The sequence below is a fragment of the Leptinotarsa decemlineata genome, unplaced genomic scaffold (genome assembly GCF_025532065.1).
Source record: "Leptinotarsa decemlineata unplaced genomic scaffold, Ldec_3_MD MMD2_tig00000882_RagTag_RagTag, whole genome shotgun sequence".
Lineage (NCBI taxonomy): Eukaryota > Metazoa > Arthropoda > Insecta > Coleoptera > Chrysomelidae > Leptinotarsa > Leptinotarsa decemlineata.
Window position 1 is genome coordinate 20,632,915 of NW_027412556.1, and position 72,089 is coordinate 20,705,003.

At 34.9% G+C, this 72,089-nt stretch overlaps 1 protein-coding gene and 3 long non-coding RNA genes across 5 annotated transcripts in view; 3 read left to right on the top strand and 1 right to left on the bottom strand.

The window, feature by feature from the left end:
- NPFR (Neuropeptide F receptor) overlaps nt 1–3,704 on the top strand; it is a 543,873-nt gene extending 540,169 nt beyond the window's left edge. For both annotated transcript variants that reach the window (XM_074175202.1, XM_074175203.1), the window contains exon 7: nt 2,529–3,704. In XM_074175202.1, the coding sequence (XP_074031303.1) occupies nt 2,529–2,798 (270 nt within the window). In that variant the 3' untranslated portion in view covers nt 2,799–3,704. The remainder of the gene's footprint in view (nt 1–2,528) is intronic.
- A 14,265-nt stretch (nt 3,705–17,969) lies between these two features.
- LOC141482216 (uncharacterized) lies at nt 17,970–22,734 on the bottom strand. The gene is made up of 3 exons (XR_012465412.1): nt 22,599–22,734; nt 21,276–21,480; nt 17,970–19,911 (listed from the first exon to the last, which is right to left on the bottom strand). It is a non-coding gene; the product is annotated as an uncharacterized lncRNA (long non-coding RNA).
- On the top strand, nt 22,571–38,618 carry LOC111514597 (uncharacterized). The gene is made up of 3 exons (XR_012465411.1): nt 22,571–22,710; nt 38,058–38,215; nt 38,331–38,618. It is a non-coding gene; the product is annotated as an uncharacterized lncRNA (long non-coding RNA).
- A 4,952-nt stretch (nt 38,619–43,570) lies between these two features.
- Nucleotides 43,571–45,356, top strand: LOC141482217 (uncharacterized). Its single transcript, XR_012465413.1, has 2 exons — nt 43,571–43,878; nt 44,234–45,356. It is a non-coding gene; the product is annotated as an uncharacterized lncRNA (long non-coding RNA).
- The last annotated feature ends 26,733 nt before the right edge of the window (nt 45,357–72,089 follow it).

Here is a 72,089-nt window from a genome sequence, read left to right on the forward strand (position 1 = left end):
AGACGCGAATTTTTTTGAAGAGCTGTGAGAAATAAAAAGGGAAAAGAAAGAGAAAAGGCCGTTTTGCATGTTCTTATCAATATAAATCCATCAATAGGAGCCAGAGTATAAATAATAATAACGAGAAAGGATACTTACTGGAGATTTTAGAGTGTCTGGAAGAATTCAAAATTCCAATCAAGGGAAAACCAATCCAGGGAAGCTGTACCAGTTTTGAGGTATTACAATATCATTTATAATTCCCAATCCATAAGAAGAATACATTTTTTAAAAATCTTGAACAATTTATAACCTCCAAATCGAATCAAAAGTTTTCCAGTCACAAGGAACTTCCAGTGTGAAAATCACAACTTCTGAACTTTTATTTATCAACGAACTTCATCATTTTATTTACAAGAACTATTATTGGATTTAATATTAGGAAAATTTGAAAAATTCACTGACATTTAGCACAGATAATTTTAGAATCGTTTCCCACGCACGAATCACAGACATCTTAAGTTTCCAAGTAACTAATTTGCCGTTACACGTAAATTTAACTGTACGGAACACAATTCTAAGAATATTTTTGTTTCAAATTTAACATTTACTGGAACATTTCTTAGCATAAGGTATTTTGGCGCAGTTTTAGGGTAATTTAAGTTTGGTTTGACAAAACATTTACAAAAATTTGACATTCATTATATTTTTTTTTAACTGAGACAAAGTTTTATTTTCAAAAACACAGACTTACAAAATTTTATTCATAACACCTTTCCAAGAACTCTACTCTGAGAAAGAGAGCTGCATGAGCTTCGATTGAGCTGAGCAACCTTGAAGAATAGAGGTAAGATTTAGAGGTAAGGACAGGTATCTGCCGGAGCACTAAGAATTTTGATATCACAGAAAATTTTCAAATTATTTGAACTATCAGAATAACAATCAAGAATCAAATTAATTAAATTATAAATACTCTTCTAATTTTATATATATATATATATATATATATATATATATATATATATATATATTAGTAAGTAGTATTCAGAAATATTTTCAATTATCACCCTGTTATGAGAATTCCTACTTTCTTATATAATCAGAAATTATTATGAAATAACGAAAGTAGTAGCTCCCTAAATATATTATTGAAAGGAAGCTGTTGGAAAGTAGGTTGCACTATATCGTTCACTTGAAATATACCTTCAAGTTATGCGCCACTTTCGAGAAGCAACACGAAGAAAATGTAACGATAATGCTTCTGCTCACTTGTCATTGCATGTTCGTAATTTTTTGGACAACAACAATAGCGCAATCATACCGTATTCACCAGATATGGCCCCTGTGACTTTTTTCTGTTCCCAAGATTGAAGGAACCCATGAAAGGACGGCTTTTTCCGACGATTGGGTGATAAAAACTGAATCGCTGAGAGAGCTCACGGATATACTAAACAGTGCATAACAGAACTGCTTCGAGGATTGGTTAACGCTGGCACAAATGTATTTTAATTAAGAGGACTACTTTGGAGGAACCAGGTAGAAAGAATTGAATAAACAAACCTTGTATAAGTACATTGCATTATTTCATGCACATAAGGCGATATGGAAACATTTCAAGTTCAAGTTCCTTTTGGACCTATGGCCTTCCTACTAGCCAAGTAAAAATAGCAAATACCATATCGAATAAAATTCACAATATAATCATTAATTTTTATTGTTTTTATTTTTATTGTTGTTTTATAATTTCACAAATGAAATAGTATCCAGAATGAAAATGAAATTGTTTTTTGCGTGATGTGCTGTGATGTGAACTTTCACGATATTTATTTTCTCTTGACTTCTCTTGTCCTCTCTCGTCGAAAAAGAGTTTTTTTTTCTTGTCTTGTCTCGATCATGATGACCCAATCTCTTGTCTAGTTGAAAAAAAATTTGTCAAAAAAATTTCCTTTTGTCTCGTTCGAAACAAAACAAGACGGGACAATAGACGAGAATCTCTTGTCTTGGCGGCAACACTAAGAATGTGTTTGGATTGTTATTAATAAATTTTTTATACATGAAACGTTTTTGGACTTTGTATCAAAAAATAATCTCTCCTGAGAAGATACCCTTCTCAATTTAAACTTTTATATTCACGCAGCCAACTTTCATCCAGATATGCAAATTTCTCCGCAGTATGAAATCGTGAAAAAGTATTTTGAACAAAAAATATCCATTATTTTCGGTACAATCAGTAGAGCTTCGGACCTTGAAGCTATTTCAAATGAATTGCCAATTGCGAACTGCCAACATTTCACAATTTTGTTTGTCTACGTTTTGCAATACCTATCTATTCATGCAGTTCTCGAAGATCAACCACTCATTTGGCATTTCATATTTGGCAATACGTTACTAATAGAATTCACTTCTTCTTTGTAACCAGTGTTCAAATTTCTCCGTGAATTAAATAAAGTTTTCCTATCAGGTCCAGATATATTTTTCTGCTTTTATTCATTTCACATAATTTTGAAGTTGCTTTTACAAATAATTGAAATCGAAATAATTTTTTCTAGGTTTGTTATGCCATTTGTCATATGATGGGTATGTCATCAGCATGTTCCAACCCAATTCTTTACGGTTGTCTCAACGAAAATTTTTGGAAAGAGTTCAAGGATATCCTCTGCATAGAATCACATCTTGAAGGCACAGGAGAAGACAAAAAACTTTCATCGAGGAAGCAATCCCAGAAGACGCAGTTTCAAGGTAAACCAGATATGGTCACCGGTGAATATCAACCTTGTAACACAGTGAGCACTGACATGACAGTACTGACTAGATGCTAGCTAATAAGAAATTGTGCGGGTAGAAATGGTGGACAGAAAAAAGAACGATTTCAAAGTGATAAAGTGTGAAAAGAACTATCAAGTGTCCAAGTGAAGAATTTTTCATAGAGAAATTACAAAAAATAACAAATCACAGAGATCCTCAAGAAGATATAAATAATTTTTGTCCTCACCAATTCACCTGACAATCACACACATCTTTCTGGATCGGTTTATATTGACTCCTCGCCTCTTACAATAATTCAATACTGTTCGAAAAGGTCGAAAGATATTGATGCTTTTCTGAAACTCAAAAAATATACGTCAATGATCGGTGATTCCCGATAATTCTAAAGTGGAATAATCTCTCAGAAACAGTCTTCCAATTAGAGTTTGTTAATATCATCGCGCTCAGTTATAATTTTGTTTTATATCAGTTTCATCTCAACGTTATATTTAGTCGATCATTACACAACAACCTGATCCCAGTTTGCTTCTGTGCACTTTTTCTTTTCATCATTTTTTGTTAGATTTCATTTTAGAAAAGACAAGTGGCCGGCAAGTCAAGTGGTTGGCAAGTCAAGTGGTTGGCAAGTCAAGTGGTTGGCAAGTCAAGTAGCATTGAGAACTCTGAATCATACGCAGTATTAATCAATATTTCAACTTGCATTCGATCATTGGACTGAATGAGATGGTTAGTGAAATCACATTTCATATCATGATTGATGTTTTCATTACCGAAATGCTAACTTTTTATTTTTCTCTACAATTGTGATGCACGAATGTAAATATAACTGCCTTCTTGTTTTCTGAATGAAACGAGGTGTCAAGTTCGTACAAAATTCACGTGTGAGATCGAACGATCTACGAATGAGATCTGATTCAATTTCATAACGAATTTTTGGAGTAAAAACTGAATAGGAAAAATATTTTTGTATTATTTAAGAATTCCTTCTTTCGTGTATATAATATTTATATGGAAGTAGTTGTTTTGAAAAGGCTTTTTCTTTCAGTTTGTATCTAGAAGTTACCTCTTTGCATGATCTACACATCTTTGTGAAGAATTTATTATCAAATGAATTGCTTTCTTTCTTTGAAAAATTCCCACATTTTTTGAATGAAGATGAAGAAGAAGATTGCCAAAACCTCCTTCAATTAAAAAAAAAAGATAATAGTATTTTATGGTTGCAATACCATTATTATGTGACGATAGTGTTACAATAGTTCTACTCATATTTTTGTCAACAGAAAAGGGGGTTTTGTCATACCTCGTGCAGAACAACTCACACCAAAATATTTGACAACCAACTGTTCAACCAACTGATTTCAGATAATACAACCATAAAAAATAAAAATATAAAAATTGTAATTATTTCAAAACATGAGTACAAGAAATCATATTTTCATGAAAATTTGAAAATGTTTTTCAATTGGCTCTTTTTGAACCGAATAATTTTCATACTTCTTGAAAGTTTCATATTTTTCCTATAATTCTCGAAAACTACTTCAAAATTTCTAATAATTCAATTGAGATACTAATGTTGCTAGATATTATTACAGTTTATACACATGTCATATTTGAATATGGAATATTTATTTCAGAATTACTAAGATAAGAAAAGGTATCACAAGCCCAGCTCAGCTGGTTTCTCCTATCTGTAAAATTATGTTTATAATTTCATTATTCTATTCGAATGAATATTCTACTCTGAGTGACATATGTATCACAATTATCTATCTAACATTGTTTTGTTTTCGAAAATCAGATCAGCTATTTCTGAATATCTGTTTGAAAATCTGTTTTCTCCGTTAACCAGCTGTTGCATCCTTACGAATGACAACCCTTAGAAGTCTTAAGGATTAACGAGGAATTACCTTTTAACGTGTGATTTCTAACAAGGGTTGGACGATAGCAAGTGAAACTCGATCGTTCAGACTAGAGCTTGAATCACCGACCAACACGGCAATCAATTTGTGTGAGTGAACAAAGCACCCACGTCGAACCGCCTGGCTACCAACTGACCGTCGGTCGGTACAGTTGTTTCATATTTGTTTTGAGAATCTGCTGGTAACCATCATAATTTTCAAAAAATTGTATCCAAAACTCACTTCGTTTCACCTAAATAGATTTTGAAAATTTTCTTTATCTACTTTCTGACAATAATAAAGTTCTTTGAAAAATCATTTTCTCATATGAATTCTGAAATAGGCCATGGTTGTGTCTATAAATATAAGAGCATATCAGGTGATCAAACTGGCCATAGGTACCTCGTTTGTTTATCTACCGGTTGGGTCATCTAGCCACTTTCGAATCACCCTGTCGCAATGAGAAGAAATCACATTATGCTTTTCAAAAATTCAATTTTGTTGTTTAGTGAATCAAAATACCTATCAAATGAGATTTCACAAGACCGCTTTTACATTTGTAAAAAAGTTTGTTGCACTCCTTTGCCAACAATTGATGCAACACAACAAATAATGTCTTTTCACCTAAATTTTACCCGACTTCGGTATCTTGCGCCATTCAAGTCAGTAGTGGGGACTGTTCACTGTACATTAAGTAAGTGTTCATACTTAAAAACTGGCTGTAAATCAAATTATCTACAAGAACAATTCGTTCATGCCGGTCTCAAGTTACCTACATTGTACGTTAATGGACTGACACCTATCAGAAAACAACTACTTCACTGGCTAATACCACGAAGGACGTTGGATAATATCCGACAGGTTTCAGTGCACGATTCTTCACTGATGTTATTCCTGCATATTCTGTTGGCGATACAACTGCCGGAATCGATTTTCAATTATTGGAACACCCTTGCATTCTGGTTTAGGGCTGTTTGGCCACTCGTCAGTGCAAGGTAATGTCTATCATCAACATTTACAGTTTTAAATCCTTATACGAGGAATTTGGGCAAATTACCTCTTTCACAGGCAGATGGGGCGATGACAAACATGAAATTTCGAAACATTCATCTCTCCTAACTACTTACACGGTAGGTTCTGGTGAATGTCTGCCAAACAATTACTACTTCTCTGACTGATACCATGCTGAATGTTGAATTGAATCCAATAGACATTTATGCAAGATACCTGTTAGATGTGATTCTCGCATATGTTTCTCGTGCATTCAGCAGCAGGACCATTCTGAAATTATTCAAGTAGATCACCTGCAGAGGGCCGATATGTAGTTCCACTCGAAATACAGTATCTGATTATGATATATATCATAGATTTTTCAACTTGTTGTTTCACAAAAATGTCAATTACTCAAAACTTTAATGAGGTGACTCACACCACTTTTATTCTAGCCATTGACCTTAACGTAAATATATAATTGACATATTTTCATTTTCTCTGTAGATATTTTGTGGAGAATTTCTGAGCTTCCTTTCCTTCTGTTTCTATATGTTAACAACTACCAATTGGCCAACAGAGGAACTCAAAAAATCAAGATTCTAAATATTCCGCAATGAATATTTCATGAATGCAGTTCTGAAAATAACTGAAAAGTTACATATCGTGTTAACAGTTTTGCAGGTGTTGGAGTGTCATTTTTCAATGACTTATCAGTGGGTATCATTTACATGATGAGTTATCCGAACGAGTATTCCGTGATCTTCATTTGTCGGAGCCGTGTGTTATTACCTGTTGATGACGTGGAATACAAGGAAGTGGAATTAGTTTTGAAATCTTTTTTTTTGACAACCAGCTGTCGCCCGTCTACGAACGACAACCCTTGAAAGTCAAAACTTGTGCAAGCTGAGGATTAACTAAGTATCACCTTTCAACGTGCAATTCCTAGCACGGAAATGTACTTTCTAGCCAGCTATAGAGAGAAGTCTGAAAAAAATGCCATTTCAGGAAGCAAAGTGTACATGAGGCTCATTATTCTCGAACAAAATTCCAAGGAATTACACTGAAAGTGCTCAAAACGTTTCTTAGTTATATAATGCAATCAACAGTACCTGACTCAATTACTCTGATTTCATCTGAGTAAGTGAAAAACTTTTTCGACACGATGCAATGAGATAATCCACTGTTGTTTGATTTCACACCGCTTTAATATTTTGGTGACGAAAATATTTGGTTACATTATCTCAGTTCATCATTTCTTGAAGGAGAAACATTCGAAGTTGGATAAAAGATGATACAGTTCCACAAGGTACGGACAATAATAGAAACCCGGTTTCTTATGAACTACAAACACCACTAATTATGGTTATGAAAAGTTACTAGGACTGCGTGTGTAACCATTTTCGGAAGTCTGCCACCGTGGACAAATAAGAGTTTTAGTTATGAGGCTCACGAGATAGAGATACTGTGAGTGCAAGTTCTCGATTTCACACCATCCTCTAATCCAAAACACCAATCAAGTTGGCGACTTCAAGAGATGAAGTAGATACCTCATTTCCTGGAGACGTAAACTTGGTTGGTGAAACGTATGTTGGAAAGAGCGTAGCAGTTCTGATTTTTGGGAGTAGTGCTTGTATGGACTTCATTCTACACGAACGATTTCAGTTCCACTTTTCACCATCTTTGAAACTCTTCTGTCGAGTACTGTAATTCCAATTTTTACCTTTGACGTTTATTCAATATTCATAAAAAATTGACATCTGATTATTCTCATGTCGAGATATACAAACAAACTTCGAAAAAGTTTTGATATGTTCTAAAAGGAGTCATTGCCGAAAAAATGATAATGATGTCCTGTGATTGTCAAAATATCCGCTGTAGTTCTTGTAAATGTTTACATAGCATATTTTTTCACTGTAGAATTGGAGACTTTACCGTATTCCTTCCTTTAGAGCATCTCTTTTTAATGAAATGCCTTACATGGAAATGACTGTTCCACAACGCAATTTGATAAAAGATGTTGATAACGTTATTTTATTCAAATATGTAACTACTTTCTATTCGTATAATGGCATGAAAAGTTATTCGTTTAAGGAATTATTTATAAGAATAATATTTGCTGTTACTTGTATATATGTACAACATTTTTTCTATACATGTATTTGAACATATTTTCGGGAAACTTGTCTGATGACTGATTGCTGAAAAATCAGAATTCAATATTCAACTATAAAATAATTGCTATTTTGAATATTATATTCCATTCAGCTCATGTACTGTTAAAAAAAAAAAGATAAAGAAGTATCGTGAATGAAAGTTGCAGTCTGAAAAAAAAACATTACTACCAAGTAAGCGTATCCGCGGTTTTCCAGTTCAGAACTTTGTACAACGTCCATTGAATTTTATTTGTCTTTGTAAGTTGTTTGGATATGAAATATAGCCAATTTGTCATAGTTGTCGCTCACGCAAAAAATATCTCAAACCTGTCAATTCTGTTTTGAGAAGAAAATATTTTGAACATATTTTCACTTCCGTGTCTTCATCGAGAAGACATCCAATACTCAGTAAACTGCATGTTGAAATTTTGGTGGTCTTATGATACCTCTCAAGACCGTATGATTTTTATAGTTTTGATAGAAAATTTTCAAACCTCATGTCGTTAGTTGTGGGGGGTATAGGCGAAAATCTTGGAAAAGTGAAAACAATAACAATAATTTGCCAAAATTCTTTAACAGCTTCTATATATTCAGATACTTATCACGACTGAGATCTCTCCCAACCAACGCCTGTCCTGAGACAAGAAAATAGAAAAACTTTTCGATCTCAAAATGACTTCTGGATGCATCGGTTGTAAATTCCTATGATGGGGCTTGAGTGAAATTAGTTTTCTACATCAGAACGTGTCATTTATTCGGACAGGACTATAAAAATAATAGGTTGGAATTAAATTGAAAATAATGTATAGGAAATGCATTTCAATCAATTCATAGCACTCAAAATATAAGCTGCAACTTCCTCCAAATTCTCAATTTGAATTTTACTCTTTGAACATCATATATGCTTTCCTCCACATTATGAAAGGAACTCACAAAATACAAACCAATAACAAAGCGCCAAACAATGGGCCTCGAATTGAACCTTGCGCTACCCCAATGTCAACTGCATATTTTTTTTTCTAATCAATACGTCATCTAGTTTCACAAAGAATTGAATATTTGTTGATGGAAATAAAGTTCCGAGAGTCCCTTCATTTTAAACTCTTCAAATTGAATTTCTCAAGAATTGATAGTAATTTTGTGATTTTTAAAATGATTTTTCACCTCTTGAACTGAATTATTATTGGCATTGAATGTTGAAGGTATGGATGTCTCACTTTGAGAAGGTGGAAGTGATGAGATGGAAAATATACGACACGAATTCTTCCCCATAATAATATTTTTCCTGATGAAAGGATGTCTTTTTCTTCAAACGCCAATTATGAGAAACCGTTTTCTGTTTCATTGACTGAAAAATTTGAATAGTTATTGATTTTTCAAAAATATCAGTTTGCATCCTTCCTGGGAATACGGGATCAATTTATGAAATAAAATTTTTTGGAATGAAAAGAGTACAATTTCATGGTCAATAATGTTTCAACAAGTTAATTGATTTATATGCCAATATTTCTTCGTTATCTACTATAGACATAAATGATAAGTGGTCTGTCCAAAAAACTTCAGTTTCCCAATAATATGTAACCGTGAAAAAATCAGTTTTCAGGTTGATATAGAAAGCTCGAATGAAATGATATTCTGGAGTTTCATTTGTGTTTTCACAGGTCAAAACATCGGAGAGTCCACGATGTTTTGTGATCTATATTAGTTTAAGCTGATTTCTTCCAAAATTGAAAATATGTTGATCAATGTCAATTCAATAACTGTATACAATGAGGCACAAATAAAATGTATTTCTGTTCTTTGTCACTCCTATTCTAATAAGAGTATTGTGTTAAAAATATTACAATGTTCATATGAAAAAAAAAATAAGTAAAGTTTCAAGGTTGATACGAATTGTTTCATTATATACTCAGAAGCATCTCCCATTTCCTACCAATCATTTCCAATCCCATTCATACTAGAATTTCAACAAAATAACTGGAGAAAATACTGAACAAATCTCTGAGAAACTGTAGGAGATAATCTCGTGGACATGATGAATTTTTGTTTTCGGATGGAAATGCACAGCTGTGCAGCATTGACGATTTATGATGGATTTGTACCGCTATAAATCACTCATTGATCATTTATTGCGAAAAATCATCTGAAGAAAGGTACTGCAAAGAATCAGAATTTGAGATTTAATAATAATAATATTTCATTCATTTCACTTGTTAAAAAGTACTTAACAGTGGATAATTCTATCAGTATAATAACAAGGAAAACGTCATAAGATTTTATGCTTTTCATATCCATATATTCAAACTCAAGTATTTATATAAATATTTCAAAAGAATTGAGATAAAAAGATGAAAAATATATGTAGAAACACAAAAGTAGCGAAATACGGCAACAGTAAAATTGAGGGTCATGGTTATAATTATAAAGTTTAAAATAATGGTAAAGTCAAATAGTGACGTTAAAGAAGACAAAAAAACACCTAACCTAAAATTCCTCAAAGGTGTAGCAATTTTTTTCTATGAGAGTAGCTTTCAGTCTTGATTCAAAAATATTGACATTTGGCGCATTCTTTACCGAATCATCAAGCTTATTGTAAAATTTTGGTCCAAGAAAAAGGTGGCTTTTTTGGTATATGGTGGTTCGATGCATATGGGGTATTAATGAGTTTTTAGAGCAGGTAGGGTATTTATGCTGATTAGATATAAAATTATAACCATTCTTGTACATGTATATGCATAATTCATAAATATAAATACCCGCAACGGTGAGTATTTTGAGTTCTTTGAAAATGTGTCTACACGATTGCCTCCATCCTATACGAGCAATAGGTCTGATGGCATATTTCTGTAGTTCAAAAACCTTCACTGCAGACGATCCAGTGCCCCAGTTCAGTATTCCATATCGTATATGACAGTGTATTGATCCATAGTACAGATTCAACAAAACTTGTTTACTGCAATGGTTTGACATAAATCTTAGCGCATAGCAATTTCTGCGGAGTTTGTCGCAAAGAGTTTCAATGTGAGGGATCCAGGTGAGCTTGTAGTCCAGTGTAAGGCCAAGCATCTTTGTTGTTGAGCAAGATTCAACATACAACTCCTCGTTCTCGTAAATGCTAAACTTGTCATGATCAGAATTCAGCGAGAATTTCATTAATGATGTTTTCGTGATGTTCAGTGATAGTTGATTTTTTTTGCCCATTTTACTACCTGCTCATAGACACTCTCTGTTTTCTCTGCAAGTGCTATTGCATTGCTCTCTTTTATGAGGGAACTGGTGTCGTCTGCATAAGCAATCACATGTATTTCCGTGAGACTATTCATAAACTGCAACAAGTCATTCGCATATATAAGAAACAGTAAGGGGGCCAAGAATTGAGCCTTGTGGAACACCCTGTTCAATGGTTGCTGACTGACTCACAGTTTTCCGTATCACTACTTTTTGGGTCCTGCCATGCAAATAAGACTTCATTAAATTCAATGCGGTTTCCCTCACGCCATATCGTTCCATTTTCTGAAGTAGAAGTATGTGATTTACATTATCGAAGGCTCTGGAGAAGTCAGTAAATAAACCACAGATACTTAGTTTGCCATCAAGAGCGTTTATGGCATGTTCGTGGAATTCATACAGTGCCGTTTTAGTACATTTGTTCTGGGTGAAACCATGCTGATTTGGTGAAAATTGTTCATTAGCATAAAAAAATGATAGTAATTGCTTTTTGATATGCAGCTCGAAAATCTTTGAAATGTTTGGAAGCAAGCTTATTCCTCTATAATTCTCATGAAGCTCAGTATCTCCTTTTTTAAATATTGGTATAACGAGTGCAGCTTTCAATTTTTCGGGAAAAGTTCCTCGTTCCATCGACATATTCAAGATGTATGCCAAAGGTTCACATACCTGGAAAACACATTTTTTCAAAAGGTTAATTATTGGAGATTTCGTCGTGACCACGTGCGTTGGAAGTTTTCAATATTTTTACAAGGTCTACAATATCATGCCTAGTTATAGGATGTGAGAAAATGGAGTTTTGGCATACTTTTATGTTACTTTCCGAAAAATTGAAGTCGATAGCTTCTTGTTTAAGAGCTACGGAAAAATGTTTATTGAAGTTGTTGGTCATTTCAATTTCAGGGACAGTTTTATCACCACCATGAATTATAATATTGTGAAAACTGTTTGCGTTTTTCTGGATTTGGTTAATAATTTGCCACATTGTTTTCGATTTATTGTTCGAATTGGTTATTCTGTCATCTACACTTTGTTTGTAGTTATTTTTAAGTTTTTCTCTATAAGTCTGCGTTATTTGCCTACTAATGTCTACATAACGCTCATCAACTCTTGCGCAGTCTGAGTATAGAGACACTAAGTTTTTCAATTCTTGAAGTTCTGGTGTTAGTAAGCTGGTGTGAATTTTTTTCATTTGTTCGTGGAGTGGCTTCAGAGGAAAGGCAACTTCAATGTAATGTATTATGAAAAATGTCATAGGCTTTGTTTGGCCAGATTTCGTTGTAGATATCCTCCCATGACTCATTTTCCAAGGAGAGTTTGAAATTATTTATATTATTTTCCGAAAACACTCTACCGTAGCTTGAAACATTTTTTACCTGTTTTTCACTTCTTATAGTCGGAATTCGAATAATTTGGGCAAAGTGATCAGACAGATTGTAGTCCTTGATTGCCACTTCGTAGTCAATACTTTCACTGATTATAAAATTATCTAGGCAAGTACTTGAGTTAGCAGTTACCCTTGTTGGTTCATCAACACTATATTTGAGAAAACTTGCTAATTGGTCACGAAAGAGATCGAGTTCCCTACTGGCAACCGAGAAGTTTATGTTGAAGTCACCACCTATGATGATGGTATTATAGTTTTGACTCACCAGAGTTAGCATTCCCATAAAAAGTTTTGAAAAATATTTCAGATTACCTGATGGAGGTCTGTAAATACACACACAAACCGTACTAAATTTTTTTAATGTAATACCACAACACTCGAGGACTCCTTCCTCGCAAAATCCCGTTAAGTCTAGTTCATTAATTTCTAGACAACTTTCATCATGTTTGTAAATTGCTACACCCCCGTTTTTCGGGGGTGTAGCAGACGTTTGTACATAAATTAAAGTTTTTCAGTTTTATGATATCTATCTGTATTTTGTTCTGCCAATGTTCTGAGATCATTAACAGATCACAAATAAGTTCACTTTCTGTTAACATATCTATCTGAAGAATTTTATTACTAATGCATTGCATGTTTTGATGACATACAGCTAAGACATTCCCATCCTTTACACTTGGTTTACTATATTTTATGATTTTACACCGATTGTGCTCCTCTATATTATTCTGATTCATTATGGCGTCATTTTTGGAGCAACCTGCGAGAGCCGCGAATATAAAAAATCAACTGAGCTTCCTCTTCAGGGTTTTAGGTAGTTCAGTATAGTGCATATTAATATTTTGCTCAAAATGGTTCTCGTGTTCCTGGTTGGGTTGGCAGCAGATTTATGTTGTTATTATTAATTCCCACATAGCTCTACCTATATACCGCTTTCCTTTTGCAGTAATACTGTACCCATTTCGGTGGTAATTTGATTTTCTCAGAATGTTATAACATTCTAGTATATTAGTGTTCAGCATTTTAGTCTGCACCGTTTTTTCCGTTTATAAAGCTGGGAAATTAAATGGGGATAATTGATGGAAACGTATTTTTGTGGAATTTGGTTGTTAAGTAATATCATAAATAGTAAACAACTGAAATAAATACAAGTATATCAAAGTTATATGAAACAAAAGGCTTATGTGATATGAAAATCGAAGATATTTTTGGGGAAGACTGAGATCTCAATTTTGCAAGATTATATCACATCATAATTGGAAAATGCTTACCCATAGTACTATGCATCAGCTCACAACATTATAGTATCATAATCACGATATTTTATAGAAATTTATATGTAGCACTTCCCCTATAATTTTTTTTATAAAAATTGAAATAGGTTCAAAATAACATTACAAGTTGAAATAAATTATAAGTTCTGGCCTTATTGGTCCTCTTCACATAACAGTAAAATGGAGGTGAAACAGTATCTAGCTGGACACCACCAAGGACGTTTTCCCCACAATTGAAGAAAAGGGAAAGATCAGAAAGTTCTGTACTTCTAGCCTCTAGCCGAGTTGGACGTAATAACATATGCAACGGCAAAGTGATTAGATTCACTCTTTTCAACATAAACTACTATATCGCCTGATGTCATCCCACAACCCTAAACTTAAATTTTAGTTAAAGCAAACCTAATATAAAAAGGTATCCAGAGTATTCTCCAATTTCTGGGGCTTCTCAAAGACTAACCTCTAAAGAGGGTAGGCAATGGTGTATCTATCAAAAACCGGGAGCCTCGTGGTTTGATTAAGCAAAAAACTGGAATTTCCAGGGCTAGTTTACAAAATAGCCAGAATATTATTCAACTCAATTCAGGAAGGGCAATTATCAACTTCAACAGGAAGAAGAATTCAAATCCAAAAACTGTGTCCCTTCACAACCACCTCACCACATCTGCCTTCACAGGAAAAAATATCGAACTGAAATCTTATCCTCGTAAAGAATCGTGCTTGGTTTTACCAATCGAATTCAATACTTCTCAGTTATCGGACAAATGGAAGGTGAGATATTTTAAATTCCGCATTAATTGGGAGCTGGCAACTAACCATACACAAAAGTGTTCGAATGGTGTCCTGTATGGGCTGACTTCTCTTGGATTTATTTCAAAAATTATAGAAAATTAAAGTAAGACAAACTAAACGCTACAACGTTCAGCGTGTTCGTAACGTTTTTTCCAATGCTCTTGAGGAAACGAAGAGAAGAATTTGTCACATAAACTTTCAACGAAATTGAAGTCCAAATATTTATCAGCCATACTAAGCAGTATGTTCATGATTTTTCATAATCCTATCAATTTCATACAACAACACTATTCGTAGTTCATATATTTCAATAATGGAATAGATATTTCTTTTTGGCATAAGTATAATCCGTTAAATACATTTTTCGTCGTATTAACACCATTCTCTCATCTCATTTTCCCTCGAGGACATGTCTGGGCACTTTTCATACTGAACATTGTGATATGGGGCTTTGTCTATAACCAAAACGCTTTTTTTTGGAAAATTGGCAATTAACATTTCTTGCAACCACTTTTTGTAATTGTCGTAATTCATTTCGCTATGATAGTCGCCCGATTTTGTGTTGGATTGGAATTTTAGGTATGAATTTTTCACAAATCCATTTTCCCCTCTTGCATTCACAATTACAGGTCTCTGCCCTTTTGAAATTGGTGCAAGCAACCCTTCATTCAAATGATCATTCCAACTCTTTTCATATATGTGGAGCATGGACCTATGTTTCATCCATATAAATTATTATTCGATCTTCTTCACGTTTTTTTTTCATGTCTCTGAGAAAATTTCTTTGCAACTGCTAAAACGCCGGTTTTTCCATGAGCAATTTTTAATTTTTTCTTTCGTTCTCCTCCTTCTTAACCCTATTTCTTTCATCACTTTCCTCAGAAACTCATAAGATTCCTTATAACCATTTTCGTCAACGAATCTTTTATGTATATGGCGTAAGGTGGGAATTTGTCGAAATAATCGAAACCTGATTTTGATGCTTTTGTTTTAATAGTTTTCAAACTTACAGCCGCAGCTTTTGCACAACACTCTTAAACTTTTTTCAGCTCCATACTCATGCCATTATCAGCTCCTCGTTGCATGGAAAAAATTACATTGGCAATCACTTATCTAGCTTGACCACACACACAAACTTTTAGTTTCAATTTCGATTCGAACGCCATTTTTTTAGAGGACAGACTTTTGTCGCGTACTACACTACACCGAAGTGGACACTGACTGAGCTCCGATCGTCTTTAAGGGTTTTCTATCATGCGCATTCCAGGGAAAATCCAAACATATGGATTTTGCTCGTAATTTATTCGAATAAATTCGCGTTCTGAACTGATATTAGAATTTCAAAAACTACACCTCACGATTTGATCTCCACACACTTCATTTGAAAAACATATCACAACATGTTTCGCTGAGACATTAGCTTTTTCAAGTGATTTATACATCAAATTATTCTTACATTACTATTTATATACAACAGGTAACCATAATTGAGACTACCTCAAAGAAATTAACTGAACTTTTACATAACGTATCTGTTCAATTATGATCACCTGAAGCATATTGCCTCACATCTACATCAGTAATAATTCTTTCTCGGTTTTTAAGAATTTTTAGAATTCATTCAAACTGCCCCTGTATACATAATATCCAAACATACTCCTAAAATTCTTCACGTTCATTGAAGAATCTTGACACGTCGCATGAGTATATCATATTTTTCGCACTGATGGAATAGCGTAATTTCTCAGTTATTTCAAAATCAATATATCTATTGGAATGTTTCATTTTTGTATTATTACTAATAGAAATTAAGTAAAAATCTGAAGATGGAATCCATAAGTGATCTAAAATAATGTAATTTCAGGGTGATATGAAAGACATCATTGGAAGAATGCAAAAAACCTATGAATAATTTGTTTATAATCTGAATTATGTACATCTTGTATGGAATCATCTTGTGTGGGCTGATGAAAATGCGTTTTTCATCATCAAACATTTCATTTCCGTAATAATAATATGAATTCAATAAATATTTGATAATCAGAGTTATTTCAATAATAACACATATCATCATTATTGACGTCATATCACTATCAAAAAGCAACATTGAAAAATGTGAAGAATAAATGAATAATACTATCTCAAAAAAACTTAACATTCATGCGTCTCTATTGATACGTGAAAGATACATTTTTCTCACCATGAAGAAAATTTTTTTTCACTGCCAAAATAATTCACAAAATAAACATGAATCTTTATGTTTTGAAGGATTAATTTTCAACAGAGTCGATTATTAATTGATTATTCATCATAAAACAATTTCAATAATTGAAATAATAAATGATACTGAAGTTCGAACAATTATTCGCAACATGAATTCCTGAAGACGTTTCATGTTGCTACTGATCAGAAACGTTAAATTTTTTTTGAAGGGTTGATTCCACATTTTATAGATATGTTGATTTGTTTGGAAGAAGATGAATAATTCAGTGTTAGAAATCTCAATTTTGTCATTCAAACTATATTCTGTGTATGTTACGGAGGCAGATTTCCAGCCACCGTGACGTTTTATGGATGTAATGTTGCCCCGGCAATGGTCAGAGGAGTTACAGAACTTCTTCTGAAACAGTGACCTGTGTAGCTCTTATACATGTCTTTTCCAAGCCGTTTTGCAATGAAGCTGTAAATTTCTTCTACTTTATTTGCCCCTCATGTTCGTTAATGAATTTTCTCATCGAATATTTCAAAAATAATGTTACTTTTTGTATGATGCGACCGTAGTGCTCTATACTTGCGGTATATCTCAATATAATCAGAATTTGAAACAGTAAACGTTCTTGCGCAATAATAAGTCTTTGTATCAGGTATTTTAAGAATGAATATAAATCCGGTATATTCAATGGCATCAATAGTTATATGTAATAATTATACCTTATAATACTCTATAGAGTGTATTTGTTTCGTTAACAGCATCTTGAATGAATTCATTGATATCATTCCTTTATAAAAATTTAGATTTCTTTCCTCGGTATCCGATGCTTTTGTTCTTAATGAGCGGGACCAATTTTGTAAATTTCCTTATATCAATATTTTCTTCAACATTCAATGCACTTTTCAACGTTGAATAGACAACCCATAACGTAGGAGGTTTTATAGTTTTTTATTTTTCCTAAAATAGCATATAAACAAATTTTTAGAAACCTATTTTGCTTGTTTTTTGATGCACCATTCACAAAATTGGTCATATGTTTTCTCGTATACTAAGTCGCTAAGTAGGTACACCAGCTAATTCTGAATGTGGAAAGGAATTTTATGAACTAAAGGCGATTGAAAACTCCAAACACTTCAGTGACTCTAATGTGGAAACAAATACGCAAATCATCACCCCACTGATGAAATAGAAAAGGTAGTTAACTAACTTGTCCAAATAAGTCAGTCCAGTCTTCTCTAGTTTGAAGATAGCTTTTGCCATTTCGAACTATTGTGAAAACCAAATATAGACCAATTGCTCTTGTCAGCATTTATTGATAGAAACGAAACATATCAGTTTTTACAAAAATCGAACGTTGCATCTCTGGGTGACATGGCTTGAGAATTAGTTTTCCCGCAGAAATCGATACTGTATGTTGTAGTGATTTTGCTGCTGATGAAATGAACAACTGTAAATGTGTAGTATCTGTTATGTGAGAGCGTTGAGTGGAAAAATGTCTAGGAGATTACTGGTTCCATTATTGACTGTTATACGTTGTCATTTTAACAAAAAATAATCGTTTTATACATGTACTTATTTTCAGTGAACGGACTGACTGGAGTTATCTCTAGATGGATTTCTGATGTGTGCAGAAGAAAGTTGCATATTTGGGTCTACTACATCACCATTTATGGCATCCATATTATTTTGAAGGGATTTCAAGTTCTCTGCATTGAGAATAATTGTACAGTACTTAGTAGTTCAATGATAAATAATGATAATGATCGAATTCCGTTATCATTCACGGAGGTCGAAAAACTATGGGGTAGATAAGAATAAGTGATGTGAAAGATGTAAAATGAGCAATCCTCTCAATTGTGAGCTCATTTTCTACTTCAGTAGTAGGAGAATCTTACATTTTGTGTCTCAATGAATAATACACGGAACATTCTGTATATTCTGATTTCATTGTGATATTATTTTTCGCAATAATTTACTTTAACGATCAGTTTAACGACTCTGCTTCTTTCGCAGCCAAAATAATCGGAATTTTTTACAGCAACTGTGTTTTTTTTTCATCTCGCCCACGACCAAGGTCTATTAGTCACTTTTTATTGTTTGTTATTCATCATGCGATTCACGTTTTTTTAAGGAAAATAAAGTTTAAACCTCTACTCATAACTAACAAATGATAAAAATATCAAAGAGGATGATATAAATATTTGGAAACATAAAGTAATATTTCACTGCTTTACCGTTGTGGGTATAATAAATGTATATATACATGATAAATTCAGCAGCTTCACTTGGTTGAGAGTGGAAAAATCAAAATATAAAATACTTATATTATTTGAAGTCCAATTGAATACTTATTCATTATTGAATACTGCCAGAATATAAACATCAGATTCATTCATAAGTATAATGTAGACCTTTTTCTTAGAACAAATCTAATGGAAATACTCTTCATCTACATTTTGTCAGAAAATGATCAAAACTAATTATCATCACCTTTATAATCTGACATCTCAACACACCGAGGAGTTGATCATCATTTAGTTTGAGAATGATCAGCCAAAAATCATTATTATTCACTTAAAAGGAGGCGCTGGTCAGGCCATTTCTCCAAAGTTACAATACTACTATTGATGTCGATAGGACCACGATCAATAATCTCTCCGGACACCGTTGAGTTTGATCCGTGGAAGACCGTTTAGTTCGAGAATAATGTGCCCTGAGCAAACGCAATGAGAGAAGAATGCCGTAGCGCGGCAAGCCTGTATGATTTTAAGGTTCAATAGTGGTAAGGCCACCAAGGACTTCAATAACCAGAAAAACTATTTCAGTAGATTCTGCGGAGTTTCAAAAGAATATCTTGATATGTCATAATCTCAATGGTGAATTGAGATTATGTTTGGATGCTAGAAATATTAATAAATACTATAAACCTCAATACGAGGTACCTTCAAATATTGATGCAATTTTTGGAAGCATTACAAATGCAAAAATATTTTCTAAAATAGATTTGAAACATAGTTTTTGGTTAATTCCACTTCACAAAGACAGTGGGGATTATACATCATTTTCAATTGATGAAGTCTTGTATAGATTCAGAGTTGTTCCATATGGTTTGCAGAGTTCTGGCTCAGCCTTAGTTAGGGCAATCCATACAATCCTAGATAAATACAATGATTTTATTTTTCATTATAATGACGGCATCTTAATATATTCCACAGACTGGGAGAGTTACCTGAAACATATTAATTTAATAATGGATGAATTGGATAATGCAGGATTAAAAATTAATATAAACGAATCTATATTTTATCAAACAGAAGTGACTTTCTTAGGATATAAATTATATACCGAAGGCATAAGTATGGATGAAGAGAGGATACGAGCCATTATGGATAATAAAGACCAACAAATTTAAAAACATTAATTTTGAAAAATTGATGCCTGATATTAGTGAAAAAACATTGAATTTTAAGTAGAATTATCAAAGAAAAGCAATTAATGGAAATGGAGACAAGAAGAAGAAAATGCTTTTAACACCATCAAATTAGAATTTGCTAATAATTTAAAAATTTATCACCTAAATTATAATTTACCTTTTATTTTAAGGACAGATGCAACAATGGTAAAACTAGCTGGAGTGTTATTGCAAGTACAACAAGGAAAATAGGTACCCATATGTTTTGTGTCAAGAGTGATCAAAACATATGAATAATACTATAGTATGACGGAATCAGAATTTACAAGCATAATCTTTTACATTACTAAACCAAGATTTCATTTACTGGGATAAAAATTCATTATTCAGACAGATCATTATCAAACGTGATGAATAATAAATTGTTGAATAATAGAATACATCGAGGTGCATTACTTTTGCAAGAATATGATTTTGAAATCAGACATATAAAAGGAAAGATAATATTGTTGCGGATGCGAAGTAAGAGAGAAAGAACATTAAAAATTGGGGTAAATATATCAATAGACCAACAAGGAATTTTTTCACTCAACAAAATAGTAGAGGATCAAAATAAATAAAAAGCAAAAGATATTATGAAATGTAGAAAAGTCAATGGAACTTGGGTAAAGAAAATTAAGGATCAGGAACTAGATGTAATTAGTGAAGAATTAGCATTTGATATATTGAAGTATTGACATGAACATAGTGGTCATTCTGGAGTGAGAAAAATGTGGCTAATTTTTATGAAAATCATTTTTGCAGAAAACATATTCAAATTACTAAAGATTAGACTAATGATTGCAATATTTGCCAAATATATGAAAGTGAAAATGTTGTTAATACAAATATTCCAATGAATAGTATTAACATAAATAACTTATAAGGAATTGCCATTGATTTTATTAGTGAACTACCACAAATAGAAATGAACATATTCTTGTAATTGTAGACATCTTCACAAAATTTATAAAATTATATCCTTGTAAGAGAACTAATGTCCAAGTAATAACTAATTGTCTTCAACAATATTTCAATGAAGTAGTTAAACCACAAAAATGAATTTTGGATAATGCTACATACTTTCGAAATGAAAAATTTAAAAAGTTTTGCCATAAAAATAAAATAAAATTAATATTCACCACAATTAGACATCCAGACTCAAATCCATCTGAGAGATACATACAAGAGGTGAATAAATATCTCCGCATATTGTCGAGAGAAGATCATTAACATTGGGACAATGATTTAACAGATGTGGAGAAGTATCTCAATCAATTACCACACACAGTCACAGAGATCAGTACACATTTTCCAATGATGGGACAACATTTTCCCAGGAAATGGCTGAAACAAGAAAATGGAATATTTTATGACATTCCAACAGAAGAACGAACAAAATGAAACCGGTAAGAGATATTTAAAAAGAATAAATAATAAGAAAAGACATAGAAATATAATATTTACAAAAGGTCAATTGGTATTAATAAGAGCTAATAGAGTAACTGATACTAAAAAAAATTAATGTGCAAAGTCACTTCCAATATTTGAAGGACCACATGAAATTGTAAGTGGAAATAATATGAATAGTTATAAATTAAAATATATGAACGATGCAAGAATCAGAGGAATTTTTAATATTATTGATATTTATTTATATAATCAAACATAAACAAATATTTCAAAATCATAATCATGATCATAATTGGAAGTATGAGATATATTTAATGTTCATGTAAAAAATATATCTGATACTTGAGGTATTTGTTATGAAAAGATTCAATAAAAACAGTGTGTGAAGATATTCACATCTCAGGAAAATTCAGATAAAGAAGTACAGCGAGGTCTCCCTGTACATGTATACATGTTGACAGGAAACAAGTACGAAAGAGTGAGAAATTCAAATTTCAAAATTTGTGTACCAAATTTTATTAATTTTCAAAAAACAGACAACCGACATAGGTTGTAAATTAATATCAGGTGAAAACAAAATGATATTTGTTAAATGAAATTGGAAAAGACAAAATAAACTTATTGTATATAGTTAGGATTGATGAAAAATTTGAATATTTTCGTTGTGAACCATTTTCTTAGATACGGACATCAAGTTATACTTTTGAAGACATTTTATATTCAGACATAAGTGAGGTTAACCATTCATTTACATAATAATTGAGTGGAGATGCATTTGAATTCAGGAACAAGTAGCATAATCGTAGAACAGATAGTTTTTGTGATATTAAAGTTAAAAATTTGAAGTTAAGAAAATCTAGAATTGGTAACTAAGGAAAGTGAGAGATTTTCAACTTTTTCATCAACAAGAGGATTTTTCTCGAGGCGACGAAGGTGGACGCCACGCAAATTTTTGTCTCCAGAAATTAAATTAAATTTTGATAGAAAACTTATAAAATTATATATAATTTTATTGAATTGAATAATTTAATGCACGTATAGCAAAAACCAACCTGTATAAGCCAGATCCAGTCCAGTTCAGTGTTTGAAGCCTTCCGAGCAATAGTGAAGAGAAATTCAAAGGTTAGAAAATTCACACTACACAACTTATTGGAAGAAAACCAGGTATTTACCTATTCCACTTCAAATATAAAATATATGCATATATAAAAGAAATTGTCCAAGAAAAAAAACTGGACAAATTAAATAAGACAATTGAATGCGAGAGTTTCCATTTGTGGAGTTTCCTGAACAACAGGAAGTCACCGTGACAGTGAAATAATAACTGACATTTCACAGACTGATAGTGCGTTCCGATATTCACGATAGTCAGTTCGGTGTAACCTTAGAACATTTTTCCATTCATGTACATTCAATACGAATCTAAACTTAAAGCCCAGACTAAATGATTGATTACAGTTGATACCAATGATTGTGAAATTAAAGAAACAACAAAAGGGTCTTGTATTTGAATGTCAAATTACTGATTCAACTCATTCTATTCCATTTGTTGTTTTCGTTTTGGCATCAGTGACGTTCGAGAATAAATATGAAGTCATAGGCAGATTCGAATTCAAGACCTGCTGGCACACTATTGCTGTGCCGTTTCACCACTTGTATTAGCTGTAATTTTTGATAATATTTTACATCAGTTGGGTATGTTGAATTTCTCACTTCAAAGAATGGTTGAGTTTTGGAAAAGTGATCGAATATATTTTTACTGGTTTTATCGCTTTTGATGAAGAGCTAAATGGAAAATTCAGCTCAATTAAAATCTCCTTCGACTTTTACATTTATTTTTGGAAATGTTTAATTTCATCCACAAAAATGTTTCTCAATTAATAAAATAAGCGTTATGCCTCTGAAATTATAACAAAAATGTTGCTGTCGTTTTTATGTATTTGGCATTGACTACTACAAAAAGTCATTAGCTTCTTCTGAGTAGGGTCTCACTTACTAAGTCTCTAAGCCACACCTGGGAGCATCATGGCTATTTGAAGTTCCGTCAGCCATGTTACGTAGGAGAATCAATTCACCTTCAAGTAAATAAATAATAAATGGAGGGAGAATCTGAAAGCAAATTTTCATTCAATAATTAATAACGAAGTTTGACTTCGTGATAATTAGCTATTGAAAGTATGTTTCGAATTCTCTGTCTATATACCGGGTACCAACGAAATCATATATAACACATGTGGTCATTTCTATCAAATATAGCATGACGTCACGTACATAAATATTGTCAAACTTGATGTGGGATGTTAACGTCGAAGTTTGCTTGGTTTTTGAATAAACGTTTTAAAATTGAAGTTTTTGATTCACCCGCGTACTTTTTATCAATTTTGTTCAAACGCCATTGTTTATATCATTTATCTCGAGAATCTAAAAAGAAATTAGTATTTTTTGAACTTCAACTTCGAAATGACTCTCTTATACTACAAACAGGTGTCGCAGATATTAATCTGTTTATTTTTCTCTGCCAGTGAAAAAGTGAAAGTGTCAAAGCTCTCATTATGGGATAATAATTTCATAAAAATTACACTTTTCACCGGTACAGATAAATGGACAGCACAGTATCATTTTTTGTAGTAAAAGAGGTACACTTCGATGTCGAAGGTCACAAAATACCACTTCCCATTTAGATTTTTGAGATCAATGAAGTTAAAATTGGCATATAACAAAAGTCCCTGAAGAGTTCGTTGATAAGTGAAAAATTTCAATTATTGACTTTTATTCAAAAGCTGAGGAAATTTCGTCTTTATTTTCTCTTTATAACGAGTTGTTTGACGTCATAGTACCGCCATATTCAAATAGAAATGGCCACATATGTTATATCGTTGAAAAAAGAATTTTATTTCTGCACAAATGGTTGAAGAAATATACAGAGTCCTATTGGACTCTGCTAGCTACAGAGTAGCTTTCAACCATTTGTAATTTTCGCGACGGCGCGCGGCGATCTATTCATTAGCCTATTGAGAATACCTTCACGAAGTGAAAACAATTCTAGGGTTTAAGTTTGTTAATTAACAGGGTTTTTATGTTAACCTTCCGTTCATGAAAAATTATCAACTAACAAATGCATAATTGATGTAAAAATTGAGATACAATTTTTTTATCGCGGATTATTGTTAATTGACGTATTTCAAAACTACATGAATTTTTTCATTCCTCAATTTTCATATTCAATATGTTAAAAAAAAGGTTTGTTGCTGTGTCAGATTGACGCCCCGCGGGCGAAAGCCAGGCTACCCGTTTTTGGCTCTAGTTTCAGTGCTCTGTAAAAATTATAAATAATAGGGGTACTGCTCCGGGAGTCGAAATTTTTTTTTAGCATATTTGATGATCTTTTTTGATCTTTTTTTTTAATTCGAAAATTTTGAGTACTATTCGAGATATTCAGAAAAAAAAAACCTCAATTTTTTTTAACTAATTTGATTTTCGTGATTTGTTTCAGTGCCTTTTCGAACTCATCCTTAAACTTTCTACGTGACAATATAATGACACCTTGATCGTAAATTTCGGAGACTATATGAAAATTTCAGAAGAAAATGAACTAGACTATTGATCTCATTTCTGCCAAGTCCCTTGGTACTTTTATATTTTGGAATCCACAACCGGTCCAAAACCTTGTTATTTATGTTTTTCTGTCCTGAAAAATGTATTTGTGTAACTGAAATACTCAAAACATGAACAACATGTATTTTTTAGTTTATTTTGATCAAAACTAACTTAAATTACGCAGTAGTTTCCACGACGCAACAATCAAACTTTCATGAATCTTCGCTAATATACATTTATCTCTTATCCACTGTGCATCCATCTGTTTCACATGTGAAAAATTCGGCAACGTTTAATGGACCTCACTTTGCCTTTATGATGAATTAGTACGTGTATATATGTCCTCACATTGTTAGGATCTTTGAAAAATATATACGGACCTCACTTCACTAGGAGAATAGTACAGTCCTCACTCTGTAGATGTATATTGAAGAAAAATGAATAATTTTCTTTTCAGATTTTTTCGAGTATATTTTCCATTTTTCTATTGGAAAACAGAGGCCGCGGCAAAGTTAAAAGTTGGAACATTCCCAGTCAACTCCTTCACCCGGTCCTCACTTGGTTAGGACTGAACTGTGTCCTCACTTTGATAGCTGGCGGTATACATATATATACATATATATATTGTTATGAAAAGACTCGAAATACAACAGTGTATGGAAATTTTAAAAACATCACGAAGGAATTCAGATACAAAAATACAGCAAGGACACCCTGTATATATATTGAAACCCACAGCTTTGACCGGCAACAAGCAAATAAGAGTGAGAAATTCAAAGATTGGGATTCTTACATCAAAATGCATCGAAATACGAAAAACTGATATCACTTCCTTAGAAACTGACATCAAGTGATGCTTTTGGAAAATATTTATATTTACATAAAAGTGAGGTTAACTATTTTTGTACGAAACTATAAAATCAAAATGTATCTGAATTCAAGAGCCAATGTTGAATTAGTACAATAGAAAATTTTCCTGATAAAAAAGTTGAAAATTTGTATATGTGAAAATAGACAGATGGTAACTAGGGAAACGAGATAGGTTTTAAATTTTTTCATGAACAAAGAATATTCTTCTTGAGGCAACGAAAAAGACGCCACGTTACTTACCAAGTTTGGTAAGTAATTGTTGTGTTTGTGCCTGAATCCACCTGAGAGGTTGAGAAAAATCTCTACACACTGAGATATAGCATTTAAACTCAACATAAGACTGAGGATACACTACAAAAACACACTTTTGTCTATTTTCCACTATATTTCTTTATTGTTGACCGGTTTCGGCTATTATACCATTTTCAAAACTAACTGATTACATTTAAATCCGAGTAATTTATACCTATATTATTCTAGCATAAATGATTTGATATACCTGATATATCTGATATACCTGATATCCGGTACCTGCGTTTCATATACCTGTAAAATCCATGAACATAACAAAGCTTTCAATATAATGTAGGTTTTGGGATCTGGACTATAGGTTCAGGAGAGGACTATTGTTTAATTCAAGTTGTTCGTTGAGGACAATAGAATTGGGATCTTTCTTTGACCTGTTTATTTCCATAGATTCCAACAGATTCATCATTTTCCCTTTTTCGCATGTATGTAGGATCTTTAAATTATCTTTATCTATTTTATGTTTCGAATTTTGAAGATGTTCGTACATTAATGATTTTTTATCCGAAATGACATGTTCGTGGTACCTTGTATTAAAATTTCTCCCAGTTTGGCCTGTATATATGGCAGGGCATTCACCACATTCTATTCGATATATACCAGATCTCTTTCCTTTCTCTAATTTAGGTTTGGCATTAAATAATATGTTTCCTAAATTTCCGTTGGATGTGTAGGATGTTTCTAAATTGAATTTTGAGAGATAATTTTTAATATTCTCGGAGATTCTACCAGCATAATTGATACTAACATATTTGTGTTCTGGTCTTGTGGAAATTGAGTATAGTTCTTTCATTATTGATTTTTGTTGATATTTCATTATTATGTTGTTAACTAGAGTGGTAGGTATTTTGTTATTAACTGCTATTTGTTTAATGATTGCAATTTCACTTCGGAGGTTTTGATCAGAAAGGGGTATTGTGAAAGCCCTATGTATCATTGACCTGAATGCAGACAATTTCTGTGAAATCGGGTTAAAAGAGTCAAAAGGTATTGTGCAATCTGTGGATGTGTTTTTTCGGAAAATGTTAAAGTCGAGTTTATCATTGTTTTTGGATATTGTCAGATCTAAAAAATTTATCTCATTGTTCTCTTCTATCTCTACGGTGAATTTGATCTTATCGTGTAGATTATTGAGGAAGTTCAAGTAATGAGATATTTGTCTAGTTGAACCATCGAAGCCTACTAATATGTCATCTACATATCTAAACCAGAACACAATATGTTTATGGGAAAGACAGTTATTCAAAATTAGATTTGTCTCTAAATTGTTTAGGAATATATCAGCTAGTAACGGACTTATCGGTGATCCCATTGGTAGGCCTGAGTTCTGTATATAAAATGTATTATTAAATTTAAAATAGTTTTGTTTTAAACACGTGTTGAACAGTTCACAGAGTTCACTGTTGACATATGGGTTAGTATTATGTCTATCTAATATGTTTTTGATCAGGGGAAGGCATTCATCTGTTGGAATATTTGGAAACATGTTCTTGATGTCAAACGATACTAATTTAATGTTGTTGTTAATTTTTATGTTGTTGAATTCGTTTGTCAAGTCTATAGAATTTAGTATAGTGTGAGAAGGTTTGAAATTAGTGATCTCCCTGAATTTGCAATTTAAGAATTTTGACAGCTTATAATTAGGGGTATTGGTATATGAAACTACCGGTCTGGCTGGGTTACAACATAAGAGTCTAGCCGATTGAAATTTTCATCAAAAATTATGATAATGATAAAAATTGAAAATGTTTATATTTTTCAAAACCCAAATCAAATTTAAAATCATTTAACAACATCATCATCATCATTGATGTCTAGGGTTTACGAATAAGAACTCCTCGAAATCGATAAAAAAATGTATTTCATCAACCAACTTGAACGTCAATATACGCTTGCGATGAAATGTGTGCGCCTTTGTGCAATCAGGACGCGGCTCGACTTGAATATTGCACCGTCTTATTCATGGTTATTCGTGAATATCGTCTAATCGTTTTAATATATCACAAATTCTTGCCCCGTCATTATATATTCGTTTTTCACCCTTTTCCCCTGTTCCGTTATGACTTCTCCATGGTTTCCGAAAATATCCAAATCATTCTAACCACAAGTTAGATAACCAGTACAGATTCAGCAAGATGATGGTGAAGCAGGTCCCTCTACGATTGCGGTATTTTCTCAGTGGAAATCTATACTGCTGGAACCAAGGAAAACTTCAAATGAATTGCAAAATCCTTTTCACAGAAAAACCTAATTTATAGGATCTCTCCAAGAGCAAGAAATTCATCACTCCCGAGTGAAAAAATCGAAGAGGAAACGTGAAGATGACAAATCAGATGAAAGTGAGTTGACCAGTAATTTTCTGGAAGTAATGAAACAAATCTCGAACTAAACTGAATCACAAAAAAACGTTTTGATGGATTTGTATAAACTCAAAAAGGAGTTTTGTGAAACAGTAGCAAACTGTACTTGCCAGTTGGAAAATTCCAACTCCAGGATTCAGAAAACTGAAACGATAGCACTTACAACGGAGCCATTGTTATTGAAATTCAAAGTGAATTGCTGGGGGCAAATGAGAAATTCCACAAAAAAAAATCGGCAGATGGAAGCGAAACAAAAATTGTGAAAAGGTAAAATGGTTGCGAATGAGAAAACTGAATTCGAAAGAAAATTGAACCTACGAAAGCTTTTGAACCATATCCAAAAATGAGTTGAATAATGAATTATTTCCAAAGCCTTTTGTTCAGAAAGGCCAAGAATAGAACTCACCAAGCAACTCCAGTGTTATTCTCGTCTGAATGAAAATATTGAGTGGTCTAACAAGAATATAGCCTAAAATATTAGGAACTTTGGTGGAAGAGAAAACTGAGAAGACAGGGGAAGGTAGAAAGACAGACAGCGACGGTATCTCACTCTCTTGGTCTCCCAGATGAAAATGGAAATTTCATTTCCACATGAAAATAGATATATCACCCAACCATACATGCGCAAACATCTTCAAGTGATAGAGCTGACGAGCTTATGTTCCACAGTCCCTGGTTACGGCTGAAAATCATGCCGAAATGTTTGATCATCCCTGAAACAGAAGATGTCCTAGAGGTAATATTGACAAGAATGTTGATGTTTCTGTTAACAGATACTGGGATAAACTTGTCTGTCTATGAAATGATCAAGTAGAAAACGCCTGAAAGGCTCTTGTTGAAGAGAATGTAAGCATATTATAACAGATATCATGAACAATTCACGAGATCCTTGAAATCCACACTATATCCAACTGAGACTTTTATTCAGTTAGAAATAAATTGAGCAATCTAGATAATGGTTCAACGAGTTCGATGAATATCATTAGAGGTCGTTTTGCCCACAAAGTGTTAGCAAAACAGATGAGATTGCAAACGGTATTCTCGGAAGTTCAAGTTTCGTCTTGTTTTAGTAGTGAAACCAATTTGCTGTTCAAGTTCAACGTAGAATGTAGATCTAAACTATTCCATAAATGGAAAAGGAAGTGAAATATTTGTTCGAACAATTCGACAGGACCTACGTTTGAACACCTTTATCATTTCAGAAAATGGACAGATATAATGATTGTGATTGAGTTTTCTGTTGTGAAGTTGAAGAAGAAGTAAAGTACTCCATTGGAAAATTCATGAAACTAGATACCTTGATAGGTTCAACTTCAACAGTTCAACCCTCTGACTGTGTAGAGAAGCAGGATGGTGAAGAAAAAGATGGAGTTATTTCTGTTCCTGGAGTAGAGGATTACGGGTTATGCCTTTCTCATAGATTGAGTCTAGACTCAGTACGTACCCAGCATGGACTGATAGTACGAAATATGCCTTTCGGCGACAGCTGGCAAAATATGAAATACTCAAAGCGAAATAGAATCTCTGGAAGAAGAATCTCTTTTAGGCAGGCTAATAAGCCATATCGAAGTTGTAGATTTGGCTACTTATTCAGACATGGGAGCCGCTATCAGACAACTGAATCAGACTGTATAAATATATCTATTCGCATCAGTTGACAAGACACCAAAAATCACATCCGTGATGCTGAAAGAGTTATATTTGCAGGGACACATAATCTTCACTGCAACATAGGAATCATAGATTTCATTGCAAGTTTTCGAAAATCACATGCGTGATTCCAGTAGAACCCAAATCACTTTCCCTTATAGGTGACTCATCACAAATATATCTCCTGGCGTCAGTTGACGAGATACCAAAGATCGCATTCGTGATGCTGAAAAAATTATATTTGCAGAGACACAAAGTCTTCAGTGCAACATGTGAATCGTAGATTTCGCTTCAGAATCGGACTTACAAGCCGTTCACAAACGAATGAATGGTACTTCATTGCAAGATCTCGAAGATCACATACGTAATTTCTGAAGCACCCCCATCACTACCCTTTATTGGTGACTCATTATAGATATATCTACTCGCGGCAGTTGACAAGATCTCAAAGATCACGTTCGTGATGCTGAAGAAGTTATATTTGCAGAGGCACATAGTCTTCACTGCAACATGGGAATCGTAGATTCCGCTGCAGAATCGTACTTGCAAGCCGTTCACAAACAAATAAACGGCACTGCATTGCAAGATCTCGGAGATCACATGCGTAATTCCCGTAGAACTTCAATCACCACCCTTTATAGGTGACTTATTTCATATATATCTGCTGGCGTCAGTTGGCAAGATACCAAAGATAACATCCGTGATGCTGGAAAAGTTATATTCGCAGAGACACATAATCTTCACTGCAACACAGAAATGGTAGACTTCCTTCAGAATCAAATTTGCCACCCGCTCAAAAACAAAAAAATGGTACTTCTTTGCAAGATCTAAAAAATCTCATGCGTGATTCCTGTAGAACACCGATCACTACCCCTTATGGGTGACTCATCACAAATATATCTAACCGCGTCAGTTGACAAGATACCGAAGATCACATTCGTGATGCTGAAGAAGTTAAATTTGCAAAGGCACATAATTTTCACTGCAACATTGGAATCGTAGATTTCGCTTCAAAATTGGACTTGCCAGCCGTTCATTGACAAATAAACGGTACTTCATTGCAAAGTCTCGAAGATCATATGCGTGATTTCTGTAGAACCACAATCACTACCCATTATATGTCACTCATTACAAATATATCTGCTTGCGTCAGTTGACAAAATCCCAAAGTTCACATCCGTGATGCTGAAGAAGTTATATTTGTAAATGCACATAGAATTCACTGCAATAGGGGATTCGTAGATTTCGCTTCAGAATCGGACTTGCAAGCCGTTCACAAATGAAAGAACGTTACTTCTTTGCAAGATCTCGAAGATCACATGCGAAATTTATGTAGCACCCCAGTCACTACCTCTTATAGGTGACCCATCAGAAATATATCTGCTTGCGTCAGTCGACAAGATCACAAAAATCACATTCGTGATGCTGAAGAAGTTATATTTGCAGAGACGCACAGACTTCACTGCAACATGGGAATCATAGATTTCGCTTCAGAATCGGACTTGTAAGACATTCACAAACGAATGAACGGTACTTCATTGCAAGTTCTCGAAGATTACATGCAGAATTTCTCTAGAACCCCAATCACTACCCCTTATATGAGACTCATCACAAGTATATCTGCTCGCGTCCGTTGACAAGATGCCAAGGATCACATCCGTGATGCTGAAAAAGTTATATTTGCAGGGACACAGTCTTCGCTCCAACATTGGAATCATAGATTTCGCTTCAGAATTGGACTTGCAAGCCGCTCAAAAACGAACGAACGGTACTTCATTGCAAGTTCTCGAAAATCACATGCGTGATTTCTGTAGAACCCCAATCACTATCTATCTATCAATATATCTGGTTGCGTCACTTGACAAGATCCCAGAAATCACATTCGTGATGCTGAAGAAGTTATATTCACAAAGGAACATGTTTCCACTGCAACATGGGAATCGTAGATTTCGCTTCAGAATCGGTTTAGCAAGCCGCTCACAAACAAATGGACGGTACTTCATTGCAAGGTCTCGAAAACCACATGCGTGATTCCTGTAGAATCCTAAGCACTACCACTCATAGGTGATTCATTACAAATATATCTAACCGCGTCAGTTGACAAAAATTCAAAGAGCACATCCGTGATGCTGATGAATTTATAATTGCTGAGGCACATATACTTCACTGCATCATGGGAATCATAGATTTCGCTTCAGAATTGGACTAGCAAGCCGCTCACAAACAAATGAACGGTACTTCATTGCAAGTTCTCGAAGACCACATACGTGATTTCTGTAGAACTCCAATCTCTACCCCTTAATAGTGACTTATTGCAAATATATCTACTCGCGTCAGTTGACAAGATACCAAAGATTACATCCGTGATGCTGAAAGAGTTATATTTGCAGGAACACATAATCTTTACTGCAACATGGGAATCATAGATTTCGCTTGAGAATCGGACTGGCAAGCCACTCACAAACGAACGAACGGTACTCTATTGCAAGATCTCGAAAATCACATACGTGATTCCTGTAGACCCCAATCACTACCCCTTGAAGGTGACTTACTACAAATATATCTGCTTGCGTCAGTTGACAAGATCTCAAAAATCTCATTCGTGATGCTGAAGAAGTTATATTCACAAAGGAACAACATGTCTTCACTGCAACATGGGAATCGTAGATTTAGCTTCAGAATCGGACTAGCAAGCCGCTCACAAACAAATGGACGGTACTTCATTGCAAATTCTCGAAAATCACATGCGTGATTCCTGTAGAACCTTTAGCATTACCACTCATAGGTGATTCATTACAAATATATCTACCCGCGTCAGTTGACAAAATTTTAAAGAGCACATCCGTGATGCTGATGAATTTATATTTGCTGAGGCACATATTCTTCACTGCATCAAAGGCATCGTAGATTTCGCTTCATAATTGGACCAGCAAGCCGATCACAAACGAATGAACGGTACTCCATTGCAAGATTTCGAAGATCACATGCATAATTTCTCTAGAATTCCAATAAATACCCCTCATATGTGACTTATTAGAAGTATATCTGCTTGCGTCAGTTGACAAGAACCAAAGATCATATCCGTGATGCTGAAAAAGTTATATTTGCAAAGGCACATGGTCTTAATTGCAACATGGGATTCGAAGAATTCGCTTCAGAATCGGACTTGCAAGCCATTCACAAACAAATGAACGGTGTTTCATTGCCAGGTCACTAAAATCACATGCGTAATTTCTGTATGACCCCAATCACTACCCCTTATAGGTGACTCATTACAAATTTATCAACTGCGTCAGTTGACAAGAAGAAGTTATATTTGCAGAGGAGCATAATCCTCAATGCAACATGGGAATCGTAGATTCCGCTGCAGAATCGTACTTGCAAGCCGTTCACAAACGAATGAACGGCACTGCATTGCAAGATCTCGAAGATCACATGCGTAATTCCCGTAGAACTTCAATCACCACCCTTTGAAGGTGACTTATTTCATATATATCTGCTGGCGTCAGTTGGCAAGATACCAAAGATCACATCCGTGATACTGGAAAAGTTATATTCGCAGAGACACATAATCTTCACTGCAACACAGAAATGGTAGACTTCCTTCAGAATCAAATTTGCCACCCGCTCAAAAACAAAAAAATGGTACTTCTTTGCAAGATCTAAAAAATCTCATGCGTGATTCCTGTAGAACCCCGATCACTACCCCTTATAGGTGACTCATCACAAATATATCTAACCGCGTCAGTTGACAAGATACCGAAGATCACATTCGTGATGCTGAAGAAGTTAAATTTGCAAAGGCACATAATTTTCACTGCAACATTGGAATCGTAGATTTCGCTTCAAAATTGGACTTGCCAGCCGTTCATTGACGAATAAACGGTACTTCATTGCAAAGTCTCGAAGATCATATGCGTGATTTCTGTAGAACCACAATCACTACCCATTATATGTCACTCATTACAAATATATCTGCTTGCGTCAGTTGACAAAATCCCAAAGTTCACATCCGTGATGCTGAAGAAGTTATATTTGTAAATGCACATAGAATTCACTGCAATAGGGGATTCGTAGATTTCGCTTCAGAATCGGACTTGCAAGCCGTTCACAAATGAAAGAACGTTACTTCTTTGCAAGATCTCGAAGATCACATGCGAAATTTATGTAGCACCCCAGTCACTACCTCTTATAGGTGACCCATCAGAAATATATCTGCTTGCGTCAGTCGACAAGATCACAAAAATCACGTTCGTGATGCTGAAGAAGTTATATTTGCAGAGACGCACAGACTTCACTGCAACATGGGAATCATAGATTTCGCTTCAGAATCGGACTTGTAAGACATTCACAAACGAATGAACGGTACTTCATTGCAAGTTCTCGAAGATTACATGCAGAATTTCTCTAGAACCCCAATCACTACCCCTTATATGAGACTCATCACAAGTATATCTGCTCGCGTCCGTTGACAAGATGCCAAGGATCACATCCGTGATGCTGAAAAAGTTATATTTGCAGGGACACAGTCTTCGCTCCAACATGGGAATCATAGATTTCGCTTCAGAATTGGACTTGCAAGCCGCTCAAAAACGAACGAACGGTACTTCATTGCAAGTTCTCGAAAATCACATGCGTGATTTCTGTAGAACCCCAATCACTATCTATCTATCAATATATCTGGTTGCGTCACTTGACAAGATCCCAGAAATCACATTCGTGATGCTGAAGAAGTTATATTCACAAAGGAACATTTTTCCACTGCAACATGGAAATCGTAGATTTCGCTTCAGAATCGGTTTAGCAAGCCGCTCACAAACAAATGGACGGTACTTCATTGCAAGGTCTCGAAAACCACATGCGTGATTCCTGTAGAATCCTAAGCACTACCACTCATAGGTGATTCATTACAAATATATCTAACCGCGTCAGTTGACAAAAATTCAAAGAGCACATCCGTGATGCTGATGAATTTATAATTGCTGAGGCACATATACTTCACTGCATCATGGGAATCATAGATTTCGCTTCAGAATTGGACTAGCAAGCCGCTCACAAACAAATGAACGGTACTTCATTGCAAGTTCTCGAAGACCACATACGTGATTTCTGTAGAACTCCAATCTCTACCCCTTAAAGGTGACTTATTGCAAATATATCTACTCGCGTCAGTTGACAAGATACCAAAGATTACATCCGTGATGCTGAAAGAGTTATATTTGCAGGAACACAATCTTTACTGCAACATGGGAATCATAGATTTCGCTTGAGAATCGGACTGGCAAGCCACTCACAAACGAACGAACGGTACTCTATTGCAAGATCTCGAAAATCACATACGTGATTCCTGTAGACCCCAATCACTACCCCTTGAAGGTGACTTACTACAAATATATCTGCTTGCGTCAGTTGACAAGATCCCAAAAATCTCATTCGTGATGCTGAAGAAGTTATATTCACAAAGGAACAACATGTCTTCACTGCAACATGGGAATCGTAGATTTAGCTTCAGAATCGGACTAGCAAGCCGCTCACAAACAAATGGACGGTACTTCATTGCAAATTCTCGAAGATCACATGCGTGATTCCTGTAGAACCTTTAGCATTACCACTCATAGGTGATTCATTACAAATATATCTACCCGCGTCAGTAGACAAAATTTTAAAGAGCACATCCGTGATGCTGATGAATTTATATTTGCTGAGGCACATATTCTTCACTGCATCAAAGGCATCGTAGATTTCGCTTCATAATTGGACCAGCAAGCCGATCACAAACGAATGAACGGTACTCCATTGCAAGATTTCGAAGATCACATGCATAATTTCTCTAGAATTCCAATAACTACCCCTCATATGTGACTTATTAGAAGTATATCTGCTTGCGTCAGTTGACAAGAACCAAAGATCATATCCGTGATGCTGAAGTTATATTTGCAAAGGCACATGGTCTTAATTGCAACATGGGATTCGAAGAATTCGCTTCAGAATCGGACTTGCAAGCCATTCACAAACAAATGAACGGTGTTTCATTGCCAGGTCACTAAAATCACATGCGTAATTTCTGTATGACCCCAATCACTACCCCTTATAGGTGACTCATTACAAATTCATCAACTGCGTCAGTTGACAAGAAGAAGTTATATTTGCAGAGGAGCATAATCCTCAATGCAACATGGGAATCGTAGATTTCGCTTCAGAATCGGACTTGCAAGCCGCTCACAAACGAACGAACAGTACTCCATCGCAAGATCTAGAAATTCACATGCGTGATTCCTGAAGAAATCACTTTCCCTTATAGGTGACTCATCGCAAAGATACCTGCTGGCGTTAGTTGACAAGATACCAAAGATCACATCCGTGATGCTGAAAGAGTTATATTTGCAGGGACACATAGACTTCACTGCAACATGGGAATCATAGATTTCATTGCAAGATTCCTAAAGTCACATGCGTGAATCCAGTAGAACCCAAATCACTTTTCCTTATAGGTGACTCATCACAAATATATATTCTGGTGTCAGTTGACAAAATACCAAAGATTACATCCATGATGCTGAAGAAGTTTCATTTGCAGAGGCACACAGTCTTCACTGCAACATGGGAAAGTAGGTTTCGCTTCAGAATCGGACTTTCAAGCCATTCACGAACGAATGAATGGTACTTCATTGTAAGATCTCCAAAATCACATGCATAATTTCTGTAGCACCCCACATAGGTGACTCATCACAAATACATCAGCTCACGTCAGTTGACAAGATCTCAAGGATCACATCCGTGATGCTGAAGAATATATATTTGCTGAGACACATATACTTCACTGCAACATAGGATTCGTAGATTTCGCTCAAGAATCGGACTTTACAAACGTTAACAAACGAATAAATGATAATTCATTGCAAGATCTCGAAGATCACATGCGTAATTACTGTAGAACCCCAATCACTAGCCCTTATAGGTGATTTATTACAAAGACACATAGTCTTCACTGCAACATGGGAATCGTAGATTTCGCTTCAGAATCGGACTCGCAAGACGCTCACAAACAAATGAACCGTTTACTTCATTGCAAGATCCTGAAGAACACATACGTGATGCTGAAAAAGTTATATTTGCAGAGGCACATAATCTTCACTGCAACACAACACAACATCGTAGATTTCGCGTTAGAATCGGATTTGTAAGCCTCTCACAGACAAATGAACGGTACTTCGTTGAAATGTAGTGACAAATGAACCGTTTACTTCATTGCAAGATCCTGAAGAACACATACGTGATGCTGAAAAAGTTATATTTGCAGAGGCACATAATCTTCACTGCAACACAACACAACATCGTAGATTTCGCGTTAGAATCGGATTTGTAAGCCTCTCACAGACAAATGAACGGTACTTCGTTGAAATGTAGACGTATCTTCCTAAACGAACTCAAGCTACCCGTATATATCGAGTAGTAGTGCAAGAATATGGCTCAGAAATTCAATTTTGATTCTAAAATAAATCGAATGATACGTTCTGTATGTCATGAATTTTTGTGGGTAATTATTAAGGGTACTAAGCCCACTAGAACTTCAAGCGGGAGGTGAGCATTGGTCCAAAGTCAGGTGGAAGGTGGACCCTCCACTAGAACCTGCAAGGGTGTATTGTGACTTACACCTAATTAAACTCAACCGAATGAGTCCAGCATCTCAACCAAGATGATTAATCTATATGTTAAGTTTCGTTTCAGGTAAGCTGGCAAGAATGGAACTTCATCTGTTGAACGCTGGAAACTTAGTCAGTTCAAGGTGTCGCAGACACAAAAAATGTGCTCTGATACTGGCGCCTCATTTTCCTGAATTCAGCCAGAATTCTTGGCGGCAGTCAATCTGCTACTATTTTTGTTAGGTGAGTAAGAAACACGAGTGTGTCTTGCTAAGAGAAACTCCTGTGTTGCATTTTAGAAAGATGCCTTTTCATATCTACAGGGTACTAACTGTATCACACACCTTTTTTGTTTCAGATCTTTCTTCACAGACACGAAGTCATCACAGTAAAAGCGAGTTACCAGACAGCGAAAAGATAAATGGTCCTGATTTTAGAATCGATCGAATGCTATGTATTGTATTCTGTAAATTTTTGTGATTGATTATTGAGTAAATGGAGTATTTTTTCACTTTACTACAAAAGCATATACTGAAAAAAATTTGTGATCCATATTTAGACTATGTCAGGCTACCAAAACATTTTTTACTGTAGTTTTTGAGGTTTCTGTACAAGTTAGCGGAGATTAGAGGTCAAACAAGTTTAACTACATATCCATACCCATCCCCACATCAAAGATATGTTGATTATATCCTTCAATCATTGATATTTTCAAGGAAATTGTTCTGAAGCCAGGACTCCTTGGTTCTTCTAAGTGTGACGTTCAGTTGAAGTTTAACTTGAATATTCCATTTATTTATATTATATGGAATCCGACATGAATGGTCATCCTCACATACATACATAATACAAAAAAAATCACCAACTATACTATGGCTCATTATTACATTTATTTTATTAACAAATTCCAACAAGTCTTTCCGCAAAGAGTTTCCAGCTTTTCACGTTCATTCATGTAACACATCTGATAATGTAGCGAAGCTGTGCCAAAAATAATCACAATCAATTTAACACGTTGAGCCCAGAATGTCACGAACGTGATGTCTCATCAATCAGACCTTGGGAGAGCGAAGTATCAACATGACACCACACTTTCAAAATCACTAATGGAAAACAGACCAACAAATAAACCCACCGCCTGAAAAATAACCGTACTCACAATGAACCAACATGAGGATTTACGTAGTGTTTGTTGTTAGGGAAAGAGATATATTTCGTGGAAAAATATAAAATATTTTTGAATCATCTATCCGAGTCTCGCAGTTTTAATACATATTCTAGGTAATTCATTCAGATAGTTTCTATTGAAAATGGAGACGGTTGAATAAATTAGTTTCTGTCATTATTTTTGAGGCATCTCAGTACCACTTCGTATATATCTATATAGCCTTGAGTATTTCGAAAGTACTTCTCTGACCGGATCCAATTATTTATGGATAGCAATATAACAAGGCTTGTCCTTTCAGTACAGTTGAGTACTGCAATGCATTTATGCTACGATACCCATGACGGGTCAAAACAGTGCTGTTGTCAAAACATTCTGTTGAATCGCGATTCCTGGTTTCTTGGACTGTAATGGCAACCTAGTTACCTTGCAGTGAAAATAGATCGCTATAGAAGCAACTGCTCGCTCTGAGAAACCTCGTTTGTCTTTGACATTCGTAAATTGAATCTTATGTCTATGCAACACAGTGAACTCGGGCGTTCGAAACAGCGCTGTTTGTTGAAACAATATCTCATTCTGAGTGAAAAATATTTACCGGTTTTTTTTGTCTTGATCTCCAGTTTTTTATGCCTGAGATGAAACCATACTGTTGGCTGCGCCATGTTGATGACAAGTTTCTGGTATGTCAAAATGATAAAGACGCACTGAACAAATTTATATTTTAACTATACTTTCTCGATCCAAAAATTCAATTCACAGTGGAACGGGAAACCGGAGGGACTCCAGCCTTCTTGAATGGTCTTGTGAAGAGACGTGTCAATGGTATAGTCGAAGTAAACAAAGTGGTGAACATTTAAAGTAAGCGGCACTCTCAAAGGCCAAAAAAACCAATGCATAGAAATGAACCGGCTGCGAAATAGTCCACGTGAACTGGAGAATTTGCGATTCGTATTGGATAATGTTTACCAACCGAGTTTCATGATTGGCTGAAGTGTCATGAAATTGAATTTGAAGTCATGTTACGATGACGGATAGAAATCGGGGAATGCGGGGATGGTTATCGCCGTCGTGTTCAGTTCAGGAACTAATCGCGATTTGAATGTTAAAATTCGATATTGATGTTGTTATAATTACCTTAAATTTTTGGTATCTGCTCAAAATGTGGCGTCCTCGTACAAGTACTAAAAGTAATAACGAATGTAATAACAACGCATACTTTTTCCAATAGCAATGGTGAACACTGCGAAAAACAGATACCAGTGAATAAGATTCGGGTGCATTTGAATATTGAAACACAGACACTATGTTTCAATGCAGATAAGAATTTACTTCTCAAGTTTGGTTTCGATGGAAACAAACTATTACAAGCAACATCAGATTTGACTGAAATTCCTTTCTCACCTGTAAGTAAAATAGTCAAAAACAAACCTAATGAATATTACTGGAGTTTCTTTCCCCAACACCAAATTGTTATTTTTAACACCTCGACACGTGTTTCGATCACCAAGTGATCATCTTCAAGAGGAAGGTTAAAAGTGGTTTTGATCTGTTTTAATCTTCCTCTTTGGAGATGATCACTTGGTGATCGAAACACGTGTCGAGGTGTTAAAAATACCGATTTGGTGTTGGGAAAGAAACTCCAAAATATTCATTACTACACCAAAGGTTCCAATCAGTGCATCATAAAACCTAATGAATGCAAGACGCGATGTGATACTGGATTACCAAAACCTTTAGATGTTCGTCTAATAAAATCATTGAAGAAAACAATATAAGACTGTTACAAAAGCAATGAGATTCCTACAACTGAAATAATAAGGAAAAAATTGAATACTTCCGGCCATAATGTGAGCTGCTGTGACAAAACTCTTCAATAATGGATAAGGAAACTAGGATTTATATTTAAAATAATAAACAAACGTCCAGCAGTTATGGAAAGCAGAGGAATGGTGGAATTACCTAACAAATAATTGAATATAGAGAAGAACAACGGGACATTTTCTATTTGAACGAAACTTGGTATGACACTCACGACACAGTTACGAAAGGGTGGACTGATGGTTCGAGAATGTGTACGCTTAACATGCCTGCAAACAAAGGATGGCAACTAATCATTGTGCATTGCGGAGGAAGTAAAGGATGGAAACGACTGCAATGTTGACTATCATAAGAACATAGAAGCTTTATTTAGGATCGATACGTTTAAAAACGTATCGATCCTAAATAATTTGGATGCGAATAGTGAAATAGTTCATGTCAACGCTTCCTATCATTCGCGACAGCTCATCAAAGTACCGAATAAAAATTCCAGGAAAGATGAAATACAAATTTTTTAATGGATAACAATTTGTATTTTAAAGATAACTGTATCAAAAACCATCAAACTACCAAACGACAAATCAGTTGTAGCCTAACATGCTCTCAGCAAATAAGGCAATCAGATTATCTCATTTGAAGATACAGTGATACTCGATAAAACTCAAAATTACTATCCATGGGTGTGTTGAAAAGCGATAGAAATTCAAAAACACAGGGATACTTTCAATAGAAAATAAGAAACAATGAACGACAATAAACTCTGGCTACCTGTTCTAGAAGGTGCACAAACAAGGTCAGGTAATCCAATTGAGAGAAACCCAGGTACGCCCACTAATCTATACTCATAAATGCGAAAGTCACTCAACACACATACATTTCTGTTTCTCCGTACTGGTGAGTCCTAGAAAGCTAAAATTTGGTCTATAAGTGTTTCTCAGGTTTTAAATGCACACTAAGGAAACATTTTTGAATATTTCAACTGAAGCATCCCTCGTAGGGGTAAATTGGGATCGTTCACATATCAGAAATACGCGACGGACTGTGACTGCTTATCTTTTTGAGGTTCAATTCAGTACAAACTTCACTGTTCAAGAACTCTTCCATCTGGAGAACTGCGATGGAACTGTTTATATGAAATAAACTTCCTGAGAACGTATTTCCAAATGGATTTTATCTCCAGCGATTCAAATCCAATGTGAATCGCTACTTTCGTACAGGCACCGCTTTGAGAGCACCTTAAGGATTTTTTGTGCTTGTGCTTTATTAAAAAAATTACCTTTTCATCATTGTTTATCCGTATCGCTATGTTTTCGAAGGCTGAAATTTCGTATGTAGGTTTGTTTTATGTTGTAGATATGCAATGAGTAAGAATTTTTGGGTATTCTAGCTAGGGCGCCAGTTTCTGAAGAAAAGGGCGCGTTCATAGAATGAAGGTCGCTTTTCATAACTGTTTCTTGATATCGATATATTTTCGAAGCCTGAAATTGTGTATGTAGGTTCAGCCGTGAAAGTTTACATTCTTTGATATGTTTGAATCTGTTCAAAAAATCTGTTTGAAAACTGTTAACCAGCTGTCGCCCCCATACGAACGACAATTCTCAAAAGTCAAAACTAGTGTGAGGTGTTACCTTCCAACGTGTTTATCCACGCACGGGTTGGATGATAGGAAGTGAAAATTGATCGTCTGGCCTTGCGGCTTGATCCACCGGTTCACACAGCGGTCGATTGAGTGAGTAGAGCAAAGCACCCACATCAACCCAGCCGGGCAACCGTCCTATCAATATCTTAAAAAATTATTTTGATACAATTTTGATACGATAATTTTGATTTGATGATTTTCATATGAACCATTTTCAATGATTTGACTTCTTCATCTCAAACTTTCAATGGAATCTAAATGTGACTCATACTGTTTGATAAATTGATCAAGGCTTTCGCGGCCGACATTTTCAGTGTTCTATCTTCATTCGGGTTTGAAGGCCGTCGTAGTTTGGAATTGCATCCTACAACTGCAGGGCGGTCTTAAAACCTGAATGAAGATGGTAATCATACTGTATGATTGTGCACAAATTACATGGAGGATAGCGTTCAAATTTCGTTAGTAAGGAGAGACTTTTTTTGGAATGAAAGAGTCGTATCAACAGTTTGATGGAAAATAAAGTAAAGATGAATGTACGGGCTTAATGATTTCTATTCGAATTGAAAAGATTCCAAAAGATGAAAAACATTTTATGATTCCAAATGAGTCACAACCGACAGATGTCCTTTCGTGAGTAATACATGTTTTTGATTTAAAATACAGTTCATCAAAGTTTCAGCTATTATTGCCCCTCTGGTGTTTGAAATTCTGGTAATCTAACAGTAGGAATTATTATGAAACATCAGCATAGAAATATTATGCATTTGAATAACACAGATTTTATAATCCACTCCTCTAATGCGTTACATTTGTTTGCAACCTCAGATGAGTAAGACAGTATTGGCGGTTGCCTGTTCATAGATACTAATTTTGTATTGTTCAAATTCATATTAGTCACACTTTATTGGCTATTTAGATAGACTTTATTGGCTATTTCACACAGTGGTTCACAGCTCGTCACATAGTACAAAAAATATTGAGAGCCGATATCGTCGGTCTAGATGTTATACCTCGTAACTGATAGTTTAGGGATTTTTGATTTTTGACGTAGTTCTACTGCTATAAATGTTGCGGACCTAATTGTGAGACCATGTAGATGTACGAGTCGGAATAATACGAAATTTAAATTGTAGTGACATCTAGTAACACAACTATAAATTAGGTCTGGTGGGACCTCGTAACTATGCAACTTTAATAACTCGTAAATGTTTCTCTTCAAAATTAACTGGTGAGACTACGTAACTTATTTCTAAGATGGCGTCTAAGAAACAATTTAGTGTGCAAGTAAGTGCATTTTCTCTAATTATGTGGAAACTAGTTAGCTATTAATTTATTTTAATTAGTAAAAGTGACTTATATAGTTCCAATTTTATTATAATGTGTGATTTTTTAAAAAAATATCAGTAGTCAGAACAAATTTTGTTAATTATTCTGAATCTGCATTCACGAGGTACCTCCATCAACCATTTGCGATAGTAGATAATTTTGGATTCGTGCTTGTAGCATGCAGACACGTGTTCACACTGAATTTCATAATCTGTTTTATGTTTTTTTATTAATTGATAAAATGAAAAAATGTAGGTGTAGTAGTTAGTACCTACCTATACCTTTACTTTGCTTACGAACTTGTATTTTGTAGGCAACAAGACTCATACGTGGGCATTTACTGGTACAACTGAGTCAACGAAATATCGTCTGTGATTTAAAATACCAAAGCCTTTCAACAGCACTTGATCTCCAATCCGGAACACCCTTGGGCAATATTACCAATTTAGATGTACCTAACTTATCAGACCATAGTCATTCAAATAAATCTGATGGCAGTTCCGAGTCTGATGAAAACACTGAGGTGTCTCAAAATGAAGGATTTTGCGAAAATTCATCGTCAGAATATTATTTTCTACCACCAAATGGTATTCAGGAAAATAAGACAACATGTCCAAATTCAGAAGAATTACAACAAGCTGGAAATTTTTCTGGAGAACTTCTAGCGGCCACAAGTAATGAATTGCCTGAATTATTGCCTGAATTATTGTCAAATACTATTGACTTTCCAATTGGAAAGACAAAGAACTTTGGGAATTGATAGCTTCGGCTTACCAGCCAGCCTTGATAAACGAAAAGAAACTTTTTGAACATGTTGATTCTTTAGAAACTCGAGATAAATCTACCACTAGTATAGATGAAGTGAACCACGACAATGTACCTACCACCAGCCACTGAAAGCCAAAGTTCAAATAATAACAGTAACTCTTTAGATTACAACCCAACTCTAGAAGACAATCAGGAATTGCAGGACATAACTTTTCCGCATCAATTACCGGTAGACAGAGACACTGAGATCAATGAAGATGATCTTAATTGGCTTCCAGAGTCTGAAAATGAAAGTGACATAGATGAAGGCCAAATTATTACAAACGAAGAGACACGGGTAACCGGGGAAAATAACGAAAGGGTAAATAAAAAGCGAAAAAAGATTGCAGATCCTAAAGAGTGGATGGATTTTGAGAATAAAAGAAGAAGGGAACTTGGAGAAGCGTATACGGGCTGGACAAAACCTAAAGGTGAAAAAGGAATGAGGGGGGCGCCAAAGTCAGTAAGAAAAATAGGACCAACATGCAAGTCGATACATTGTGAAAAAACAAAAAAAGATTGCCAGAAGATTAGCCAAAAAGACAGAGAAAAAATGTTTAACTTTTTTTTGAAAAAAAATTAGTTGGGACCAAAAAAAGTATACGTCACATCTCTTGTATCTGGAGTACCTCCAAAAAGACAAACTGCAGCCACTGTTGAAAACCGTAGACGAAATAACAATCTCCAATATAGGCTACAAACTCGAAATGGCAAAATAATGAAAGTTTGCAAAAACATGTATCTTTCAACACTCGGTTTAAAAGAATGGGTGGTGTTGAATTGGTTTAAGAATGCAAGCAGAGGCATGTCTGAATCTATGGCGGAAGAGAATGAAAATCGTAAATCAAGATGTAAAGCTAAGGCAGATAGGGATGGGGTGAGCAAATTTTCAGATGAATTGCCCAAGTTGACCTCTCATTATTGTCGTCAGTCAACTTCTAAAGTATACCTGGAGCCAACATTTGGAAATAATAATATGAGTGATATTTACAGAGAGTACATAAAAAAGTGCCAAACCTCTAATACAATCCAGGTGCCAGTTAGCCGTTTCACATTTGATATGGTCGTAAAGGAGAAAAATATTTCTTTTCAGCCTCCAAAAATGGATCGTTGCGATTTGTGCATTGGATACGAAACACAAAATATTAAAGTAGAAATCTACCAAACACATCTAGCAAGGAAGGACAGAGCCAGAGAAGCTAAGGATGAGGATAAGAAGGTATGAGAAGAAGGGAAATTTGTTGTGCTCACAATGGATTTGCAGTCTGTCAAAATTTGTTCCAGCTTAAACGCATCAGCGTTGTATTACAAGACAAAATTATGTCTGCACAACTTTACTGTATTTAACATAAACAGCCGTCACTGTCGATGTTACTGGTTCGATGAAACCGAAGCGGACTTAACTGCTAACACTTTCGCAAGTTGCCTGATTGATTTTATAGGTAGCATGGTGGACGAAAATAAAACACCTATTATTATTTGGAGCGATGGCTGTACTTACCAAAACAGGAACGCTACCCTCTCAAATGTCCTTCTAGCATTTAGTGTTGATAAAGAAATAAGAGTCACACAAAAATTCCTTGAAAAAGGCCATACACAAATGGAGGCCGATTCAGTCCATGCTACTATTGAAAAAAAAAGAAACAAACACATCTACCTGCCTAGTGACTATGTTTGGTTAACTCTTGAAGCTAGACGCACTCCACATCCATACGAAGTAAAAAGTCTCGAGTAATCATTTTGTAAGAATTACGGGATGAACATGGTATACCCGTCAATACGACCTGGGAAATCAGTAGGTGATCCTCATGTTACGGATATAAAAGCAATAAAGTATACACCTGATGGAATCATACAAGTAAAATTAGATTTTGATCAAGACTATACCGACTTGCCGATTAGGCAAAAACGAAATGGAGTAAATCCTTTACTATCTTTTCCTCAGCTTCATCAAAATAGATTACCCATCAAAAAACAAAAGTGGTTGCACCTACAACAAATAAAAAGTGTTTTACCAAGTGATTGTCACTTATTTTATGATAATTTGCCTCATGAGTAGGTGTGACTTTTTTTGTAACAGCATCGTCCCTCGGTATTGTGCGGGTTTAATTTTCAAAATGCAAAAATTTCGCATTGTATATTCAATATTCATTCGAATGATGAATAAAAGTTTTAGTTTTGTTTTTGATTTAATGAATCTTGAGTTGTTGACGCTTGTTTTCTTATTTATATCTCTGTTGCTATGATAACACATTTCCCTCCGCTGGCGGAAAAGTGAAAACTAAAGCTCCGGCGGAGAAAAAATTAAACTTTACGGCATTTTTTGTATAGAAATAATATTACAATCATAATTGATTCTTAGAACATAAAAGATCATAATTTTATGAAATACTGACATTATAACTTATCGCAGATTATTATTTCTATAGAAATAATTAAATTTCTTTGTTTCCTTAATAATCAGTGTTTTGTAGTTGCGAGGTATCACGTCTAGACCGACGATATGTGAAAATGTGAAAACAATCAGGTCATTCACAAAAACATTTTTTTTAATTACATTCAAAAGAATAATTTGAAAATTCTTCTACACTATAAAAACAATTTTTTAGGAGTAGACATTTCACATTAGCTTTAAAATGTATATCATTCAGGGAACGCACTTCTGAGCTCAACTTGTTATAAAGTTTCAAATTGAGGGACTTTGACTTTGACTTATTCAGCCTGAAACGTTTTAGTGCTATTTGGTTTTCTGATCTCGTGTCGTATATGTGAAGATCTGACGAAACAGTTTCCTTTGTTTGAGTGTATTTCACAAACGGTTTGATATATGTGGCATGGTAGTGTCATTATTTTCATGTCAGTAAGGAGAAGACGACAGTGTTCTCTCAGTCCGACTCCAGCCAGAAGACGAATAGCTTTCTTCGGTGATCTGAAGATGTTTAGCACATTGCTGGAATTTCCCCATAGAATGGTTCCATAGCTAATACGCGAGTGAAACAAATCTTCTTAAGGGAAATATTGTAATGGAAAGCTCGCTGTTCAGTTTTTGAGTATGATAGTGTCAGCTGAGAGTGTCATCGATTGTAATACCAAGAAGTTTACAGTGTTCTCCTGATGTGCATTTATTGTTACTGGATATGATTTATTTGTAGGGAGTTTGCAGTTTCTAGTAAGGTCAATCGAATTGTCAGCAAGAATTTTGAGGCTATAAAAATCTGACGAACTATTGGTAAGTGACGTATGCTCAGCGGAAAGAATGGTGGCTGTATCCTGCAGCATTTGCTGACAAATGTCATTTATGTAAATGATAAAAAGCAAAGGACCAAGGACCGATTCCTGTGGAACTCCATGTTTCACTGTCCTGAGCTCGGATGAATTATTTTTCATTCTGGCCAGTTGTTGCCTATTTGTTAAATACGATGACATCAATTCGAGTGGTATTCCTCTAACCCCATAATAAGATAACTTTTCTAACAGTAAGTCGTGTGTGACACAGTCGAACGCCTTCGACAAATCGCACATAGAAAAGATGGAATGTGGTTTTTTTTCAAGGCCATCGACAATGTCCCCCAAATGTCCCCCACGACCTTCACTTGTGCCCTTATTGTGTATTTGTTCTGGCGGAAACCAAATTGAGTGTTGGCGAGGAAGTTATTCTTTTCAAAATTGGGTGTTAACCTTCCTTTGAGAAAAATTTCTGTAATTTTAGAAATTGAGATTGGGCAAAAGTTGTCCATAGTTTCAAGGTTGTTTTTTCGGAAAAGGCAAAACTCTTGAGATTTTGAATAAATCTGGGAAAATGCAATTTAAAAAACACTTATTTATTGGCACAACCAATAGTTCAAGCAAAATGTCCGATATTTCTTTGATAAGTTATGCATTTATTTCGAAAGCATCTTCTGAAATGTTTTTTTTTTTTAGATATAGCTGACAAGACCTCGTCTAGAGTGGTTGGGGCTAAGAAGAAACTTGATTTTGGAGATGGTAAATTTCTCAAAAGATCAGAAGTAGTAAGAGAAGAACTTGGTATTGTTTTTATAATATTGTTAGCAATTGTACTGAAGAATATATTGAAGTCGTCTGGACTGAAAGATGAGTTGTCAATGTTTCTAGATTTTTTTCTTGAATTCGAAATTAACGATGCGCCAATTCTTTCGATATATTTTCAGTAGAAAAAAATGGAAACGTTTCTGAAAATTACGTTTGAAGAAAGTTTCCCTTGACTCTATGTGAAATATATGAATATAAAATATAACGTAACAGTCGTTAGTGCCATTTTTGAGCGAATTAAATGATTGAAACAAGAAAATCACTTTTTAAAAATAAATTTATTTTACAAACTAGAGACGACTGTCTCTTACGAGAGCTACAAACAGAATGATAATTAATATAATGTTAACTGGATGCTGACTGCATGTCGAGATAAGGATTTCCTGGAATATCTCTTACTCAGCTGAATCTCCGTGTGAATAGGAATGTCATGGGAACTATGACCACGTTACTCCTCCCTCTTCAGGCCGAAATAATAATGGAATTATTTTGGCGGCTTGGAACCATATCTTCGTTATTGGTAGTTTCTTTTTGGGGTGTTTTGATGCAATAGCATCCCAATATAAGGGTTTCAATCCAATTTTCCTTAAAAGCTGCCAATATCAGGACAAGTATTGTGATAGTAACTCCTGCAAAAACGCCAAAAATGGTAGTGTTATTTTCGGAGATGTTAAATTTGTGGATTGGTTTCAATCGGTCCACTATATTGTTAATTTCGTAGAGTTCTTCAAAATTTAGTCTCGAGAAATTTTGTGTTTTATATATTGTTAACTTCTTGATATTTTTCATTTCAATTTTAGGTAAGATGAGTGGCTTGCCTGTTCCTATTTTCACGTTGTTAGTGAAAATCTTGTTTCTCACTTCAATTTGGCAATTTTTCGGGATCTTGACTAGGGTTGGCGCTTTTATTTCCAAATATTGGTCGGTTTCACATTTAAGAAATATTCTCTCGCTCTGTATCGGAATTACCAGGATTTCTTCTTGAGTGATTTGTTCGATAATCGACTCTGCCATATTGATTGGAAGAGGCTGACAATTATCGGCGACTTTGACTTCGATCAGGTGGGATGTGCATTGGAAAATTAATCTTCTGGACAATAATACGTTTTCTCTAATACTGGGCACGGACTGTCTTCGAACTGGATATTGTGGTTTGCTGGTGCCAAATATGGGTATTTTGGGATAAAAATACTGTGATTTTGGATAGGATAAAGGTGGAAAAATGTAAGAACTTCGTTTCCGACAATAAGAACGTGTATTGCGAAAATTAATCTGTCTTTCAAAAAAGTTACTTGTGCACCGAAAAATTTATATGTCAACATCATTTCAAATTTTGGGATTTTTGAATCAGAGTAGAATAATTTATTATTTCTTTCAGTTCAGAACTAGGTATTATTGAATTATGTAAGGAATTCAACTTCGCAAATGTGATAGCATCTTCTAAATTATCAATAAAAGTAATGACATTTTGGCAGTCAAGGGTTATTTGTGAAACTATTCCCTGAAAACTAATGTAATTCGTCAGGTCGCCAATGGTTTTTTGGACTGCAACTAGAAATGTTTTCAGACTGTTTTCAAATATTTCTTGATTTGAATTCAAAATTTGGATAATTTTATTATAGTGATTGATTAATTTTTTGGACAGAGAGATTTACATGTTTACCTCAATAATCAAATTTTCTTGGTTACGTTCTAATATAGCGATACTTTGGTCGTATCGTTTACCATCATCAGCATCAAGAGTACCGAATAACCAATTTTCGATTTTTCTAATAATATTTATCATACCTCTTTTCTGAGAAACTCCGATTTGTCCAGTTGGATCTCAAATTGTGCCTCTCGTAATTTAGAGAAGACCAATTTTAATTTTTGGATGTGTTCTTAGAGTCCCGTGCTGAAAATAATTATATCGTCCATGTAAATCATGGTAGGTCTTTCAGAACCTCGTCTAATACGCGCTGAAGACTTGATGGACCGTTCTTAAGGCCATACGGAAGTAGGTACTCGTAGTGTCCGTGCTCTACATTAAAAGCCGTTTTTTGGATTGAATTTTCGGCCATCTCGATTTGATGAAAACTGCGTGCCAAATCGAGGGTGCTAAAGTACTGAGCTCGTCCCAGTTTATCTAAAATGTCGTTTATGTATGGGAGTGGGTAACGATCACTTATGGTTTTATCAAGTTTTCGACAGTCGACTATCACACGCCATTTTGGCTTCCCGGAAGCATCCATCTTTTTTGGAACTATCCAAACTGGGGAAGACCAGGGACTACAACTTGGTCGTATCATATTTTTTTGTAGCATGTCTTTTATTTGACGCTGAACTTCGCTCTTATGAACGTATGGATACCTGTATGATCTGGTATGTATGGGTATTTCATCTGTGGTCTTGATTTCGTGTTTGACTTTGGAGGTGAATGTTAATTTATCTCCAGGTTTCAAAAATAAGTCTGAAAATTCTTTACAGAAACTCAGTATAGCATTTGTTTCTTCCTTGTTCATATGGTCTGTACGTATCAAATCAGCGATATTAATTTCGTTTGCCAATTTAGGTGACTACGTCCCTGTATTTTCGAAATTTTCGTAAGAATACATTTCGAAGGTAGAGGATTGAAAGCTCTTTACAGGAAGCGTTTGTATCAATTTCACTGATATTGTTCTATTGGTGGGGTTTTGTACTTCCATTAGGGCGTAACCATTTTTTGAAGTTGTCAATATTTGCGGAATGAAAAGATTATCAAGTGTTCCCTCAAGGGTATGAATTTCACCTTCAGGAACTGTGACAGGCAGATATTTAAGCACTCTTTCTTGTGGGTTGACAGAGAAAGAAAAACTCGTATCTGTAGACTGTCTGAACTTGAAAGGAATTTCAACATGTTTTCCTATCAGTCTCTTATTTACAAGGTCTATATTCAAGTGCATATTTATCAAGTCTGATAATCCTAAAACTCCGTCAAAGTAATCGTAGAGATCAAATAAAATGAAAGCAATTCAATAGTTTGTGTTGAACTATGGAAAAGCAGGTATCGAGGCTTGGTACCTTACTTTCTGACTTCCTAAAATCGTTTCGATAATAGTATTTGAATGATAAATTTTGTTTGGGAATAATTTTTCAATAATAGATGGTTTAATAATCGATTCTGAACTTCCAGTATCGATTAGTAGTTTGATAGTTTTATTTTTGTGAGTAACTTCGACATAAGGCACTGCATTGTTACAAAATGCATTGATTGCGGCTGAGTATGATTTTCGAATTGTGTTGTTAAAAGAAAATTTCTAGTTTCTATGTCGCTTAAGTATTCATTCTGAAAATTTGGTTCGAATGCCCGATTCCTCTTCCTTATTCAGAGGAATCGGGCAAACTACGGATATGCAGTTGGTAGTACCTCGTCCACTAGATGGAGTGACATTTTGTGATGTTCGCTCCAACTTCGGAAGAGGAATGGAACACTCTGAAAGAATTCCAATTTTCAATTCTGGAATATCATTGACTAAAGGTCGATGATGGTCACTATCTTGCACTGACGAGTGGCTAATGAGCCCGAAACCGGTCTGCAAGTGTGCCCATTCCAAAATTGAGGGTAGGCTCTTTCAGTTGTATTGCTAATTGCATATGCAGGAAATTTTCTGTGAACATTCCTGAACTGACGCCTGTCGGATATAATCCAACGCCATTCGTGGTATTAGCCTATCAGGGGAGTAGTTCTTTTCTGATAGGCGTCAGTCCATTAAACCTACTGTGTAGGTATACGGAGACTGGCCTGAACGTTTAAAGTTCATTTGCTTCAGATTTTTTTACATTACTTTTGGTTAATTGAATTCTACTACGGAAAGTCATTAGGTCTTCTTCCCTATGGGGTCGACTTCTAGTTAATTCTTGAACTGAACAGTCCAAATCTCTCCTATCTAAAAAACATTGGTTCAGAGCAGATTTTAAGGCGTCCCAAGTAATAAGTTCGGTTCTGTTACCAACCATATACTCGGCTTTAGCTGTCAATTTTTCTTGAATACATTCAAGAACGTTTTCATTAAGTGAATCATCATTAAACTCATTGTACGCATTAACTATAGCATCGCATCTACTGATAAATTTGTTCGAAAGTTTTTAAATTGTTTATTCTAAATTTGAAAAGGTTCCAATTTATTCGAGTTGGTTGGGGCGGAACTGGTGGAACCATTGTGGGTTGAAAAGTATAATCAAAATTTTCAGTATTATTTGCTGAACTTTCTTGAAATGATAAACTATTCAATCGTGATGAAATATCATCAATTTCACTCATAAATAAATAATTGTTTTTCTCAATGAATAGTTACTTAAAATTACTCGTCTCGAATAGACAATCTGTTCGCAATGAACGATACTATATATTTTCGCCGAAGTCCTTACACAGAGGGTAAGGACTTCGATTCCTTGCAGCTTCTCTGGGGCTCTGTCGTATCCTTGTCCACTCGTTCTGGGTGGTCCTCGAAGGATTCTTGTTGAATTTATGCTGAAGGGGTTGAAACTCCACGACGCAAAAAGTTCGTTTTCACGCTGCAATCCTACCGACTGCGCCAATTAAATGATTGGAACGAGAAAATAACTTTTTTGAAAGAATTTATTTTACGAACTAGAGACGACTGTCTCTTACGAGAGCTACACACAGAATGATAATTAATATAATGTTGACTGTATGCTAACTGCATGTCGAGATAAGGGATTCCTGGAATATCTCTTACTCAGTTGAATCTCCGTGTGAATGACCGTGTCATGGGAACTATGACCACGTAACTGGCGAGTCTATAAACATTCGTGTTATTAGATTGATAAAAATTTCAATGAATTATATTGGAGCCCTTCCTAAAAAGCAGTGCAATTTATTTCATTTCCATAAACGTTAATGTTGGAACATTAGTGCCCGGGTTGATAACGTTTGAGATACATCTAAATATTTTTTGACACAATTCATTATGTATATTTCAGTAGAGACTACTTCCGATAAAGGTAAAACCTAGCAATTTACTATGACTGGAGATGCAAATGAAATTTGTCACCTTATTTTGTACCTAATTGAGGTTCTGTTTTGCAAAGTTATTGGCATCGAGGGGTTCGCTCACAAAGTATCTTATTGTATTCGGATTTCACTCCGATAATCGCGACGATTGTCTCAACTATCTTTTATAGAAATTTATAATACTAATAATACTACTTTCCAACCTATTTATAGTTCCGATAACATCGACAGAAAGTTGGAATATTCAATAAGTTAGTTCTTGAACTTTTTAACAAGCATTCACCGGCTAAAACCGTCAAAATATCTAGGAAAAAAAGCACCTTGGATTACAGATATCCTTAAACTCATGTTCAAACTCATAGATGATGATCTTTCTAGATTTAAAAAAACCAAGTCACCTCATCACTGGGTATATTGTTGAGAAATCTCACAAATCGAACGGTAAATCTCGAGCAGAAGGCATATCTTAACTATTTCTTCCTTACACAATTGTGTAAGGAACTAGCTATGCTCAATGTTTATAAGAAAAAAGATCAAAAGGCAATTCCTGAACAATTCCTAACAAGGGGGTCAAGAGTAAATTTATTTTGGAATGATCTTATGGAACGCAATGAGTCGGTACAAATTGGGAAATGAGTTTCGTTTCGTGCGAATTCACAGAATAATAAAGACTGGTATATAGCGTATAATAATTCTGCTGTGTAAACGCTGGTTGTTGAGTGCATTGACCAGCAATGGAGGTGTCCATCTACAAGGAATGCACAGCCCACCCCATACTCGGTCTTTGATCCATCAGTATATATTTTTCAGTAGTTTGGAAATTTACTGATGTTATTGTAATAGTTCAGTTTGTGTTGTTGTGAATTCAATTCTGACTTTTTCATTTCACTTCCCGAAACATTGCAATATATATCAGCCAGTTTCCATGGAGGGAACTCCGGGGGAGCGAGCGTGAAAACTCTCGAATCTGGAATAATACGTTGTTCTTTTATGCGTGTACCTGTTGGTCTGGTTGCCGTTGGTTTTTGTAGGAATAAATCATGAATTTTGTCATTGAAGAAGATATCATAATTAGGGTGGTTAGGTTGATAGTATATTTTCACAGCATAGTTTGCAAGAAGTCTCGTTCTTCGAAATTCAAGAGGAGGAGAAGCAGTCTCACAACAGAGTGATATTACAGGACTCGTTCCGAAACATCCCGTTATCAGTCTCGGAGAATTATTTTGAAATTTGTTCCAAGTTTTCAATCGTGTTGGTCTGGCCAAAAAGTATACTACACTACCATAATCAATTCGAGAGAGAATAAGGCTGCGATAAATATTCAGCAGGATTTCATGGTCTGCTCCCCATTTGATTCCTGCAAGAGCTTTTATGATAATTCAGTGGTTTCTGGCATCTTTCCATCAAATTATCTATGTGAGCTCCCCAATTCAGTTTAGAGTCAAATATCATCCCCAACAATTTTATTTTGTTTTCAAACTGTATAGGTGTTCCATTCATGTTAAGGTTGGGATTATTATGAAGTTTTCGCTTTCTACAGAGGTGAATCGCCTTTGTTTTTCTTGCTGACAATTTTGAGACCTGTACTGTGTGCTCTGCTGTGAAGCTCATTTATGGTGTTCTGAAGTTTCTCCTCAGCATCAGCAGTGACTGGACAGTCACTGGACCTTCTACTACTTCTATTATGCCGTTTATGGCAATTGCAAACAGAGTGACACTCAATGTAGAACCTTGGAGTATACCGTTCTCCATATCTCGAGGGTTTGATATAGCTTCTTGAATTCTAGTCCTGAATTTCCTGTCATTGAGAAACTGTTGTAGGAAAAGCGGCAGATAGCCTCTGAATCCCCATTCATGCAAAGTTCTCAGTACCCTATATCTCCACGTAAGATCTAAAGCTTTTTCAATATCAAAAAATATAGCTGTTAGATGTTTTTGTTTGACGAAGCTGGACTGTATTTCATGTTCCAAACAAGACAGTGGATCTAAAGTAGAACGAAATTTTCGGAATCCTGCTTGGAATCTGGAGAGAAGGTTTCGATTCTCTGAACACCAGGTTAGACGGTTGTTTACTATTTTCTCCAATAACTCACTTAGACAGCTGGTAAGAGAAATTGGGCGATAACTCTCAGGTAAGGTGGGATCTTTACCAGGTTTCAGAATTTGAATAATATGAACCTCTTTCCATCTTTCAGGGTAGATTCCTGTAGTAGACCAAACTACATTGAAAATGTGTAAAATGTTCATCTTTCGTTTTTCAGGAAGATGTTTTAGGAATTCGTAGTGGATTTTGTCAGGCCCAGTGCTGAAAGTTTTGCTGTGCTTAACGCTTCCCTGAATTCATCCATAGCGAGAGATGAGTTGTAATCATACAACCTCTCTGTCTGAAAATCTATTTTGTTTTGTTCGTATGTCTCTTTAATATCAAGAGATGTAGAATCATAGTTTTTTGATGAGTTGATGTGTTGAAAGTGGTCACTAAAAATTTCAGCGATTTCTTCTGGAGTTGTTATGTCATGTTGGTCCTGGATGATGTGAATAGGCGACGGGCAGAAGTTCTCTCCAGAAATGCTTCTGATTTTTTTCCCTATTCCAGCTAGTGATGTGTCTGCGGCCATAGAGCTCGTGAAATGTTTCCAGCTTTCTCTTTGACTCTCCAGTTTCAGATTCCTTACTTTCGCACGCAGACGTTTGAAGTTGATGATATTATCTTGTGTGAGTCTTTTCTTAAATACGTTGAAGGCATGGTACTTTTCTCTGAACTGTTCTATTTTTGGTCCTCGGTATTGATGTATAGGCTGCTTCTAGGATCGATTTCACGTCCAATTCTCTTTGTTTTATATACTTCTCAGTTCTCACACTGCCTTCTTCACACTTCCATGCATTGTTACACCAACGATGATGAAAATTCACTCAATATTGCGCTCGAACAAATGAGTCATGATCTGCACTCTCTGATAACTGAATCAAGTAAATATTGTCCCTCTGTAAACCCATCTAAATTTTGTGTCATGCTCTTCGGTAGGCCAAATGCAAAGAATCGTTTCAGCGAATTGATTAACATTTCCATCGATGGGGTTCAATTACCAAAATGTGACGTCACCTCTATAATTCTCTGCGTTTCACTACACATGTTTCTCAGCTTCTTAGGAAGGTTTATATGAATCTAAAATTAGTATACTCGAGTGAAAATCTTTTGAACAAAAAAAATTAAATATTACTCTGCGACGCACGGGTACTATCTCATGTCAACTATGCTGATACTGTTTATGGTCCAGGACACTTTGAAATATGACAGGCAGAGACTTCAAAAACAAACTGCATAATTCGTGCATAAGACTCGTAACAGGCGTAAGGAGACGTGAGCATGTGTCACAATACTTGGAACAACTCGGGTGGCTGAAGATGGATGCTAGGCGCACACATATATATATATATATATATATATATATATATATATATATATATATATATATATATATATATATATATATATATATATAGATGTGATGAGGCCAATAGCCAGAAACACGTGTCCGCGGTTTGGAGTGTTATGTCTACTAATTGTTTATTTTTGATTTATATATATATATATATATATATATATATATATATATATATATATATATATATATATATATATATATCCTAAAATCCTCCGTTACCAAGTAACGGGCCCTCGAAGTTACAAAATGAAAAATGTTTTTCTTTGATAACTTTTCAAGTGAATATTCAAAATCATCCAAATTTTGGTAATTGACTAAACAAATGAATTCCTTCGATGAGCTTTCATGCAGGAGTCAGTTGTTTTGCTACAAAGTCAGGAACGGACTACCCCCGATGGTCCACACCCCAACACTTTGAAATGACAGATATTTTTCAATGTTTTTCAACAAATTAAGGTTACTTGGACAATTTTATGAATAAAAGTACTCGTGTGGAAAGTCGATCGAAGCAACGAGTCTTGATAAAAATGTAGTTTCACTCGACGACATCAAACCCGCTCGTCCACCATTATTTGAAATGAATAATTATCAAAGCAGAAATAATAATGATAACGTTAATTCAACAACATTTATCCTGAGATGTCTACCATTATTCGAAAATATTAGTTTTTAAGGAAAATGGAAATGATAGGTAAAATGTTCATAACGAATTTTTATAATGCAAACACGTTTAACTAACGAAACTCAAGAGCCTCAAGAGCAAACAGAAATGAAAAATCCGCTACAGAAACTGCTCGATATGACCACCTCTCTGTACTTGAAATAGCATTCCAGGGTCGTTTCGTATGGCTTCACAATGTAATGTTATTCTATTCAACAATGCATCTCTTGTGTGAATAGGTGTAGCGTAAACAAGGCTTTTTAGATGCCCCCACAGAAAGAAATCCAATGGATTTAAATCCGGAGACCGCGGTGGCCATGAATATGGCCCACCTCTACCAATCCATCTATTGTGGAAAATATGGTTCAGATGGTCAGGCACAATCAAACTAAAATGAGGAGGAGCGCCATCATGCATAAACCACATATCTCTTCGGGTTTGCAATGGAACATGTTCCAAAAGTCCATTCAAATCGTTCTGAATGAACTCCAAATAACGTTCTCCATTCAATCGGTCCTGTAGAACGAATGGTCCTATAAGATGGTTTCCTATGATACCAGCCCAAACATTCACGTTGAATTTCCGTTGGTGTTTGGTTTGCAATATCCCATGGGGATTTTCTTCGGCCCATATATGGAAATTATGAGAGTTGATAACTCCATCTCTACTGAAATCTGCTTCATCAGTGAATAAAACTCGATTAATAAAAGTCATATCCTCTCTTTGCCTATCCATGAACCAATTGGCATATTCCAGTCGTGCTGGAAAATCTTGAGATGTCATGGCATGTACCTTCTGGATGTGAAATGGGTGGAGCAGTTGTTCCCTAATTATTCTATGAATAGTGGACTTGGATGTATGGAACTGTTTTGATAGATTTCTGATGCTCATTGAAGGATTATCAGCGACGGCTTCCAAAATATTTTCCTCCAATACAACGGTACGTACAGTCCTAGGAGCGCCCTCACCACCTCGTTTTGGCAGAACTGTACCTACAATAATATCGAAATAAAACAACGTGCTCAAATTAATTATCAATTATTACATACCTGTCTCCCTCAAGCTGCGATAGACACGCTCGAATGTTTCTCTTGACGGTACCGTTCGATTGGGAAAATGCTCGGAATACAGACGACGAGCTTCTGAAGCATTACAAAATGCTCGTCCATAAAATACATGCATATCTGCATATTCATTGAATGTAAACTGTTCGGCCATATCAAAAAAATCCAAAATATCCTATAGAATATTGACAATACAATGATAGTCATATGACAACGCACCACTCAACAAAACAAAATCGCATTCCAGTTTCTCATTTTTTATCAAAACTTTCTAAAAGGTTTTTTGTCAACATCTGTGAAAGAAATGGAACATAATTATTCCCTGGATATTTTTCACCTGATCATGTGCAGCCGTTTTTGTAGTTCATTCGTTTGCTTTTTATTAGTATAGTAAATATTTTTTCCGATGTGCGTTTTTTCAGCTAAATTTAGATTCGTGTTAAAGAATTTCTCCCATAAAATTATAATTATCAGTGAAACTCCTCAACAGTTTAGCTGTGAAGAAGAATTTGAAACATTCGAATGTTGAGTTTCATGAGATTCAGATAACTGATCAACACGAAACGTGATTATTCCACACGTATTATGTACATACAAAATATGGAATGAATTCGATATTTCATAGTAGAGTAGCTTGTTAGTTTAAAAACACCACGAATCTACAGAACTTGATATTTCTTTTGAAAAAATATCTGCTATCACAATTGTGACTTAAACTTCCATATAGGTACTGTACTTTTTGTTTACGACTTCATTTCAGCATAAGTACTTTGTATTATTCCTATTATAAATGTTGTTGAATTAACGTTATCATTATTATTTCTGCTTTGATAATTATTCATTTCAAATAATGGTGGACGAGCGGGTTTGATGTCGTCGAGTAGAACTACATTTTTATCTGGTCTGGAGTGGTGAAGTTTTCAACCAGGATTTTCTTCTCTGGATCTGCTTATCAGGTGAAAATTTTACTACCCTGCTATAGTGAACCTGTCTTGAGAGGATATAACTTGGATTTTGCTTAGTTTTTGTAGTTTTTCTTTACAATTTGATGATTTTATAAATGCCGGTACAGAATACTCATTTCACCAAAATCTTGCCAAAAAACAATCTCCTCGATACACAACTACCGTTGCTAAGTCGTCATACGCGTCCTTTTCACAGCACTCGCGAATTTTATTACACTTTTTCCACGCACTTTAGTTTCTATGGGCTTAGACTATTCTTATACACTAATTTTTACAAAAAATTCTTATGAGTAATTTCTAATCTAGGTTATGTAGCAAATATCACAATTTGAACTTGCTTTTTAAAGGATTTGTGATTTATTCTATCTTTTGGGTTCTGTCAAAAATTATGCAATGTTTATTTTTCTATTAACGAATTCTGACACTTGTGCATAGACTTTTGATGAGATTTTCAAATACCTACCTGAGTTCTTTCATATTACTTTTTTTCTGCAAATTTATTGGTTCTGCCTAATCTGTGGACTTTACTTTTGCTATATATTCAAAAATATCATTGTTTTTCCAGATAAATTTGGCTGATATCTGTTGGTTTATTTTAATGCGAAAGAAGGTTGCGGAATGAATTAAACTTGCTTCGGAAACTATGTTTTTTAGTACTGTGTGATGGTTCTTTGGGTTTGTATGGCTGTCTGCTTGAAAATAGGGTACTATAGAGTTCAGGTAAAATATTTAGCCTTTTCTGATGATAATAGTGATGATATTTTTTATAAAATTATTCCCTATAATTAATTACATAACAATATATATATATATATATATATATATATATATATATATATATATTTTGATTGATGCAACTAATTTTCCTTTATTTTCAGTATTTCAATATTGAATTCTACAAAAAGGATTTGAAGCTTTAACTTCTAACAATTATCTGTGAGCGCTTTCGACAGTTGGTAGTACTGTCATCTTCTGGCACTCCTCAAACTGCAAACTGCAACTGTCGAAAGCGCTCGCAGAAGATAATTAATAGAAGTTATAAAGCTTCAAATCCTTTTTGTAGAATTTAATATTGAAATATATATATATATATATATATATATATATATATATATATATACAGAGATAAAGATCACAAGATAAGATAACATCTTTATCTCTGTATTTATATCCTGGACGCGGAAGTCACGCAGGTAGCTATAGCTGCCTACGTGGTGATGTTAGATGATGCTTGGGAATGCTAGGTCTTCTAATTGAAACCACAAATGTGCGGTTAGCTCCTGTTGGTGACACCGTGCATATGTGAAGTTTTTCATGTTTGGTATCTAGTTGTTGTCCATCTTTGCAATTGGCTGCACCGCACTGATGAGGCCAATAGCCAGAAACACGTGTCCGCGGTTTGCCCCGTTTTTGAGTGTTCTGTCCACAAATTTTCCTTTTTGATTCAATGGCTCAGGTTGGTATGAAAGATATAAAAATTAGTTCTACGAAATTCTTGAATGGCGCTGCATATGCTTTCACCATATACAAATGTATACATCGCAATACCACACCTATATGCGAACCTGAGCCATCTGAATTTGGCATAACTATTTCGATTCTCCAACCGAGGACTTCACTTGAGTGTCTTAAATTATAGTAAAATGTGTAGGAACCATGTCTCAACGAATTAAGAAAATTATTTCGTTGGCTGAAACGAATGCTTCTGGAGGTTGTTGTTGTTGTTATTTTATGATTGTGTTACGTTTCAATCTAGCACTAAATCAAAACTGCTCCTATGTGACCTTTCAAAACACTACCTTACGTATATAATTCAGTTACAAGTTGATTTTATTCATTTGTCATCATAGTAATGGGAATCTTCCGTTCCATAGAAAACCATACCTGAAATATACAAAAATATATGTATGCTCCCTGACTAAGTGCTTTGATCAGTACTTACCACTCACTTCGCATTCTCTAATTGCCCACTGACGATGGAAATCCGATATTTCTTGCTAGATTGAAATGGTTGTTATTGTAAGTTTCTCAGTTTCTTCACCTATCATTTTTCAGCCGTTGTCTGCCTCATTCTCTATACCTTTTCAAGAATATTTATTGCATAGATTGCTATTCATCACTTCCAGAAGGTTTTCTTGTATATTAGAGCCATATCGCCTGAAAAACAATATCAGTTATCTCTGGGTTTCTGAATACTGTTTGATATTTTTGGTGAATATTCTGCATAATATGAATGTTCAAATATTCGTACCGAATGGGAAAGATGTGGCGACTTACCTTATATGTTTCTATTCCATAGCATGAATGAGGATCGGTAAATAGTTCAAAATAGGTTGGAGTCAATATTTTTGTAAACATTGAATAACCAGATTAACAGACAGCTGTTGGTTGACATCTGCCCACACTGACATTCTGCCGAACTTTCGTAGTGTCGTTCCGACAACCTAAACCGAACTAGTTCTATAGTCGATCACGGGTGAGGGATCTATTGGTTACTCAAATTGTCAAGGGTTGTTTTAGGGTTGCGTTGCTGTGAGAAGAAGTTGTGATGGGTCATAAAGTTTTTGATGATGTCTCGAGTGGCTGTGGTGGAATTGATTTATGATGTTGCGCACAGCGCCCTCTTGGTGCTTGTAGTGTAGATTGGACACACTGTCGCAACAACTGGATAGCTGTCAGATGTGGCAGTCTCTCGGATTTCGGTGTTGACCTTCGTTGAGCTTGGCTGACAGTTCAAGGGTACCATCTGACTGATTTGTAGGATATATATATGGTTCTATTTTTGCCATCCTTCACGGGGATTATTTCTACAAGTCAGGATCATATAGTGGAAGACTGATTGGTCATTTTGGTGTGTATATTTGCAGTCTGAAACTTAAACTCTTCAGAGAATTTTTGGTGGTTACCGAACTCATTGTGCCAGGTGGAAGGATTTTCGAAATCAGCTATGTCTGAATCACTATCGCATCTCTCATGTGGTCTTTAGCTATGGTATCATCTCTTCAGTTGTACAACCTTCGTTTCCCGTCCCTAGATTCATAAGAAACCAGAAGGCCTTCAGTCACCCATCAAGTCCCAGTAGGACATCCGTGCAGAGTACCGCACACGAAGAAACGTATAGAAAACCCCCTGGTCAGGGTAGTATTTCAACCATTGAACGTGTTTTCAATTATTTTAGTAATTTTTAATTTTATCGTTGTAATTCAATTGAATATAAGTATTGAAGAGAGGTTTCAACACTCATTCAATTTTCTTGATTTTTTTACGGGTTATATGGTTATACAGGGCACCCAAAATACCATGATATCGATTAGTCAACCAGTCCCTATTGAATGGGATTGAATCTCACTCAGGTTTCATCTGATTCTGATTGAGTATTTCTTCCATAGGGTTCTTTTTTTTCTATTGTCATATTCTCTGGTCCCCTTCGACATCAGTAGTCACATCGCGAAAATCAACCTCTACAACAGTTATTGGATAAAATAAGAGAACCAGAGTAGTCTCAGGATCACAGTTGGAACCAGAGTATCTCAGGATCATTGTTGGAATCAGCGTATCTCAGGATCATCGTTGGAACCAGAGTAGTCTCAGGACCACCGTTGGAACACGCAAGTCTTCAACGTATACTTGAAATTTGAACATTATATACCTATTTATGCCAGTACTTTTCTGAATTCTGATCTATTTATAACCGAATATTCATTTGATTTGTGGTTGTGAAGCGGAAATTAAATGATCAATTTATGAAATTGTATGCACATGCGCCAGAGCTCTCGCGATGCTAACTTTTGCCTACCTTGCTTCGTAAGTTTGATTTCTGCGGATTATTTAGCTCCATACGTTGATTGTGAAATGGCATTTCATTACCAGACTATAGCTCAAACTTTGGTGAAGTTTATATTTGACATGTATATATGTATATATATACACGTGCATATACATTGTTATCTATAATTGGTGTTATAGTTATTGTTGCGGAAAATCATTGAACTGATGTTGTTTAATGTTTCGTGCATATAATTGGTGTTATAGTTTAGCGGATATTCATTGAATTAATATTTGTGTAATTTGTCGTACATATACGTTTATATCGATAATTGTTGTTATAGTTCAGCAGAAAATCATTGAATTAATTGTTGTTTGATTTATGAAGACGTTGACGTTTTCGTTTTTCTTATGACTTATAAGATAGACCATAGAATAAATCCTTTTGGGTACTTAATCTTTTATTTCAACATTTGGTTGGTAAATTAGGAATGTTGTTAGTCATATAGGGTGTTTGAGGATTGAATTTACCTGGCGCCCATTACGATCTATTTTAAATTTGCTAATTTGGAAAACCCACTCCCGTCTCCACTGTTTAGCTTAGCCGCAAATACCCACCTGTCCTTGACGTTAGCTGACAGGTGATTTAGTGCCCTCGTGTGTATTTTCGGAGGTCGCAATTGTAATGGCCAAATCAATTGTGTGATTTCAAATATGTTATGTTTATTTTATTTCAACTTTATGCTTCATATATGATCGACTGAAAATCTACCACAATACTGTCTCTTCTTGAACTCATTGTACCGAACAAAACGATATTCCTAGTTAAATGCATCTTTTATCGAAAATTCGAATGATGAATAATTGTAATCAGTTGATGAATAGTGAAATGGCTCTTTAGAATTATAAGCCAATTGAAAAATATCACTAAGCAATTGCGTATTTCGAGCAAGGAAGTTTTAATATTTCATTTACTTGACAACACTCCAGAATCTAAATACTGAAATATTTCTGAAAATAATTAATCCATTTGTTTTTCGACAACAGCATTCACTTCACGGCTAAATTATGGAACAGGCGAATTTTGAGAAAAATCCTGAGAGTCTGTTCTGGCGTAATTTTACAATCGATTTCAAACTGACTTGAAAAACAACAGCTCAGAACTGGATGGAAATGCGATATCATATTATTTTTTCCCTCACAATTATCAGCACTCCTAGAAGCGCGTTTCTAAAACCAAGTTATTTTCGTAAGTAGGGATACTGAAATAACAGTGATCGTTATCGAATTTCGCATCTAGGAGTGAGAATTAAATTCTAAATAAAGTTAGGATAATGATAATGTTTGTTTGTTTGCTTCAAAATTTGAAATTACAAATAACTTTAAACGTAGGACCTCAGAACTGCATGACATCTATACATCTGTACAACCCTAGTCATTTCAACTACCCTAGATTCTTGAGTCTATCTGAATGATTATTGACTTCAAATGACCCCATAAAAATCAACAGATGATATATCTGAGAAACTTGAAACCCAGTGTTACCCTTGTTCATCAGTTCACCTGCCAGGAAATTAATATTAAAATTTGTGAATGGAATTGGCCGCGGTGGTAGTGCGCCCGACTCACGATCGGAAGGCCGTGGGTTCGATTTTCACCTCGACCAGATATTTTTCTCGAGAGAATTTATCTGGTGGAAGCTGGGATGATTCTGCAACCGTGTTAGGAATAACACGTTAAAAGGTAAGACCTCGTTAGTCCTCAGCTCGCACAAGTTTCTCAACTTCTGAGAGATATTGTTTGTATGGGGGTGACAGCTGATTAACGGAAAAACAAATTTTGAACAGATTTTAAACGTTTTAAACGTGAAAAGCGTGGGAGTGCACCATCCTGTTGAAATCAAATATTGTTTTCTTGGTGAGTTGGGGTCATTTGAGGGAATTCTGGAAAACCTGCCCACTGGTTCACTTTTTGTGGGTGCGAAAAAATCTGTTTTATAATTCACCTGCTTTGGAAATATCTTATGAAGCATATAAATCTGGTATTTCATTATTCGCAGTTTATGAAATCCGTTACTTTTTTTTCAGTTTCAAGGAACACATGAAAAACGTGATGGAGATATCATGCATGCTGACGAAAACAATAGTTTCACTTCGGTATTTGGCAACTGTTACACAGTTATTGAAATTTTCGAAAAGCGACTTAGAAAAACTGTCCAGGTTTATGGGGCATACCCCCAAAACGTATTGTGATTTCTTTAGGCTGTTCTGCTCCTCGCAACAGAAGGAGGTTTGGAAAAATATAAAGGATTATCACTGGATGAAATTAACATTGATATGAACCCGATCGTTGAGAAATGTGACTTTGAAGAAAGAACATCTTCAATACTTGATGAAATGCCGAATAATTTCACATCACCCACTGAAAAGAAAGAGTTCATACCACATGAACAAGAACAAACAAGAAAAAAGTGTGTTCATCCAAAAATGTCATGGTCTGCAGAACATAAAAAAGTTATTGCAGAATTTTCAAAAAACACAGTGAAAGTTGAAAGCAAAAGGGATCCAAAAGAACACGAGATAGAAACGGAAGCAGACATCTATGAAATCTGTTTGCAATATTTATACTGGCAAAGTACTCATTTCAGACTGAAGGTGGTGACAGTCAATTCATACGTTTTTCTTTTCTCCGAGTAATCAAAAAATAGTTGACCATAGCACAACATGGTTGCCGCCGATCAAGCCGAATACGATTTTTCTCTTTCAGTTCTCATCTCAACTTCCGACAATGTTTCGATTTGAATTCACTGAAATAAACTACGAAATATAAAATAATTATTGGTTTGCATTCATACGTACATTCTCCCCGATTTCCCATTCATTTTTCGGCCCATCTAGAAAAAAATATTGGGTTACACTTCAGTGAAAAATATTATTATTCATATTATTCAGTTTGAAGACATGCCGAACACCTGTCTCGAAGGTTCGATGTTTCAATAAACAGCAAAGCTCTCGTACTCGCTGCCTCAGGAGGTTTTCCCTGAGACAAACAGCCTAGAGAAATTCAAGAACATTAACTCTTTTCCACTCTCCACCAGTTCCCAAGATGTTCTCTGACCACTATAGGATTTTACTTTTTGTCAGAAACAAATATAAAAAGCTTCACTTCATTTTTCATCTTTACGAATCTCATTTTTTAATATTGCATGGAAAAGTTATTTTTCGTTGTCAAAATAGTGATAAAACTTGATTAATAATCGAAAAACAGAATTGTCGGTATTTCCAGAATTTTCGAAAGTCCATTTGAATTGACATTTCATTGAAATGGAAATAAATAAAAAATAAATCAACAATAGAAACTTTATCCTTCAAATTATCCAATGAATAAAAATACTTGCAGAATTGAAAGAGACTGAATATATCTATCTATCTTTTTTTTCAAGATGAAAAACTGGAATTAGATTAGGCAACGTTGCTGGGCTCAAGATTGTGAGCTCAGATCAATAAATATGTATATTCTGGTTCAACTTGGATAGAAATATGTAATTGGCTCAAGAAAGTAGGGGAATTATTTTTGTATATACCCATTGAATTGAAATCCCTACCACCACTTAGTTTCAAGAAAAATCTGAAGAGATTTATGCTACAATCCAGTTTTCTTCTTTTATAACATTGATTAGTTGACACCTATACATAATATGTTTTACCATAAATATGTAGAAATAATCAAATTTTTCATTATGTTTGGTTTTTTCATCAAGTTCGATTGCAAGTAATATGTATTGATATAAATTATCTTCTACTGGTTGGATGGAAGAGCAATTTCTCCCTTGATATATCATGCGCAGACGTTGAATTCTGCCATTTGTTAGGTTAGATTAGTATATCCTGTACTGAGTAACCTTTCAATAAAAGCATTTATTATTATTATTATAATCATTCTGCGATAGAACTGATGAAATAATAAACACAATAATCTTTTTTGCCGGTGCTCAGAGCCACACTGAACCCCTGTATAACAATGGGAGGAAAAAATCAATCATTGTGAATATACTAGAGTATGATATTTTCTAGAATCTTTTTTAATGAAAACAAAACATAACCTCTAAAATACATTAAGATACATGTAAATCACTTTGAAAAAACATAATTCATTTCGCATGAAAATATTTTTGGAGAGACTATTATAAATGAAAAAATGACCTGTTTTCAGTTTGGTGCATTATCAGAATTGGATATAATTATTCACTGTGACATAAAATGTCATTATCTGCCAAAAGGCTGGGAGATGAGGTGACATTAAATAGCTTTCACGGTAACCAGGTTTAGTGGCCTATTGATTCATTCTGTGAGAACACCCGGAAGGTGAAATTTATTTCGAAAAGAGAAAATAATTCTCTCAATTTTTGTTCGCTGAAATTTATTCGAGAAGTACATTGCTTACTCAAATTAGGTTGAATTATTCGTCACATAATAGCCACTTCATTCAAATTCTTATTATATTGTATATCCATTCGATGAGTTGTGATAACTTTATGTTATGATGCTTAAACATTTCAGTTACTCTTCACCTAAACTCAGGTAGAGTTATCATTCATTAGAAGGTCATATGATTGACATTATCAGTACATAAAGCACAGATTGAATAGAATTCAGTTAGTATGAAAACGCTTGATGAAGTGTTATCCAATTGAAGCAGGTGTTCCGCAAGGGTCTTGCCTGTTGCCGCATTTATACTTCCTGTGTACGTACGACATTAGGATGTTCTCGAGAACGAATGCCGGTATCTACGCAGATGACACTACGATTTATGCGCATTCATTCTCGAAGTAGGTGGCGAAGTGAGAGGGAAATGAGATCCAGGTAATCCCAAGGAAGACAGAACACGTTGAATTACTAACGTGAAGATATTTGGGAAGTTGCGAGTTGAGGCAGTTGACGAACAGAGGAGCGCGCGATATCTAGGAGTTATCTTGGATAGGCTCCTGAATTTTCAGGAACTATTGAATTTGGCGATCCAACGAGCAGCTGCGGCGGTAAAACGCAGGTATCTGCTCATTACACGGAACTCTGAACTCAGTATTGACAACAAGTTGCTAATTTACATGCATGTCATTAGACCAGCTATGTTGTATGCTTTTCTGTATTCTGTAGCCTCAAGAGGAGCCCTTTCGTGGAGACTCGAATGGATGCAGAATAAGGTGCTCCGTATTTGCACAAATAGTGATAGATACATTTCATCGAATAACTCATCAGATGTAGCAGAAGTAGACTCGTTCACTGATTACATCAGGAGGCTGGCGCAAAAATTCTTCAAGCCCCCTCTGCCGAGGAGCCCCCTGACGAGGGTCGTCGCAGCACTCTAATTTACAAATCGTTAGACATCTTTCATGATCAGGGCGGATTAGATTGCGCTCAGTTCATGAAAAAAGTGGCTATGATAATTCACGTACTTTCTCGATTCCAGAATCACTCTCATCAGTTTTTATCCAAGATTTTTTTAAGGAAGGTTACAAACAAACCTGAGTACACGCCAATGCATCGTAACACAATAGATAGCCGTCTTAAGGAAGGCTAACACTGCGAAAGGACATGAACATGTCAGGACGGGAACATGACGTAGAGTTTATTTTCTCTTTTTATAGTTTCTTATGGCAGGGCCTGCACTAAGGCAGGCAACGGACAGGCAAATGCCAGGGCAGGAACAGGACGCCTTCCCATTATAAACAGAAACGATACTCAACGTCATGTTTCCATCCCGGCATTTTCCCATCCTTTGCCGTCCTGACGCAGTGTGCATGAAACTTTAAACGGAAGCAGTAATGAGGTTCTGTTAAGCAGAGGGCTACCCTGCACTGTATTTTTCACAGTCACTACAATATACAACCCAATCCAATTGACTATAGTTTCAGCTGTTTGGAATTTTTCTATATTTATTGTTATTATTTTCTGTCACCCGCGAGCGAAGCCGCAGGTAAAAGCTAGTAGGGCTATAAACATTCTGATTTTATTTCAAAGAGAAACACGTATTGCGGTTTTGTAAACTATCTAGTGGAATGAATGAATTATACGAATATCATGTCTTGATGGAATTGACAGAAATTATTCACGTAAACGCTACACAACGTAATATATGAAAGAGTATTGGTATTACACTTCAATTACATGAAAAACTATCAACCTTCAAAGTTTTGGGAGAAACACTTGTCTTCATCAGTACTTTTTGTATCCTTTTTTTTTCGCAGCAGTGTCTCTTCCGATGACATAAAATCGTAATTTTTTACAAGAAATGTGTATTTCGTTTTTGGCTTTCCATCATTCCATCTTGATACAATAAAGTGTGGGAATGTTTCAAAGAAAGGAAGCTATCAATTAGTTACTCTTAAAAATATAATCATTTTAATTTGAATGAGTATTTCGTGTTTCAAAGTTATCCGAGAAGGTATTGATAAGGAGTGGAAGATGAGTACCATTTCATGAAAGTGGAATTTCATTATGGTACACTTTCAAATATTACGTCACATAGGTTTTCTGTGTATGTTTCCATTTTATATATAACGAATATTCGAAGCACAAACTAAATAAAATGTGATTTCCGAGTACCTGATTCAGTATTCATATAATTGAAAGTAGTTATTTGGACTCCTTTTTATCTGCATTCTACCTTTCCAAGGAAGTTTTCCATTTTTTTCGAACAATGATGGAAAAGAAAGCCTAAAAGCATTTTTCCCAGTGAAATTTTTTCTCGATTCAAATGAATTTATTAATAATAATGTTCAGTGTTGATGTGAATTGCAATTAGTAATATGACTCGTAGAGTAATTGGTAGGGTACAAAAAAAAAGCTGATTTTAATAAATCATTTTCGTCTAGTCTGTTTTGATGTCATCATGATAATAACTGAGAAAGGGTTTCAGATGTCCCAACAGAATCAGCGACTAATGCTGTCTGAGAAATTACCCTATCAATTATGCATGATGGCTACATAAGTGATTGAATGCAGAGGAGTTTTATTTCTAGCAGAAACATAAATCAAATCTTGTACGACTATAGTATCATTTTTCATAATCAAATCGCCATTATCCTCAATTTTCATCATTCGAAAGATAAAATAATAATATTTATAATACCAGGATACGTATATTTCTCCAGTTGTGATAGAGGTAGAGTATACTTGAAAATTCTGAAAAGTCAGTTATATTGGACTGGATACCAATTTGAAGGAATAGAATTGAAAGCACTCTGAATGTTCCATCAGATATATTAGATGGCGAATTTCAGTCAATAAGTGAAGAATAGACAGGAAAATGATAGTGTTAGATGAAACGGAGCCTTTCCAGTTTTGGCATTCAAAATTATAGGCGAAATTTCTGAATTCCAATTGGCAGATGAGAACAACAATCGTAATTTCCATGAATATAATTTTCATATCGTGAATACATCGGGTCATTTTGATCATACATTGTTTCTTGAGAGTATACAGAAACATATTTTCGATGAATGTAAATCGAATTAGTTGAAGATTTTTAAAAAAGTTACAATTGTGTTCGAAACTCAGAATATCTTGAATATCTATATTCATTTGACATTTTGCTTAAACTTTTTCTGGATAATTCATATCCTTTAAGTATGTTGGAAAATATTTTGTATAATTCCTCATCCATATCAGACATTAATATAACCTTACCACCAAACCCAAATATAATTGAAAACAATGGAAATAATATTGCTTCAACTCCAGTTTTTTACAGTACTTTACCCTTCATTAAGGAGATCACCCCCAAACTCTCTAGAATTTTCAATGAATTGCCTAATATTAAAATAGCCACCAAAGCAGTTCTCACGATTAGAACTTTACACACCAGAGTTAAAGATAAACCCCTCATTACTTCTTGAATGAATGTAATATATAGTATTCCATGTCAATCGTGCAACAAAATCTATGTTGGTTAAACGTCAAGAACTTTAAGTTATAGAATAACTTCTCACAAAAGCGATTGTAGACACCATCCTGAAAGATGTGCTCTAGCTGAACATGTCAATAAGTTTGACCACCGTATGAATTTTGATGCCACTAAGGTCTTAGCTAGTGAAACACATTTAACAAAAAGGTCCTTTCTTGAAATGGCCTTCATTGCTGAAAATAAAAATTGCATTAACAAAAAAACAGATATTAATCATCTTAGTGAGATATATTCCTATCTTTTGACGTTAGATAAAAATCCATATAACAATGTTTCAATGAATTCACCTAATCTAGCATTAATAGAATAATGTACTTTATACTTTAATCCAAATGTTATTATCCTACATTCACTTCAAAAAAAAGCTGCACAGGTAGAAATTTCCAAAAATTATTCTTTACAAGTTAAAGTTGGTAACAGCTTTTATCACTAGAACCACTGACATATGTCATGTCA